The sequence below is a fragment of the Zootoca vivipara genome, chromosome 4, assembly GCF_965207765.1.
Source record: "Zootoca vivipara chromosome 4, rZooViv2.hap1.1, whole genome shotgun sequence".
Classification (NCBI taxonomy): Eukaryota; Metazoa; Chordata; class Lepidosauria; order Squamata; family Lacertidae; genus Zootoca; species Zootoca vivipara.
Window position 1 is genome coordinate 78,395,798 of NC_142587.1, and position 51,492 is coordinate 78,447,289.

The window sequence follows — 51,492 nt, forward strand, 5'->3', positions numbered from 1 at the left end:
CTCTGTCTTATTGGTTTCCTCCAAAAGGCAGCACTGTGATATTGTTCCCTCCAAAATGTATCCCTTTCTAGCTAGTCCCCTGTCCCTATAAATGTAGCGTCCCTGTCCTCAGAATCAGTCTTGTCTTGTTGCCTTAAATAAAGAGCTGTTATCATGAAGATGTTGTCACTCAATTACTACAATTAAAAAACCCATGGCACAACAAAAACCACAATGACTCATGACTTAGGTCCCTTAGGTCCCAGGCCCCTAACTACCTAGGAGTAAGCCCCATTGAATTCAACAGGACTTACTTATGAATAGACATGGATAATTCTGGTAGAGACCAATTTTAGTGACAAGCTACATATTTTAATTAGACCCTCAGTGTTGGTACATTTGAATTGTTAGGTGGCTTCACCTGTCAATTTTTGATTTCGAATAATAAAAATAATTTATTAAATGTCTATGCCACCCTCCATCAGAGGATCACTGGGTGATTTACTATAGAAAAACACAACAATATATACCGTAATAACAAACATAAACAATGCTCCTCCTCTACATTTTAAAAGGCCATATGTTATTTAATTAGCCAAAGGCCTGGGAGAAGAGGAAGGTTTTTGCCTAGTGGCTAGTGAGCCTCCTTGGGGAGAGCATCCCATAAGCGAGGAGTCACTGCAGAAAAGGGTCCAGGTTGGCTCATATGGGGAGAGATGGTCCTTAGACTGCAGACTCTTCAAGTGTCCCTATTTCTCCAGGGACAGTCCTGGATTTACAAAAGCTGCCCCTGTTTCTGATTTGATCCCAGATCAGAATGTCCCGCTTTTTTAGGACGTCCCTATTTTCATCGAAGGAACGTTGGAGAGTATGAGACTGTAGATCGCTTCATCAGATGCATGAAGTGTTATCCTGAGATAAGCTGCTGGTGCGTACATATAAGTGCACGTGTTTGTCTGTTTTGATATATCTATGTGGTTGCGGTTGGGCCAAGAATTGTAAACGAGCAAGAAGAAAACGAAATACCAAAAATCACATTGTTAGCAGCGGCTATTCACAAAGCAAACAAAAACTGCATTAGACGGCACAGACCCGTCCAGGCTGAACACCCCAAATAAGCAAGCCTAGTGTGCCATGCCATTGCCCATTGCTCCCTCCTGCCTTGACGAGCGCAAAGCAGAGGCGGCTTGGGCCGGGGTCCGTTACCAGGATCGTCCCATCCTCTCTCTCCCACCGCCCTCTCGCGCTCTTTCTCTACAGCTGCCCCCCCCTCTCTCCCCTTATCTCTCAGAGCCTTTCCAGTGACGCGGGAGATGACACACACGCGGTGACGCTTTGAACTTGCCTCCTCCTCCTCCGAGCCCGGGGCGTGGGAGGAAAGGTAAGCTGCGTGCGTGTGGCGGGGGAGTGGAGGATACAGCAAGACCAAGAGGAAGGAAGCCGAGATACAGCTGGCGCGCTTCACAGCCCTGCCCTCGGAACACACCCTTTGGGCGGGGATGTTGAGTGTGGAGCGGGAGAGGCGCGCGCGCGCTCAGCCTCCTTGGACGCCTCTAGCGGCGCTCCGGGCGCCTTCCAAACGTGCCAACACTGGAACGGGTAGAGGCGGCGGCGGCAGCCTTGCGCTACTGCGCCTGGCTTGACCTCCTCAGCCCGCGGACGCTCCTGTCGTCGTCGTCCCCCCCCCCCAATGCCCTTCTCTTCAGACGGCAGCGGCGCGCCCGCTTCCCGCTCGGCAGCGTCCTCCCTCCCTCGCTATAATAAAGCCGCCGGAGAGGGTGGAGAAAGGGGGAAAGCGACGCCGGCTGTGCCTGTGAGCCGCTCGGAGTCCCTCCCCTCCACGCCTTATTCCCCGCCCTCGTCCCCTGCGGCTGCCTCCATTCACTACTGAGGAGGAGGAGCCCCCTCGACGCGTAGAAACGAGACCGCCTTGCTATGCAGCCAGCCCTGCCAGTTCCAGCCGCCGCCACCGGTAGCACCTTTTCGGCCAGCTCCTGAGATCACAGCAGCCGGCAAGGGCGCAACTCGGGTTCACTCCCCATTCCTTGGCCGCCACCGCCGCGCGCTCCTTTCCCTTCCTTCGCTGTCCCTTTTCCACCATCTGCTGCTGCTGCTGTCACCGTTTCATTAGGAACTTGACCGGGCACAGGCGGGGTGAGTAACCGGGGTGACCCCCAGGCAGCGGTTTCTCCCCCAGCCCCTCTGCCCTTTCTTTCTCCTCCAGCTTCTATGCATACAGAGTTGGGTAGATCGCTTTGCTAGGATGCTCCCTTGAGCGGGAGAGTTGGAAGGCTCATCCGGAGAGCGTGAGGTGGGGAATCGGGGGCGGGGGAGCCCCGGGAACACGCGGGTCCGGTTCGCCCACATCTCTTTCTCTGAGCGAGATCGCGCTGGCTGGCTGGCTGGCTTTTCCGCCCGGCCCGGCCGCCTTCTCACTGGGCGAACATGTGCTCCGGACCTCAGCCACATGCTACGCGAGGAATCCATTTTGCGAGCAGCGTGGTGCATGATGCAATATTTATAGTCTATGTAGAGGAAGTCGGAAGGGACGCCCTGCTTAGGTAGTTCGAATCGGGGATCATGCGGCTGGGCTGGGGGTGTTCAGATCGCCTTTTCGTTTTTTTCTCTCTCTCTCCCCCCCCCCAAATCCCACCATCCCCTTTCCACATTGCGATTTCCAGAGGGTGGGCAAACTCTCCTCTTCCCCAGCTGCCCACCGCAGGCGTATGATGGGCTGATCTAATTTGGCTTTGGGAATGAAAGGCGTGCTGCCTTAAATGGCGCTTTTTTTGGTTCACGTGTGTGTGTGTGTTGTTGTTGCGGGAGGGGCGAGTCATTACTACAGTGCATTCCCGTCATTGGTCTTAAGTGTTTATGGAGGGGACTGCCCCAGGACTACAGTATTAGCATCCCTCATACTTCGGCTCGAGATATCCTTCTGATGCAATTCACCTACGGATTACATTAGAAGTAGTGAGCCAGTTATTTACGGTAAAGAACCTTCTTGGCCTTCCTTGCCAATAATAGCAACGGAGCAGAGAGGCAGGGCTAAATAAATCCAAGGCATAAGAGGTGTAGGAACTATGGTAGCTGCTCAGACTCATGTGCTGAATTCTCTGCTTTTAGGTATCTGTTCTTCCCTTTTCCGGGGTGTGTAATCATATATTCCTCCTAGGTGCTACAATTCTTTGCCGCTTTTAAATAAACATGAAAACTAGAACACAAGCAGTTGTAATGGAGCCCAGATAACGCAAGGCAGAGTGCTTGTGTTTGCCCAGCATTTAAAGCCATAAAGTTGGTTTCAATGACTTTCTCTTTTCTCTAAACTGCAGTGGAAATTTTGAATGTGATTTGGAAAGCACAAATCTAGTTTGTTTGCTTAACTTTCTAAGGGAAATTGCTGCTGTTAGGGGCAGGAAATCACATTAGGATAGTATCAAGGGATTGTTAATCACCCTTGATGTCTGATGGCTTTTTAAGCTAGCTGTTGTTACCAGTTACTATAGTGGAAATATGCCGCATTATTTATTTTTAAGAGTGGCTGTACTGTACTTTCAAGAATCACATTTGCTCCAACATAAAAGGAGCAAGCCCTCATCAAACCCCCTTTAAACTCTTTGGCAGGGTGTCATTTGCAACAGGGTGTCGTTTGCAAGCCAATACTTACGCAACTTTCATTTTTGCAAAGTTTCTTACGGTGCTTGGATTCAAATTCTGAAGTCTTGCAAGTAACCCATAGCGCTCTTACTGCCAGACCAAAAGCTACCTAGATAATCTGATACCCAAGCTGCAACACCGCTAAACAAGTGGAAGCCTCACAGATACTTCTAAGCGACTGGATGACACTCTTGGCTTCTGGGAATTGGGTCATAAGGGTATAAGCAGCCACATCATCAGAATATTGCCCTTTGTAGGTCAGGATTGCATATCAGAAACCCAGCGTGACTCTTCAGGTCTTCAGCAAGGGTATGTTATATCATGCAATTTCCTTTAAACTGAAAATTCTGGGGAATGACGGTACTGTGTCCACTATGAAAAGTGCATGCTCCTTTTCTGTTTGTATCTTGATATCATTGTGTATCTTTTAAGTTGTCCAGTTGTAAAAACAGGTAAAGGTAAAGGGACCCCTGACCATTAGGTCCAGTCGTGACCGACTCTGGGGTTGCGCGCTCATCTCGCATTATTGGCCAAGGGAGCCGGCGTATAGCTTCCAGGTCATGTGGCCACCATGACAAAGCCGCTTCTGGCAAACCAGAGCAGCACATGGAAACGCCGTTTACCTTCCCGCTGTAGCGGTTCCTATTTATCTACTTGTATTTTGACGTGCTTTCGAACTGCTAGGTTGGCAGGAGCTGGGACAAAGCAACGGGAGCTCACCCCGTCACAGGGATTCGAACCGCCGACCTTCTGATCAGCAAGCCCTAGGCTCAGTGGTTTTGTTATAGGGTTTTTTTTTTAAAAAAAAATTATTGACACAACATTAACTTGCGTTGAGTTTGCTTTGCAATAAAAGCTCTCTGAAGCAATGTCTAAAGTTGTTCCTCTTCTTGGTTTGCTGCTAAACTTTGCATGCTTCGTTAAAGCCAGAGTCACTGGATACAAATAACAAAGCAGTGCTAGCGTTTGGAATGTTTTAGTAACAGGTATCCAAAGTTTCACATACATGCTTGGCCTGGTCAACATTCCTTCTCCTTTAGCCACAGTGAACTGGTTGGGTTGTAACATTGCCATAGCCTTGTTTTGTGACAACGAGCCTTATGTTTATGTTCCTCCTCCTTCCTCCAGTGTGGTCACGAGGAAGAGATCCGAAGCTTTTGATTTTGTTTAGATGCAATTTAGCATTGTGTCTGAACCTGACAAACTTCACAATGATTGGACACAATTACAGATTACAATTTCTAGTTAATCAGGAACAGAAATCTTAAATCTCCTTTCTTCATCTGTGTGTGATGGGAAGGAGGGGGGTTCATACAAGCCCAAGGCATGTAACAACAAACCATAGTTTGTTAAATCTGAACAATGCCCACAATATTAACTGGTACCAAAATTTTGCAACTCGTGGAATGACCTCACCTGATGCTGAGATAATAAATAAAAGCAGTGTTAAGTGTGTGAACTGCTTCAAATTAATGAAAGCTTCCCTCCATTTTATTTCTTCTGCAATTATGATTCTTTTTATAATGATTATAAAATAATTATGGTGTAATTATATGAGAACAGCTTTGTTTCCACTTGCCTTCTGAGACATTTTGCCCGCAGATGCTTTCTTAGGAACCATTTCATACAATGTTTTCTCACTCATTAGAATAATCTGTTCAGATGAACAACATAGCACATGAGCTACTAGGTTGTGGGGCTCACAGGAGTATCTGAAATCTCCAGTATTCATTTCAGAATGTAAGGTGATTCATGCATTACGATGGTCACACACAAATGGGGCTGTTCACCATACTGTCAGCTGTGCGTTTGCATGAGGAGCAACTGGCCGCAGGGGTGTTTCATTTCTTTGATGTTGGCATGGGTCTTCTAAAACTGCTCCAAGGAAGAAGGTGGGGGGGAACTAAAACAAGAAGATATGATAAAATAGGAAATCTTGATGAGGCATTCTGGGAGGAAATGCACATCAACCTGTACAGTGTTGGGACATTCAATAACCCTTTCAGTTTAGCCATGCCTTTGTTTCCTGAGAATTAACAGTGACCAGGTATACTCAGAATGTAGTTTTGGCTCTCTTCCTAATGAGCTGATTAGCCTTCTATGAAAGTGACTCTTTCCCTACTCTGCTTACTCGTCTCATTAACTCTTCCTGCGTCAGTGCAGCCTGTTGGAACTCGGGGTCCTGTCCTGCCTTTACAGTGACCTCCCAATTCAGCCTTTAATTTTCTTTTCTTTCATGCTTTTGTTTTGGTTTGTTTTCCTTCCCATTATAGCGTTTCAGCTATTGGAAACAAATCTTTTGACAACTTGGTGATAGGTAAAGGATTAAAACAGAATCTGCATCTCGCTGCCCCTTACTGTTTAATGCCAGCATGCATAAGGACGTAGGAAGCTGATGCACACTGAGGCAGATTGTGGGTCTAGCTAGCCTGGGAATGTCTACACTAGCCTTCCCCAAACTGGTGCCCTCCAGATGTTTCGGACTACAACTCCCAGCAGGCTATTCTATACTGACGGGCAGCTGAATTCCAGGCAGGTGTCCTTCCTAACCCTATGTAGATGAACCTAGGGCATTCTGCATGCAACTCATGTGCTCTAGAGTTGAACTATGGGCCTCCCTATAAATATCTACGTGTTGATGCAGGGCCAGCCCGGGATGCTTTGCCGCTTGAGGCAACCCCCTGCTGCTGGTGCCTGGTGCCTCCTCCACGGATGTGCCCCACTGCTCTTGTGCAGTGTTAGAAACTCAGATATATGAGCTAGGTGCCAATTGGCTCCTTAAACCAGGGTTACAGTTGCCAGAATGGAATGCCAGAGGGCTCGAAAGCCATATTTTTTTAATACGACTTTTGGGTTCTTGAAATTCATTCTGATTGTGCCGATAAAATATAATGGATAGCATTCTAAAGGATGTGTTAGTTACAGGTAGGTAGCCGTGTTGGTCTGAGTCGAAGCAAAATAAAAAAATTCCTTCAGTAGCACCTTAAAGACCAACTAAGTTTTTATTTTGGTATGAGCTTTCGTGTGCATGCACACTTCTTCAGATAAAGGATGTGTTGTTAGTGTGTGAAAACAGTCAAGATCCAAGGATCGCTAGGCATGCTCCTCCAGATGGAGGAGATGTCAGGCACCATCTTGACGGCCGGGCATTTTCACTTGGTCACAAGTGGCCAACCGCCAGGTGCAAAACGCACCTGATTGATGAATTTTGAACACTGCTGCTGTGGGCATGGCCTGCCGCTCCCGTTACCCCCTCCTTCTCCATGGGTGCACCCCCCCCTCATACCATGACGTGTGAGGGGGCGGTGGCAAAGTTGAGTGGTGCGTTTCTTGGGTCCAGATCTGCTGCCAGAGTCGACCACCTTGCCTTGCTTCGTGGTCCTGTGTTAATACCTGGTTTTAAACTAGAGACCTTTGGTGTGTTAGAAAACACACCAGCCTCAACAGATGCAAATACATTTTTCTGTAGAACCTTGTTTTCTCTGTAACCAGTAAACAGGGAACCTCATTAGTGGGAAGCTAAAGCTAGTGGGGCTGGGGGATTCTTGCAGGAAAACAGCCACATTTGGAATGACTTAAGGAGGGTTCCATACGGCGCTGCGATGCATAGATAAGAGTTTGTATTTTATGCAGGGAGTTTGCTTCAGTCTGGGCACTTGTCTTCACCGGGAAGCATTTTGCCGCAAGCCAAAGTTTGTTTGGTGGGATCACTGCATTTGTGATAAAAACAGTCTTCTCCTTCCTCAAACAGTTGAACTTGCAACTGGTGACCTTTTAGGTAAAGATCCTCTCATTTTCTGCTGGGAGAAGAGCAGCATTCTTGAGAATCCTCAGAAGTTGTGAAAGTCCTTGCTTGGGCAATACGTGCTCCCTACACCTTGAGAAAGTGCTGTAAAACTTGCTTTAAGAATACGGAAAAGGCAGATCTCACATAATTTTTACCATGGATCTAGGGAAGGGGTGGAGAACATTTTCTGGCTGGTGGGCCCAGATACTTTTCTCCACCCCTTGGTGGAGCCACCCACCTGTCAATCAACTGACATCACGCTTTGAAGTCCTGATTGTGGACAGTCTCCACACTCCTATTTTGAGCCTAGCCTTGCACCTTGAGATCTGCAGGGAATGCCCTGCTTTCCATCCCAATATCACTCCCAGTCTTTTTCTTTGTTCTTTGGGGAGCTGGAGATTATCTGTAGACAAACAGTCAATAACCTGACTCTTTTTTTTTTTGGCAAAATGTACTAATTGCATTATTTGTAATAGCAGCGACCAGTGAAATCAATACAACATAAATAATATTAATTCCATATTGGAGTAATAATAAGATAATACTGTATCCAAAGCTAATTCGTTAAAACAATTCAACAGCCCAGGTAAAACACATTTATCATTTTGTTTAGAGAAGGATTTTTGCAGCTTCTGTAGTCTTGCTCTTGCTTACCAGGACATAGTGTTGGGGAGGTTGGGGCTGTGTGAGAGTGCCCAGTTGGCTCCACTGGTGCACTTGCAGAACTCTGAACTCGCCACACTCCACCCATTCAGCTGTACTACCCCAACCTCCTCACTGCCTGGTCCTTTTAAGCAATAGTGATACTGCAGTTGGGAGGGTGGCAGTGCAGCATTTTGCTGGTTGCTCCAGATAATAGCAGGGCGGCAGTAGCCTTTCTAATGCTAGCAGATGGAGAGTGCTTTCCTAGCACTGCCAAAGTGACTCTGCATGTAGCACTATCTTCTGCAGTTAAAGGAGTGGCACTTTTTAAGCATTGGAAGTGAAAGGGAGACAAGCAGTTGTAGCCTATATACGACGTATGTCTCTGAGCAAAACACAGCTATGAGTTACAGATTGTGCACATGTCCCGCATCTTGGCAGGAAGGGTGTTTTCTCTCCGGATCAGTACAAAAGTTACATTTCTAGATTTCTAAACTTGTTTCAAAGGGCCTGTGGCTCTCCGAATTTCTTCCAGTGGCTTTCAAAGTCTTTCAGAACAGATGCTTGGCTAGCTGCTGCTGCTGCTGCCAACGTCCAGCATTGAAGCCACACTTGGTTGATTTTCAGTAGAGAGTAAGCTTGCTCAACCTGGTTTTCCTATATCGGCAAAAACACAATAAAGGAAATAATGGACCGGAAGATTTCTCAGAGAGAAATGCATCACTTTAAGCGGTAGTGCAGCTTTTACATATGTGGAAGGGTTGTAGCTCAGTTACTGAACATCTGCACTGCATGCAAAATCCCCTAGGCTTAATCCTGGACATCTGAAAACCCTGAAGAGCTGCTGTCTGTTAGTGCAGGCAATATTAAGCTAGTGCTCTGACTGTATAAGCCTCCTATGCTTGGATGACTTCATAGACGATTTCAGCCTGCCATGTGTCACCACCTGGTTCTTAGTACTACTCCTATTGTTTCGTTATCAAAAGTTATTGATACACATGAAAATAATGCTATTGTCTCCATTGCAGGAGGAGCTTTAACAAAAACTGGTTGTTCCTTAGGTAGTACGGTCAAACAAACACGGTATCCTGGGTAAAGTAATTTCATTTGGATAATGCACGAGGTCCAAGGAATTCGATGTTTCAAAGCAAACACGAAACAATCCGGTGCATGACTTAATAAACCGTCTTTGATGATAGACGGTTTATTCATGCAAGTTAGTTCATGCAAGTGACTTGTAACGCAGGCAGGCGTGAACGCATGTGGTTGTAGGGCTAAAAGACTTAAAATCATAGCAAGAACAGGCCAATTTATAAGCTTCCAGGACAGAATAACACTGGAGTTTATTGTTTTGAATTTGAAGATGTTAAAACGGGAAGTAGGACATTTAGTAGAACTAATTTAAGGCCGCAGCCCTAAGAATGTAAAAAGAGGCCTCCTGGACCAGAGCAAATGCATCTAATTGAGCATCTTAAGTGGCTGACCTGTGGGAAGTCCGTATGCAGGACATGAACACAGTAACATTCTCATCTTTCCCAGCATCTGGTGTTCATCCTGTGCTCCATGAATGTGTCTACCCCTCCTTAAACTAAAACTGCCATAAGTTGGTGCTGTCACTACATCTTGTGGTAGCAAATCCCACTGTTTCACTATGCCATTACTATTGCAGTACTATTTTACATGTTCTGAATCTTCTGACATTCAGCTTTATTGCATGAGACAGAGAGAGAAACCTTCTTTTTCTACTTTTGTGCATAATTTGTGTGTGACTGCCCCACCCATCTTGATTTTAAACCAGGGAAAAGAAGTGGATATGGTCAGCAGGTTAGATCCAAAACTGCCCCATCCCCACAGATCACTTTGAGCTGCCTTACCTGTCAGTCAGTTTATTGTAATTGGTGTACAAATAATATTAACTAAAAACAAAATGATATGCAAAGAACCTTCCAAAGGTTAAGTTGATCGCTGTGGAACTACCCTGTGGCACTAACTCTTAAACAGCTTAGCTGTTTGCCTGTTGACGTCTGAGTCCAGTTCTTTTTTTTTTTTATAAAATATTTTTATTAATTTTCCAATTAAAACCAATTATATCACATTCAATATTTCAAATTATACACATATATATATCAATCAAACCGAATGTTATGCCAAATCATCTAAAGAATTTTTTATTTGGGTTCCCATGCTTCAAGAAATTGGGAATTCCTCGCAACTGTCCACTGCCGTCTTTTTTCTAAAGTTCAAATCGTCCTCCAAGTTCATAATAATCCAGATCTTCCCCTTACAGTCACCTAGATGTTTTCCACTTTCATCCGATTGTTTCCCAGCTGCTGAGATAAATATCAAACAAAGTTTCACAGATGTTCTTTCTCCTGTGTGAGTTAATCAGTCCAGCCTCCCCATAAATCTTCTTAATGGAGCTCCCTGTTGCGTCGAAGCAGCTCGAAGCAGCGCCATCTTAAAAAGCTCAAATCACTTTCGTTTTCTCTCATAGCCATGAAGATTTACGATCATTATAGAATTTACAGCTTTTCCAGGCAGGAGACCCAAACATCAAACCATAGACTCTTGGTAAATTAATGGATCTCCTTGCCCTATAGCTGAACTTAGCTTCAGGTCGCTGCTCCAATTTAAAGTGCGTCACAGCTCATAAATCCTCCGAACGCGTCCAGAACTCCTTCCGTCCGACTAGGGGGGGCTTTTCTCATCGGCAACTCCACATCTTTAAAAAATATGCTCAGTAACAACAATTATAAAGTTCAACTCACACAGTCTTTTGCTTCTCTTTCACTCCAAACAAGCCAGGACATCGCGTCCGGGAAGGTACGAGGCAACAATATGAGGAAAAAAAATAAAAACTCACTTCCCTTATCGCTCCGTCCCCATCAATCCTTCTTCCAGATGCAGTACAGTCTTTGACTCCTCTCCCTCAGCAGCATAAATTTCTCAGCAGTAAACAGCGCTTCTTCCCCTCCTTCTGAAGTATGTCCATAGATTTAAGCCTAATTATCTTCTTTAACCATGGAAATCCCCGCCATGCAGATTAGCGTCCGGGAGTCCTGGCCCTCGTAAGTGCTCAGCCCAAGCTCCCCCCACTCCAAAAACAGTCGGAGTGGGTCTGGGGGCATCGCGGGCCAGCGGCCCCTCTCCGTAACCCCCGGAGAGGGTAGGGGGTTGCCATTTACTCCCCTAGCAACCGCCAAATTCCTTACGAAGGTCAGAGAGATGGAAAACAGGTCCGCCATTCCTGCAGGCGGAAACCGGAACCCGACGTCTGAGTCCAGTTCTAGGTTGGCATCTAAAGCCCTGAAGAACCCGGGGCCCAAATGAGAGAGCACCTTTTCTTGTATCAACCTGCCTCTACATTACAACCAGTCAGTGAGGCTTTCTTTATAGTCCCTGTCCTGAATAAGATGTCCAGTGTGAGATCCTGTGGAAGAGGCTTTTCAGTGGCGGCACCACGGCTGTAGAACCTTCTCCTCACTGAGCTGATTAATGTGGATTTTTAAAAATATTGTATATAAGGTATGTGATCCCCTGGATATGATGATAGCCCAATGGATGCCCATCTGTGCAAAAATTAGGAACATCTCCTCATTACTAGGAAACATTACAAAAATTAGCTAAGAGGGGGGTGCTGCTGGTCTGAGTATAAATGCATCCTGTTGGCTTGGTAGTGTTGGTTGTGTGGCCTATCCATTCCAATACCTTTTAAAGAGTTCTTGCAAGTTCCTTTAAAAACATCCCTGTGGAATTCAGCCTCTTTTCCAGATGATGATTAGGCAACCTAAGTTCTTCCAATAAAACCCCTAGTCTATTAAGTGCAGCACATTCTTTATAATTGTATTGTCCAGTAGAGAGCCCTGCCGGTTAAGTCAGTTTGCAAGAGATGCTTGTGGGACTTGCATTCTTGGTTTCCATGGCGATATTACAGCATGAGCTGATACTTTTATGCTGCCGTGTCTCTCCCCCCCCAACCCCCCCCCCAAAATTCGGGCCTAGTTCTCTCTGAGGTAGTAAACCTTCATCTGGGCAGTAACGTTTCAAATGGCAAGGAGCCTTCATGAATGAATGCTAACCTACACAATACTTTCCCCTTTCCCCTATTTCTCTAGACATGCTACGTTTCTGTGTGCCCATAAAAAAAAACCACCCAACAATTCTGGGAGAACCGTCAAATGTTTGGACCCCACCAGCCTGTCTGAAGTGATGCAGACCAGGTTTAACACCTCAGTGGGAAGTAGGCCTCATTCTCTGCACCTTTGGGGTTTTGCCACAGTAAATGTTGGTTGCGCCACCTTTTCTAAGTTTGCATTAAACTTCCCATCTGTTAAGTGACGAGGTTCCGCAGTTTCCATGGCAAGTGTGCCATTTTCTTGTGGCGAGCATAATGAACCCCAGTTTTCCTCCTAACCTGGTGGCAGTGGCAGGAATCTTTGCCACAGTTATGTAGCACAGTAGAGAGGGCCTGGGAACTCTGGAACTCTGGAGGTAAGCTGTGCCCCTATCTAGCGGGGAGGAAATCTGAAGCGCTTGGGGGTACAGAGACAAATCTGCTGGGTTGGGAGACTGCGAACTGTAAATCCTCCCTCCTCCTTCCAGAAGAAGTGTTAGGAAACTGCCAAGCTCTATGTACATTGATCATGCTCTAGAAATATTTAAAGAAGAGCGGAGAGAGTGAAATCTTGCATTTGCCAAGGTTTTAAGAAGGAGAGTGAAAATTGCCAGGGTGTGGGGTACTTGTGTTTTATGTCCCTCCCTTGCACACTCACAAATATATACACTCATTATATCTAGAAAGCAGGATGCATGGGGTTTTTGTTGTTGCTAGAAGATCTGAACATTCAGTTTTGACTGAGAATTCTTTCCACTTTTACCGAGCCTTCTGAATCAACCCCACAGATTGTGCCTGCCTTTTCTTTCTTTTCTCTTTTAGAAAATTGCAGCCCACAAGGAAAATGAAACCACCTCCTATGCATTAAAGACAACAGCCTTATTCAGATGCACAATCTTCGGCTTATTTTAGCTAAGAACGATGTGCACTATGTATCAAACGTGGCAGGGATTTTATTGAAAGTACACTACCTTGTGATGGTGTAGATGAAAGACCATTTCCTATAAAAGGGTAACCTGGGAGTTTTACAGCCAGTTTTAACTCTGTGCTCTTGCTTGGGGTCTCCACCTTTTAGCTTTTCTTTATAACCCACAGAAGTGATACAAATCAAGAGCTCAGATTAAATTTCGAAACCATCTGCTCCAGAATGATCCCCCAGATTTCACTATAATTTTAGAATGTGTAGCCTAAAGACACTAATCACTGAATATCAGAGATCTGAATCGGTATTCCCAGTACTTGTTTTTCTGAGGGCCTCTTTATATAGTGCATTTTTACACATGAAATGTGAATGCGACAAACAGGTGTTTGAAAAAAGTGTGTCCTCTGGGAATGTATCTTAGAGCTGGTATTGGCCGCAGCTCCCTGCTGAGTCTGCTAAACTCAAACTTGTTTTTCTTCATACAGAATAATTGGTAACTATCTGAAAGATGATAGTTAAGTTGGTTAGAGCAGTGTTTCTCAACCACTGTTCCGCGGCACACTAGTGTGCTGCGAGATGTTGCCTGGTGTGCCGTGGGAGAATTACTTTATATATAGTCAATATAGGCACAGAGTTAATTTTTTTAACATTTTCTAATGGTGGTGTGCCTCGTGATTTTTTTCATGAAACAAGTGTGCCTTTGCCCAAAAAAGGTTGAGAAACACTGGGTTAGAGTGTGGTGCTGATAACGCTCAATCCCTCTGTGGGCCAGCTGCATATTCCTGCATTGCAGGGGGGGTGGACTACATGATCCTCAGGGTCCCTTCCTACTCTTTGGTTCTGTGAATAAACATTCCTAATTTTCCGCTAGAACAATTAGCTGCCAGTGCACATTCAATTATGTATGAGTGAGGCAGCAGTTATGAGTCACTTTTTCAATAGATGATAATGTTCCTTTCTGAGCAGGGTGGATAAAAATCAATGATTTTTTTAAAAAAATCAAAAAAATCGGATTTTTTTGATTTAAATCGGATTTTTTTGATTTAAATCGATTTTTTTATTTAAATTGGATTTTTTTAAATAAAATGCTTTTTGAGGAAAGCATATTACCATCCAAAGGTTATTCCATCATGAAATAAAGATTAGTTTTTTTAATTATGTAGTATAAGGTTGTATATGTTTAATTTTGGGGGTAAATAAATTCCATTAATCCATTCACCTCTTCCAGAGGTTTTTGTAAGATTATTGGGCAGTTTCTCTGCCTAAAAGATATTATCACAGGTGCTTGGTTTACTTTTGCAGTTCTCAAAACTGAATTTGACTCAACAGAAATCACATGCCTCTTCTTCACAGCAAAAATGTTATAACATGAACAGAGTTGAGAAAAAGACCTTAATCCTATTGTTCTACAAACCTATGAATACAGAAGCAACCCCTTCAGTGCTAAGTTTCAAGAAGTTCAGTGAATAGAATAGAAACAATATTTTTCTGATTGTTTGGACAGTATTTAAGTTTTTCATGTGTAGGCTGGGCTGACAGTCTAAGTTTCTTAAAATATATATACTTTGTTTTTGTTTAGCCAAATTAGTTAACAAACATGGATGTTTGTTTAAGCAAATAACATTTGCTGAAATGTTATTGTTTCAGTTGAATAAATCTATTTAAATTGTTATTATTAAGGTAATGATTATTTTTCTCCTTCCTAAGTACAACAGTAAAGTTGTCCAAATATGAATGATTAACCTATTAAACTGAGGATAAAAAAACTAATATGAAAAGTTGTTATTCTAAAAATCTTCATCTACTTGCATAATAAAGTTATACCAGCAAGAATTAGTCTTTATGATTTAAATCAACTATGATTTAAATCAAGCCTTACTGACTAGTGATTTAAATCGTGATTTAAATCGTGATTTAAATCAGTTTGATTTAAATCAAATCCACCCTGTTTCTGAGTCCAGCATTTTTAAAGCTTCGGTTCTTTTTTGTATAGGATTTGGAAATGTGATTTTAATTAAGGAGTATACTACATATGATCATCTCCTTTCTGCAGGGCCTTTTGGATCTTGAGCATCTTCAGCAGATTAAAGCCACAAATCAGGTGTGGGGTACTTGTAGCCAGCCAGATCTTATGGGACTCCCAACACCCATCAGCCCCAGCCAGTATTACCAATAGTCAGGGAAGATGGGATTTGTAGTCTAGCAACACCAGTAGCTTCATAGCCACATCAACCCTAATGTATCTATTGTGAATGTTGCTGTTAGGTCCTGACCGTTGTGATCCTTTGCAGAACAGCATGGTGAATGGGCTTTCACTATTGTGAAAATTATGAAAGTTGGATTGTAAGCAGTACAGTGATACCTCGGGTTACAAACGCTTCAGGTTACAAATGCTTCAGGTTACAAACTCCGCTAACCCAGAAATAGTACCTCAGGTTAAGAACTTTGCTTCAGGATGAGAACAGAAATTGTGTGGCAGCAGGAGGCCCCATTAGCTAAAGTGGTGCTTCAGGTTAAGAACAGTTTCAGATTAAGAACGGACCTCCAGAACGAATTAAGTTCTTAACCAGAGGTACCACTGTATTTCTCACTTGGTTATTGAAGAGTTCCCTCCCCCTGTTCAATAATATTAGCTATTAGGCAAGCGACGAACTGTAAGTTGCATTTCCTTTTCGTTAGTAGGTGCACAGGTATCGCAAGAGTCAGTACTCTGAGCTCAATATGTACCCACTTTTTAAAAAAATTAAACAACTGACATTAGTGACTGAAGGCGAATAAGTGTGTGGGTGATGCTGCCATGGCAATGCTTTCTATTGACAAGCTGTTCAGTTCTGATATTGTCACTTACTGAAATACCGTTAAAATGTAAGGTGCGTGGGTACACACACACACACACACACACACACACACACACACACACACAAAAGCCTGTCACTCAAGCCTATTTGCCAGCACTGCAGGAAAGAGGCATTCGATGATGATGCAATTTGAGTGGTTTGTTGCAATCGCTGCAGAGCTGCTGGGGAGGTCCTGTTCAAAGAAGAATGTGGTCAGAATAGTTATACTGTAAATGGTTGGCTCAAATCTGAAGGGAGGGAGGGATGAATGCTGAGCATTCTAACTGGAGAGAGGGAGAGGCAAAATATACCCATAGGTATTGAAGAAAGCAGTAGTATCTATTGTACGTACGGTGTCGTTTGGCATAGTGCAAGTACCTCAGGAAATGTGAAATACATATTAACAGAATTTTATTAAATTTCCCACAGGAAATTTACATGCTAGTGCATTTAAGCCAGCAGACGTTGCAGAGATAATGTTCCTTGCTTCTGTTGGTTTCATGTAGATGTAAAAAAGGTTAAAGGTGAAGGACCCCTGTTCGGTTAAGTCCAGTCAAAGGCAACTATGGGGTTGCGACGCTCACCTCGCTTTCAGGCCGAAGGAACTGGTGTTTGTCCACAGACAGCTTTCCAGGTCATGTGACCAGTGTGGCTAAACCGCTTCTGGCGCAACAGAACCCTGTGACGAAGCCAGAGTGCATGGAAACGCTGTTTACCTTCCCATCGCAGCAGTACCTTTTTATCTATTCACGCTGGCATGCTTTTGAACTGAAAGGGTTGGCAGGAGCTGGGACAGGGCAATGGGAGCTCACCTTGTTGTGCGGATTTGAGCCGCCGACCTTCCGATCGGCAAGCCCAAGAGGCTCAGTGGTTTAGACTACAGTGCCACCCGCATTCCCTGATGTATATGTATATGTATATGTATCATACCTGCCAAGTCCGGGTCGTAAATATCGAAATGGCGGCGCCGGTGCCGGAAGTCGCTTCCGCGCATGACCTGAAACACGTAAAAGCGACTTCCGCCGCCGCCGCCATTTCCTGATGCCCATAGAAGGGCGAAGCGCCACCGGAAGTCGCGTCACGCAACTTCCGGTCATGCGCGGAAGCGACTTCCGGCACCGGCGCCGCCATTTTCTGGTGCCCATAGAAGGGCAAGCGGCACCAGAAAAATGGCCGGGTAATTAGGGTTGCATTCTCCTCCACTCATAGCTGCCAAGTATCCTGATTTAAGGGACAATACCGGGATTTTCCGCTAAACGGGAGGCCGCCGGGAAACGGTGAGAAAAAAGGGGTTTTCCCGGCGGATACGGGATACTTGGCAGCTATGATATGTATATGTATATGTATATGTATATGCATATGTATATGTATGGCCTGGCTGAAGCTATTCAACCCATACAGCTACATTCTGGTGATGAATATATTGGGCTAGGCAGAACAGGCTGAGCTTGTAGCCATGGGGGCAGGTAAATGAGCCAATCGAATGTGGTTTCTGGATTCAATAAATGGATACGCTATATCTAATCTATATCTATCTATCTATCTGCTCCACATGGTTGGAAGATCTGACCCCTGCATATGCAGGAACATTTTTTCTTTTTGAAATAAGCAGCATTTCAAAGTAACCCACTTCTTGGAAAAACAATCTGCTTCCCGCATTCTTGATTGTAAGAGGGAAGCATGCAGGGGGGAAGTTGCTAACTAGGAAAAAAGTTAGTCACCTCTTCACTGAGGAACCTACATTAAACAAAAAAAAAGCATTTATCTTTGTTGAAGGTCAGATTCCCTCCCCCTGCAAAAAAATAATAATCTGCTGTTGCTAGAAAAGAAGATGAAAAGTTAGGATTTGTGTTTGTTTTGAATGAAGGAATAATCAACAGGCCTCAAAGTCCTATGATGTGACTGGGACTCAGAACTGGCAGTCTAGCCTCACCCTTCCTGATCTCACTATTTGATGTCTGCATTTCTTAAAGGCACTAACATAACCCAAATTTTGCAAGAAGAAAAGCTTAATTAAATCCACATAGTTCCATATTCTCCTGCCAACCTAGCAGTTCAAAAGCATGTCAAAGTGCAAGTAGATAAATAGGTACTGCTCCGGCGGGAAGGTAAACGGCGTTTCCTTGCGCTGCTCTGGTTCGCCAGAAGTGGCTTTGTCATGCTGGCCACATGACCCGGAAGCTATACACTGGCTCCCTTGGCCAGTAAAGCGAGATGAGCGCCGCAATCCCAGAGTCGTCTGCAACTGGACCTAATGGTCAAGGGTCCCTTTACCTTTACCTCGTTCCATATTAGCGTTCTTCTACTAGAAATGGGGAAGGCCAAAAGGCTATGCAAAGCACAGAAAAACCACTCTATAATCCTCTCTCGATCTTGCTCCTACTCTTCCTCTGCTTCTGAAAATCTCTAGGCATTCAAACTTTTAGGTTGGAAGAGCAATTTAGACACCAGTGGGAAACCAGCAAATAGGACCTGAGCTCCAGAACACTCTTCCCCTCCTGCAGTTTCTAGTGACTGGTATTCAGAAGCATACTATCTCCCAATGTAATCCTTTGTCCAGGTAGCAGCTTTCTGCAGCTGGTTTGTGTGTGTATTTATGTGTGTGCACATAAGTTACAGAGCATTGGCTGACCCTAACTAAGCAAGAACATTTGTTTGAAGACAAGGACCGCAGTTCAGCACAGAGCTATGTGTGTTGGGTTGTGGGCTAAGTGCCCAGAACTTCCCAGAAGTGAGACTGGTTACTATTTGGCAAAAAAAATGGTTCTCAATGTGATGGAAAGCAAAACATCAAATGCAGTTTTAGCCATAATTTTTTCTCTTTTCGTCACTGAGGCTGAATCCTGACAATGCAGGGATCCAGTGCCTTGGTAGTACTTGGGCCTGGGAATTGAATAGGCAACTTGTTCTGGATGGGGCTACATTCCCCCTGAAAGACCAGGTAGTTTAGTCAGGGGATACTCCTTGATCCAGCTTTGTCCCTGGAGGCCCAGGTGACCTCAAGTGGCATGGAGTAGCTACAGGTGTTGCTGGACAGAGATAGCCTAGTCATGATGACTTATGCTCTGGTAACTTCATGTTTGGGTGATTGTGATGCACTTTCTGCCTGTGAAAGTAATCTGGAAATTGGAGTTTGTGCAGAATGTGGCCTGGTTCAGTCCCTGGCGTCTCCAGGTGGGACTGGGAGCCCCGGAGAGCTACTGCAAGTCAGTGTAGGCAGTACTGAGCTAAATGGACCAGTGGACTGACTTCTGTGTTTGTGCATATCCTGTTTTATGCATGATGGCGTATGGACTGCTACTGTTTGGGAGGCCTTATTTTAAATGAATTGTGGAGCTTGAGAAAGAAAACCACAGCCAAAACAAAGCTATTTCTGCATAATACCACTTTGAAGGTTCAAATACTGATAACTGATTTATTTGCACGTTCTCTCTCCTTCCGTTTCCTGACCCTTCCAGGTTTCATCAACGAGATGGTCTGCAAGGGACTTGTTAGTTTTGGACAGCAGTTGGTTCGTCGGAAAGTGGTGGACTGCACAAGTGATGCCAGCCGGCTGTCGCGATGCCTCAACACCTTCGACTTGGTTGCCCTTGGCGTAGGCAGTACGCTTGGGGCAGGAGTCTACGTTCTTGCTGGGGCAGTGGCTCGAGAAAACGCAGGACCTGCCATTGTCATCTCTTTCCTGATTGCTGCTCTGGCTTCTGTGCTGGCTGGACTTTGCTATGGCGAATTTGGTGCCAGAGTCCCAAAGACTGGATCAGCTTATCTCTATAGCTATGTGACAGTCGGCGAGCTGCTGGCCTTCATCACGGGATGGAACCTAATTCTCTCCTATGTCATCGGTGGGTAATTTTTTGTGCCGTTGCTCCAATTATACTGTGCAAAATGCACAGTAGGATCTGTGAAAAACTGTATTTCATACCCTGTTTACAGCTGCAGTTTCCTTTTTGAGAGTTCAAAGTGCTTTGTGCAAGTCACAATGTTGTAATAGGAAATGTGCAATATATTTGAATAAGCAGGACTCTGTAACAGACTCAGGCTCGGATAGTGAGTGAAGGAGCACTCTCACTAGGAAAATAACAAGGCTGTAATCTAAACCCACTTAAGTAGGCTTACAGGTGTTTAGATTGGGCCACAGTTTCTTTCATGGTTGGGAGACAAACATGAAAAGGGGGAAGGCTTGTTGCTCCCATCTTTCTGTGGAAACCCCCCTGTTAGCATTAGTTACTGTTCCTCTTTTGAATTGATTTCACATAAGCAAGTTCTCGTTTTTTGTCTCCTGACCAGCAATTTGAAGAGTTGGGGAGACTTACCGGTAATCTGGAACGATTCCTCTTAGTTAGATAATTGGTTGGGAGACGAACTTGAAAAGGGGGAAGGCTTGTTGCTCCCATCTTTCTGTGGAAATCCCCCCGTTAGCTTTAGTTACTGTTCCTCTTTTGAATTGATTTCACATAAGCAAGCTCTCGTTTTTGCCTCCTGACCAGCAATTTGAAGAGTTGGGGAGACTTACCGGTAATCTGGAACGATTCCTCTTTTCCTCTTAGTTAGATAATTGGTGCTCTCAGAATCCACAAAGGGACCACCTGATAAGGGGACAGAGCACATGTGAACGAACATGCACCATCATGCAGGCATCTAATTGATTGATTGCTTAAAATGTTGCCATGCTGCTTTTCTGAAACTCAAAGCTGCTTACAAAAAAAGAAGAAAAGTAGGATAGTAGTGAAAATCAAGCCAGAAAACACAGAAATAAATTGCCAGTGTTTTGTTTTCTGCAGCATAATTAAATCCGGAGTTGCCTTTCAGCTCTATGTAAAAGCATGTAGAGATTTTGAACCCATTTATTTATTGCATTTGTATCCCATCTTCCTTCCATCATTAGGCTGGAGATCAAGTGGTGTGAAGGTCTTGCTTCTGGCAGCTGCATGTTCTTGCCTCATCCACTTTCAGAATGCAGAGGCAGGGCCCTGGTAGGAAGACTGCAGGGAGGGCATTGTGTCTGTGTGCTTTATTACGGAGGAAATAACTTGCGAAAGATAAAATATAACCTTGATGGAAGAGTGGGTGGAATAATAAAAGCAGGGAAGTGTTGGGTGGAGTTAGCTGTGTGTGTCAGATTGAGGGTGTTGGTGGCAGAATGGGGAGTGGGGGGCTGTGAGGCAGGCAGAGAGGAAGCGAGATGAAAGGGATAATGAAAGCCTATGTAAAAAGAGATCAGACAATACGTTAGGCCAGGAAGTGAGAACTATAAGAATGTTGTCTCTAACAACTTCCTGCTCAGGAGCAATTAAATATACTTTTATGTTTTAAGTGCCCACGTTCTGGTCTGGGTGGGTTCTAAGGTAAATACATCTCACCCCACCTGACTTGTCTGGATGCGGTTGAGACTTCTCTGGAAGTCAGCAGGTGCTGTTTTTAAGGGAAGCCAGGACTCAGCAGAGTAGTGCAGAAACAGACTTGAGTGACCACCTATCAACCGGCTCTTGTGAGGAACCTAGGGAACATCTCAGCAACGTGATGCACACCAGCCTTCCCCAATTTGTTGCCTTCCAGGTGATGTTGGACTAACACAGGGGACCCCAAACTAAGGCCCGGGGGCCAGATGCGGCCCAATCACCTTCTAAATCCGGCCCGTGGATGGTCCGGGAATCAGCATGTTTTTACATGAGTAGAATGTTTCCTTTTAGTTAAAATGCATCTCTGGGTTATTTGTGGGGCAAAGGAATTCGTTCATATTTTTTTTCAAAATATAGTCCGGCCCCCCACAAGGTCTAAGGGACAGTGGACTGGCCCCCTGCTGGAAAAGTTTGCTGACCCCTGGACTAACATGTCCCATCGTCCCCAGCTAGTCTAGCCAGTGGTTGGGAATGATGGGAGTTGGGAGTCCCAGCATCACATCTGGAAGGCACTATGGTTGAGGAAAGTTGATGTACATAAAGAATGTAGGTTGAGTCCTAGAAGCCTTATTCGGGCATTATGCTCTTATGTAGGACATGCAAGGGGGGGAGAGATGGTGGATGAGCATCCTCGCCATCAGGTGGAGGACGGCTGTCTGCAGCAGGGAGCCTCTTGTAGTCATGGAGACTGCCTGGATAATACTGCGCTACTTGGAGCCTACATCTCCCTGCTGGAGATGGTTTCCCTGTGTAGGACGACAGGGGTGCTGGTGCTAGCAGATGCGTCTCATATGTTCTGTTCACTTGTGAGTATAATGTCTGTATACAGCTCAAGTTTAAGGGGGTTGGACGCAAAGTGCTCTAGGAAGTTAATTAGACGTAAGCCCTATTCACGTGCTCTTTGGAATGCATGAGGCCTTAAACTAGGTACCGTAGAAGGGAGCAGGTGTATGTCTGCTCCACCCCTGATGCTGGAGGGAGGTTGTGTGTGCATGCTTACGGGAAGGGTTTGGGGAGCAGAGGGTGTGCCTGGTGTGTACTGGAGCATTGGGGAGTGGCTGCTAGCACATGCATGCCCTGCACATCCTTTTGAATGTTTAGCCTGGAGAAGAGAAGGTTAAGGGGTGATATGATAGCCATGTTCAATTATATAAAAGGATGTCATATAGAGGAGGGAGAAAGGTTGTTTTCTGCTGCTCCAGAGAAGCGGACACGGAGCAATGGATTCAAACTTCAAGAAAGAAGATTCCACCTAAACATTAGGAAGAACTTCCTGACAGTAAGAGCTGTTCGACAGTGGAATTTGCTACCAAGGAGTGTGGTGGAGTCTCCTTCTTTGGAGGTCTTTAAGTGGAGGCTTGACAGGCATATGTCAAGAATGCTTTGATGGTGTTTCCTGCTTGGCAGGGGGTTGGACTGGATGGCCCTTGTGGTCTCTTCCAACTCTACGATTCTATGAATTAATAGGGCTTTAGAATGAACAGGGTGAGTGAAAATTAAGGCCCGGTTAGTAGGAGGACATTGCATGCTTAAATGCATTTTTATATAAAAATTCTGGTGCATAGGAAACTGGTGCATTCAGGAGGGAGCCAGGCCTTTTCCATTGATGTACTAAGGCAGGGGTAGGCAACCTAAGGCCCGTGGACAGGATGTGGCTCAATTGTCTTCTCAATCCAGCCCATGAACGTTCCAGGAACCAGCGTGTTTTTACATGAGTAGAATGTGTGCTTTTATTTAAAATGCATCTCTGGGTTATTTGTGGGGCATAGGAATTCGTTCATTTTTTTCCTTCAAAATATAGTCCGGCCCACCCCATGGTCTGAGGGACGGTGGACTGGCCCACGGCTGAAAAAGGTTGCTGACCCCTGTACTACGGGTTTTGTGTATGTGTGTTTTAGAAGATACCATTTTTTAAATAGAGGCAGCAAATAAGAATGTGATTCCCCCGCCCCCACCCCAATCTACAGGCCAAAATGGCACAGTCCCAATAAGGCAGTATTCCATAATTATTCTGGAAGTGTAGATTGTCTCCAATACATCAGTGAAGCTCTGTTGATTTTTATTAGACCAAATATTTGTACAGTTCATGCGATTTAATCAATTTATTTTGTTGAACATTGAGGAATTGGGTTTCCTTGTGGTAGTGTCCCTAGGGAAATGGGTGTTTATTGCCTCATATTCATTTAGAACAACTTCTTTTTTTATGCCCAGACAGCAAGATTAATTTAACATGTTGACATTGCATCACTTACCCAGCAGCACCTTCAGGGACTTCTGCATCATTATAGCGACTGTGGTTTGAAATCCGCTCAAAGCAGGTTTTTGCTTGGCAGTTCCTGGAATGTAGCTGAACAATGTTCGTCTTTGATGATATCCAAGCTATTTAGTACAGTCTTCCAGTGGGCAGTTTTTGTTGCAAGGAGAAGGCATTTAGCTCAGAGTGTGTGTGTGTGTGTGTGTGTGTGTGAAGGTGGGAGGATAGATATTAATGTTTTGCTTGTATTTCTTTAAATACTTGCTGAAGCACAGCATGCATTCATTCTAAGGATAGACTTTGTTTAAGGAGAGAAATAGGAGTGGTGTTGTAGGGAAGGGTGTGGGGGGAATGTATCTTGAACTTCAAAAGCTCCCTATTTATTTACATCTCCTTGGTTTTCATGCACATCATTTAAAGGAATTTCCTTGCTTTTGTAGGTGTTTATAAATGTTGCAAAACACAACTCTTGTTGATCAGAGAATGGGCCCTCTCCATAACTTCCTCCTTTTAGTATCTGAAGAAGTGTGCATGCACACGAAAGCTCAAACCAATGACAAACTTAGTTGGTCTCTAAGGTGCTACTGGAAGGAATTTTTTTATTTTGTTTCGACTACGCCAGACCAACACGGCTACCGACCTTTTAGGCAGTCCCTCAAAGCTTTGTTTAGTAGCTTAAGAACTGGATATGTGCATTCCACGAGTGGACAGGGAATATTCACAAACAGTATACTGAAGGGTGAAATGTGTTATTTTTAGCACTATGCATAATCTATCTTAGTCCCAGCCCATAGCGTTCATGTAGTCATCTGGGTTATAGAACCGAGAAACCTGACAGCTTCTTAGATCACTTCCTCCAAAATGGAGCCACCTAGATATTGTAAACTGCTTTGAGGTTTCCCCCTTCTATAGTCAAGCAGTATAATTTTTTTAAATGAAATCATAGAATTGTAGAGTTGGAAGGTGTACCAAGGGTCATCTAGTCCAACCCCCTGCAATGCAGGAATTAAATAAAATAAAGAATTGTTGTACAATCCCATTTCCATCAGCCCTAGCAAGCATTGCCAATGGTCAGGGATGGTGGGAATAGAAGCCCACAGATGGACCTGAGCGCATTAGCCCAGTGGAAATAACTGATGCTTGCATGGCTATAGCAGTTGCCTGAAGTCAGTAATTTGGGCCACAGTAAAGGTGGGACAGCACTGGTTTGAGAAGAAGTGGTCAGTCTTGCCTTGTTTCCTCGTGCAACCAGCTTTTCTTGCTTTCCTCCCTCAGGCACTAAAATCCTGGATCCTAAGACTGCTTTCTAATGCTCCAGCCTATGCATAATAATAATAATAATAATAATAATAATAATAATAATAATAATAATCCCTGACAGTAAGAGGTGTTCGGCAGTGGAATTTGCTACCAAGGAGTGTGGTGGAGTCTCCTTCTTTGGAGGTCTTTAAGCAGAGGCTTGACAGCCATATGTCAAAAATGCTTTGATGGTGTTTCCTGCTTGGCAGGGGGTTGGACTGGATGGCCCTTGTGGTCTCTTCCAACTCTATGATTCTATGATTATTTATACCCCGCCCATCTGGCTGGGTTTCCCCAGCCACTCTGGGCGGCTTCCAACCGAATATTAAAAACAGTACAGCAAAACTATCTGTGCAGTTGTGTTGCGATGAAAGGCAAACTTTTCCCCATGGGCTCTGCAGCATGGCTGTTGTTCCTATGTGGTCTGCTCACACTCCGTCCCTGTTAACTTTTGAAATGGGGAGACCATATTGGAGAGATGAATTTGTGGTGTAGAATCTGTTGCCCCTACTACCCTTTTTCACCACAGTTCTGTGGACCACACTCTCTTGAGTTTTCTGAATAGCCCCTGGCCCCTGTATACTATGCTGCTCTTGAGAAGAATATTTCTTGGGCAAGGTTAGATGGGCTTGTGGTAAGGTGCCTTAGCTATTTCGCTTCCCCCCGGAGCTGCAAACATGTTGATGGGAGTAGTATAATGTTTGCTACGGAATTGGAGGCAAGTAGCAGAATGGAGTACAACATTCTGTTCAATAGATTCCGGAGCAGAGGATACAGAATTGAATTAAGTCAATGGGGCTAAGCATATGGAACTCGTCTGCTAGAAGTCTTTGAAAGGATTTGCCGATAAATCAATGACTATATATATGAGTATTTGCATAGCAAGCAAAGGCAATTTTGATGGAAAGAGCTTCCCCCATTGCTTATTGTATATTCATGGAAGCAAGTGTACATGGCAGCCTTGAGGAATGGGCATAGCAATGGTTGCCAACGATCCCCAATCCCTGAACCTAATGCTTTGGATTATCATCTTGAAGAATCCATGTGAGGATTGATGACAGTCCCTGTGTAGTTTCAGAATACAAACCACAGCGCTAGAAGTCCCTGCCCCCAACCTTCCACTGTTAATTTCTTTGATTTACGAATGCACCACATAGCCAATTGTGGTTTTTTATGTTTACAAATTACAATAGTGTGGTATTGAATAAGCAACTAAGCAATTCCCATTTTGTATTTTCTGACAGGGACATCAAGTGTGGCCCGAGCATGGAGCGCAACGTTTGACGAACTCATAGGCAAGCATATCGGAATGTTCTTCCAACAGTACATGTCCATGAACGCTCCTGGTTATCTAGCAAAATACCCAGACGTCTTTTCTGTTTTCATTATCCTGATCTTAACAGGTAAGACAGAGAGAGAAAGCTGGTTTGGGAAGTTTTTCTGGACTAAGAATTTGTTACCCTTCTGCATTCTCTTTGTTGGCAATCCCAGGAAGAGCAAACACCCTAACTATAATTTGGCCTTGTTTTCAAAGGCTGCTTTGTTTGCCTCGAGTGTCGGGTTGACCTGTTGGAAAGCTGGCAGAGTTAGGACTGCAGCGGCCACCTTCCCTTTGAAATTGCTTTGAGAAAAGAAGGGCGCTGTAGGTGCTTAAGTGGAAATGGAAGTCAGGCAGCAACAATGCTCATTACCGTAGAGGAGGAGGAGGCATGCTGGAAGTCTTCAAACGCTGCAGAAGAACTTGGACTTGTTAACTTCAACAGTCTGCCAATTCCTATAGAGCTCCAGCCAGGAAGATGTGGGGAAAGAAGACAGGCTGCCATCATCCTGGTGGATGGCTGTTTATCTTACAAGAGTCAAAACAGTAAAACGCTGTATGGACTTTATTTATTTAGGGAGCGCAGAATTTATTCTTTTTAAAAAGGAGAAGCCACCCAGCCTTGAAGACACATGTAAAATGTGCTGGATATGAAACTGCACAAACTAATTTTCTCCCTGGTATATTTTGGCATTTGTGGAACAGTGGCCCAGTCGAACTTATGAGTGGATTGCTATTGTGGAAAATAAAAGCCTCCAAAGTCTGGTTTTTTTATGCCTGGAGCTTCTTGTGTAGGCCCTCTAGTTTGTGGCCATACGCAGCGTCCCCCAACCTAGTGCCCTCCGGGTGTTGCTTGACTGCAGTTATAACCATCCCTGACCACTAGTTATGCTTGCTGGGGCTGATGGGATTTGATCTAAAAAATCTGGAGGGCTGCAGAAACTTCTGTGGAGGAGTTACAGCAGTAGCTTCTGGGCCAGTAGCATTGCTGCCATTTTCCAGGAGGGACGTGGCCAAGACTGAAGAGATGCCCTGGAGGAGACAATTTGATGCTCCCACTGGTGGACCCAAGCAGCCCCTGTTTGGCCACTGCCTTGCCCCATCCTCCCTTGTTAAGTGGCAAAGCACCACCGGCTGGGAGACACTTGCTATGGCTCCATCCACTGGTTGATTGTTTCTCTTTCTCGAACCTCTCATGAGATTTTATTGATTTGTTTGTAACCATTTATAAACGGCTTAATATTTTCACAGTATTTAAGTGGTGTACAGTTCTTTTAAAGAAACAATGGCATTAATAACGCAGCCTAAAACCAATGAAACGGGGATTAGGGGATTCAGACATACAGATCAGGTTCTGATTGTACAGGTCACGGAAAGCCCGGGCAAAAAAAATACCAAGGGTGGGATTCGTATGCCCCTCTCCTCTGTAATTTCTGTGGGGAAGGATGGTTATTGCAAATGAGGAGGAAGAGATGAGAAGAACCGAAGCAAACAGGAGTAAGAGGGAGCATGTGAGCTCAGCATGTTTATGACCGCAAGACTGTATATTTGCTTGTAATGTCTGAATCGAGCCTTGGGACAACTCACTGTGCTAAAAATAATGTAACGTGTTAGCAGCATGGCAAATTGTGCACCAATGGAAGCGCTGATCTTTCTAGAGACAAAACACCTTTGCTGTTGATAGAGCTTGTCTAATTACCCACTGTACATTTTCTAGGACTTCTAACTTTTGGTGTGAAAGAATCTGCAATGGTTAACAAAGTGTTCACCTGCATCAACGTCCTTGTCTTGGGCTTCGTGATAGTGTCAGGGTTTGTGAAGGGATCGATTAAACACTGGCAGATCCCAGAAAACATCACGGATCCTTCACACAAGTAGGTTCAATTTTATTTTAACCTGCAGTAACACGTGTTTGTAGGCTTATTTGTGTAGTCGTGCAGAAAGTATATATTGAGTGTGGGCCCGTCTCATGCATCCATTCGGTTCTCTTAAGCGAAGTAGAATATGTGCTGGTTCACATATGAGGTGCCCCTCCTGAAACGATTTCTGATCTGGTGTCAGGCTTGAGAGATGACACTACCTCTGTTTGCTGGTATGTGTGCAGGGCACCTTAGTTTATCAACCGTTACTGAGCCTCCACCAACTTGGCCATTGGGAGGTGATGCATACATATCATACCTGCTCAGCTGGGAACCCTGAAGCATTTATCCAGGGAGTTTTGTGGCGGCAGCCTCGTAAGTGGATTAGCCAGAAGTATGACCCAGTTTTGTAGGCCCCTTTCAGTGCACGTTCAGTTTGCTCTCAAAATTAAGCAAGATGCCGGAACTAGGGTTGCAGGACTGCAAATTTAGACTGCAAAACGATCCCATTAACAGCAGATGTGAAGTTAGACTTGGGAACGTTTTCAAAAGCTACCACCTCCCTTCTAGAATGTTGCTTCTGTGCTGTGGGGAGGGAGCTAGAATCCTTCAGAAATTCAATCTATGAGTCTGCCTCGATATTTCCAGTAGCAGAGGACTCCTCCTTTTACCATCTCCTATGAAACACTGTGAGGGTTCTTCTCAACCGTGCTAGGGCACACAGAGTGCCTTTTGTCTGTCCTGGCTCAGGACAGCGGCCACTGCCCTGTCTCCTAGGATCAGAGCTTCTCTGCAGAGTTTGACCGCCAGGAGTAAGGCCTGATCTACGATGCTGCTTTTATATAGCACTGCTCTTCATGTGTGTTAACTGGCCCATGTTTTAAATGTTTGGATATATTGCTGCGATGGTTGTTTTTAGTTCTACTGTTTTATATCTTCTGACCATCTTCTGAGGCCCTTCTTCATGTGCATCCTCCTTGAGAGGTCCGGAGGGTGGCAACATGAGAACGGGCCTTTTCTGCAGTGGGTCCCCATCTGTGGAATGCTCTCCCTAGGGAAGTTCAACGGACGCCTCCATTATACACCTTTAGGGGCCAGGCAAAAAGGTTCCTTTTTAAGCAGGCCTTTGGTTGATTTGATTGACATCCTATGCTCTTTAAAAAAGGGGGGAGTTATTGGGTGGTTGTTTTTATTTTGGTTATGGATTTTGTGGGTTTGTATTTTGATTTTATTCTGTAAACCACCCTGAGACCTACAGGTATAGGGTGGTATATAAATTCTATTATTATTATTATTTCCAGAGGCAGTGCACAAATCCTTCTATAAATAAATATCTTGAGGGGTTGGTGATGTAATGCCGCCTTCCTTTCACGCCTGCTGCTTGCACTTTCCTCCACTTTTGTCTTTTAGGGAAACATTTCGTTTGCTTAGGAATAGTGGTGACAGCCATATAGAGATGCTTTGCAATTTCATTCTGGGCTGTGCAGTAGAATCCTTCCAAGTACATCTGTTGGGCATTTGTCACCCAGCCTTGCATAATTGGATTTAGGAGTTGTTGCTATATTTACGTAGCAATGCCTCTTGGCTATGCTTGAGTTAATTAAGCATGTCTGTGACGTTTGGAAACAGAATATAGCCTTTTAAATTGGATGAGGCATGGAGTTTTTGAAAAGAAATGGGTCCATCCAGGAGATAGAACGTTTCTCCGTGTGGGTTTCACGCAATGGTTGGCCTCTGTAAGTGATTGGTTCAGAACCATGGTTGAACCGGAATGGGATGGCAGAGAGAGAGAAGGCGTTGCTCCACTGGCCACTGACTTTGTTCCCTGCCCACGGCCAGCATGTGGCTATGACAAGTCATTGCTGGGGGAATTATGGGGGGAAGTTTCTCTGTCCCTGTCAAGTGACTGAGGGTGGAATACAGTCAAGTGGCCATTGCTTAATTGGAATTGACACTTTCAACCAACTTGCTAGTCTTTAAGGAGCCGCAATTCCTTTTTTGCAGGGCAGAATTGTTCAACACGAACAGTTTGTGTATAGATTGTTCTATGCAGCGCAGAGCCAAAGCTCTCTGCTATTGAATGCACAAAGGAACATAGTAAAACATTGAGCCTACTTGGAACAAAATGAACTAGGAACAAACGCTCTGGCAACTGCATATGATTATTTTGGGCCTCCTAGTGAAGGCCTTGGCAGGCTAAAATTATTGAGTACAGAATTAGGGTCCAAGCCAGCTTTCCCCAACCTGCTGCACTACAACTCCCATCAGCCCCAGCTGTGCTGGCTGGGGCTGTTCTAGTCCAAAACATCTGGAGGGTACCAGGTTGGGGGGAGGCTGGTCCAAGTGAAGGACTTCTGAGCTGTCCTTTTGATTTTCTTGCACTGCTCTTTGTGAATTTAAGCTCTGCATCCTTTGGCCAAAACATCTGAAGAAGCAGTCAGATGTTTCAAATTTTCTCTGTGACTTACAAAGTTTTGCCAGATTTAACAATAGGAAATCAAAAATTCTTTTTGAAAAAAACTTCTGAATGGTTTCAAAAGCATTTTGCAACTAAGCCTAACTGTTTTGTAGTTAATAATAATAATAATAATAATAACCAAATAATAACAAAATGTGTTATTCAACTCTTTCTGTGCCTGCTTGGAAGTAAGTCCCACTGATTTTAATATAATTTCCTGTGTCCACTGGGAGTATTATAGCCTTCATATGCTGTGGTTTGTGGTGATCTCAAATCTCCAGGTTTTGTGCATTTAGCAGGGTACAGAACCCCCAAAGTTCTGTAAATGGCTTAAACGTTAATAGTCAGTGCCTTGCCCCAGGGAATTCTGGGAACTGTGCTTTGGACAGGGGTCGGAGTGGGCAGAATACAGATCTAAGTGTCTCTACCAATCTACAGTTCTCAAGATTCATTGAGGGACGCCATGGCAGTTAAGCTGTGCTGGATTGGACCCAAAAGTATGTCCAATCTACTATCCTGTTTCCTATAGTGGCCAGTCAGACACCTGTGGGAAGCCCAGATCAGGACATGAGGGCAGTAGTCCTCACCTGGACCATTGATGTGTCAACTGCATGTCTTGTGGGGGCAATTCTTCCTCTTGAAATCAACAATGTGTTGCAAACTGTCCTTTGAATCTGCTAGTCTTGAGAGGAATAACCTACATCTCTTGTTGCCTGTTTTTAGTGAAACCATTCCAGAACATGGCGTTGGTGGGTTTATGCCCTATGGATTCTCTGGAGTTCTTTCGGGGGCAGCAACATGCTTTTATGCATTTGTGGGATTTGACTGCATTGCTACCACAGGTAAGGACCCAGGACTCACAGTGAATAAACACTGTTCTTCATTATGAATTCTGCCCACAGTTTGGCCGCCTTTGTATGTTGCTGATCATGAGAGCACAAAGATTGGGGAACGGGGGCAAAGGAAGACATTCCCTCATTAGCAATGTCATGTGTCATAAGCCGCAGCAGTCCTGCAAAGAGGAATGAAAGTAATAGCTGAAGAACTTCTGGTTGATAGATTGTCTTTTATCTAATTGCTTTTGTTTACTAAATGTACTTTATACAAGGGATCAGAAGGTGATAACTTAACAAAGAACAGTCACTTCTTGTTCACCCACTCAGTGTTTGGGGAAAGGGATTTTTTTAAAAAAAGAAATTGTTTACATTAAATATGTGAAACAAAGCAAACAGTTTTTTGATTATGTTCTCCAAATCGGCTGCCTTTCTGTGGTCGTGGTTTTAAACACTCCAGCCATGCTTGCGCACAACAGTAAGCAAGGGTTTCTTGCTTACCATGGTTTACTGTGGAACAAGCACGGTGCTAGTTCTCTCTGCCTGATCCCGCCTTCCCTGGTGCAAGCGGGATAAATATATCAGGAAGTTCTGACTTCCTGCTGCATCCAAAACGGGGATTATTGTTTGGGAGCAGATGGCAGCATAGTGCTCTTCCATGGCAAACCACAATGCGCCAGAAATCATTACCTGTGAACATCACCATTGCCTTGCCAGTCAGAAGATGTGTCCCCTTTCTTCAGAGCACCTACAGTGCTGAAGCCTCTTCTGCAAGGCATAGATGTGGCCAGGATACACCAAAGTTTGCCTGGGGTATATATTCTTTTGTTCAAGAAAATATACTTTTTGGTACACACGTGTTATCTCTTTCCATAAAGCTAGCAACCTGCCTGGTTTTCATGGCTATCTGAGTACAATTTCAGTTAATTTAATTGTACTGAGCTGTAGCCAGTTTCAGAGTAGACTATTTAAACGGGTGGATATGTCTAATATTGGTCCATTGATTTCAGTGGGTCTTCTGCGTCAAACTACTGGGTAAAGTTCACTGATTTATATCATGCAGCTGCCACGGAGAGTTGATAAGTTAAGGGCTAAATGACAAAAAAAAGCCTAAAATATTTTCAGTTTGACCTTTTCTTACACCCCAAGGCTCTAGTCTGTCTTCCTGTCACCCTTCCTCTTCCTTCCTTCCTTCCTTCCTTCCTTCCTTCCTTCCTTCCTTCCTTCCTTCCTTCCTTCCTTCCTTCCTTCCTTCCTTCCTTCTAGTCAAGGTTGACTTTTGTTTCAGTTCTGCCAACTTCCTTGTGCAGTTTAGGCCACTGTGACTTGGTTCACACATCACATCACACTACAGTTGAAATAAATTGTGGCTTAATGTGAATGAGTAGAGCTCTTGGATACCATTTGTGGTTTTATGGGAGAGGAGCAAGCCACAAGTTCAGGTATGGACAACATGACAAGCCAGGCTATGGCTTGTTTCTCAGCAGCAAGGCAGGAACAGAAGAAGAGTGAAATGTCAGGTGATTTCGACAGCATACACCAGTTCAGTGTTTCCACTGTGTTCTTTCTTTATCATAAGAATGCAGTAAAAGTGAACTACTCACTCACTGCAAGATTCAATAGGCGCTCAATGCAGTCTCCTTTTCTGGGAGGAGATTTAGCCTTACAAGTCTATAATGTTAGGTGGACTTAAAACTAGCAAAGTCCTGTAGATCCACATCAGATGTTAAGGGTTAGTCTGTGGGTTCAGCAGAATCAAATGGTAAAGTGTGACCTTCATGCTGTATGTGATCTCATGTTTGCATGAACGCCTCCTTGTGACACGAACTTCCTGCATGTCCTGTGTCTGGTCCTTTGTAATGGAGATGATCAGGACTTACTAAGTTGTGCATGATAACTTGACCTCTGATGAGTTTATCTCCAGTTGCAGAATTATAGCCAATTATGCTTTTTTGAGCCGTATTCTAGATGCCTATGAAGCATTAATCTCTTAATCTGATCATAACCCCTCTTCTGCAATATGTAAAAACCCACTTGCTTTTATTTTTAGATATCATGCAATATGGTTGTCATTTTTTAAAAAGGCAATTCCATCAACTGAATTAAACGCACATATTGCAAAATGTCAGTATGATTACACCATTTTAGGTACTGAAGGAAATAAGGTTTCTATTTAATTGCTTAATAGGTTACATGCATATCCGAAGAAGAGTTCATTAACTTTCTTTCTCATCAAATTAGTTTGGAGAAAGGATTCAGTACATCTGTGTGACATGCCCAATAGCTGGCACCTCAAGGAGTTCCAAATTGCAGTCATTATCATTTGTTTCAGCCTCCCTTGATTATCGCTGTGCAGTGCCATCCTGCACTACATGTCTACTCAGGAGTAATCCCCATAGAATTCAGTAGGACACTTCCCAGGGGAAGAATGCATAGCACTGCATTCATAGTAGACCATGCCAACTAATCAGTTGAATTTTGCACAGTCTGAGACAAGGGTTAAGAGCTTCCTTTGAGAGAGGACTCTGCATTTTATTCTCACTTTCTTTCTCTGGTTTTATTTTTGTTTAGATTAGTTTCCTTTATCTTATTATATTATGAAAACAGCTTTATTAAACCTTATTTTTTTTAAATAAAATGCACAGTAGATTGTTGCTGTTGACCACCATATGACCTGCAGGTGAATGAGTTCACTGAAATGCTTTTTTAAATGATTGTGTTCCCTTAGAACAGGGGTGGGTGGGCAGAAGGTAAATTTGGATTTACCAATAATATCTCTTGGCAATTTACTGAAGATTGCCAAGGGTTTCCAGCTCTCTGTTGTTTCACAATAGCAAGTGAAAAGTGATGGGGGTGGTGTGGAAAGCTGGTCTTCAGAATCTGGCCCTGTATTAATAATTTCTCTCTCAGCCTCCATGAACCCTACTTGCAAAATAGGAGCATAAATTGGTTGCCATTGGCCTGTCTTCATGCTGATCTACTGCACCTCAGTAGATTTGTATTGCCTTAGTTAATTGCCTTAATCCATAGAGACACCATTCTGCAACTGTCCCTCTTCTCCCTCTGCCCCCCAACACCACCAGCCTTGTTTTGCACCCGGTACCAGCTGCTTATGGTAAAAAACAGCAGCACCCAAAGTAGATCCCACAAGGCTAAATTTGCCAATCTGGGCCTTAGAAGACCTTAGGTTCCATTTAAAACGAAACAAAACAAATACGTTTAGCTCACATAGTTGATAAATATCAACAAAAGTTGTAGGGTGGAGAAAATATCTTGGAAAATATTTTTTTCATATTGAATTTCTCATAGATTGTGTATTTTGTTGTAAAACAGTTTGGGACACCTTGATAGGTAAGGCAATACAATGGTGTATATATAAAGGTAAAGGGACCCCTGACCATTAGGTCCAGTCGTTACCGACTCTGGGGTTGCGCGCTCATCTCGCATTATTGGCCGAGGGAGCCGGCGTATAGCTTCCAGGTCATGTGGCCAGCATGACAAAGCCGCTTCTGGCGAACCAGAGCAGCGCAAGGAAACGCCGTTTACCTTCCCGCCGGAGCAGTACCTATTTATCTACTTGCACTTTGACATGCTTTTGAACTGCTAGGTTGGCAGGAGAATATGGAACTATGTGGATTTAATTAAGCTTTTCTTCTTGCAAAATTTGGGTTATGTTAGTGCCTTTAAGCTTCCAGGTTATGTGGCCAGCATGACAAAGCCGCTTCTGGCGAACCAGAGCAGCACACGGAAACGCCGTTTACCTTCCCGCTGTAGCGGTTCCTATTTATCTACTTGCATTTTGACGTGCTTTCGAACTGCTAGGTTGGCAGGAGCTGGGACCGAGCAACGGGAGCTCACCCCGTCACAGGGATTCGAACTGCTGACCTTCTGATCAGCAAGCCCTAGGCTCAGTGGTTTAACCCACAGTGCCACCTGGGTGTATATATACACAACTATAATAAAGCTAAAAATTCGACTCTACAAAATAATCTTTTAAAGCACAAGAGAGAAAATGGCATCTTAGCAAGTAAACAGCCACTTCAAAAACTCCCTGCAATTGAAGCTTCTTGGCAACCCTTGAATTGAGGGAGAATATAGGTTCAGCTCCTCCCACCCCATTATTTCATCGGGTTGCAAGGGGGAGATAACAGCTAAAAGAAAGGATTGATCCCATTCATTGTTTCTGTAATAACATTTTCAGTCTTTGTGGCTGTTTGTTTTTTTCCGTAGGTGAGGAAGTGAAAAATCCCCAGAAAGCAATTCCAATAGGAATCGTTGCATCGCTTCTGATTTGCTTTGTTGCATACTTCGGTGTGTCGGCTGCTCTTACCCTCATGATGCCTTACTACATGTTAGATAAAAACAGCCCCCTGCCTGTTGCTTTTAAGTATGTGGGATGGGATGGTGCAAACTATGCAGTGGCTGTTGGTTCACTCTGTGCCTTATCCACAAGGTAAGATGCTGGGGGCTTCCTTTGCTACTTGCTCAGTGGGGTTTGTGCTCACCTGCCCTGTTCTAAGACGTAAATGCCCAGAATACAAATAGCCTTTGAGATTGCTTGTGTTCTCCTTGGCTTCATTTCACAATATCATAGATGCAGATTGTGGGGAGCGGGAGAGACAGAGAGAGAGGGGGGCTTTTAAAAAATCCCTTCCATGATAGGTGGAGGGTTGTAGCTCAGTGATACAGGAGTGCTTCCTTTGCCTGTAAGATACTCTCTCCCTGTTATCTCCCAGCAGTGCTGGGGAAGAACCCCGCCTGAAAACTTTTGAGATCTTCTGGTCGCCAGCATGGATGAATGTTCTTCCACCTTGACTCCCTAGATGTTGCTGAACTACAGTTCTCATCATTCCTGGCCATTGGCTAAGATTAAATATATGGTGACCCAAGGCTGAGGAACACTGGCATAGACAATTCTGAGCTAGAGGGTCACTGGTGTGACTCGATCGAAGGGCAGTGACCTAACACCAGCCTTGCTATGGAGTCAAAAATGAACCATTTCTGTGTAGGAGCTTAAAGGCTCAGCTTATATGGCTGGCTAAGTGGGTTTAGAATAAGTTGGGATACGTGGTGTTTCTAAAGCTGTTTTGTGCATCCTGTGGCCCTTGGGAATGGGAAGGAAGGAGAAACATCTAGACCTCGCAACTGCAAGATGGCAGAACTTTTCCTTTGTCTTCCATTGCCTGATAAATTACAAATCCCTTATTTAGGTGCTGGTGTTGGTTTCCTAAAGAAAGTAATTTCCCTTCAAGTAGAGATGAGGACTCTATTGCTGGATTGTTTTTACAGTGACAGTTTGCCTCGTGAATGCAAGATGAGCTTAGGTTACGCCCTTGTCTCTTTCTAGTCTCCTTGGGTCCATGTTTCCAATGCCAAGAGTTATTTACGCTATGGCAGAAGATGGACTACTGTTCAAGTTCTTGGCTCGTGTCAATGAGAGGACAAAGACTCCAATGATGGCTACAATAACGTCAGGAGCTATTGCAGGTGAGACCCCAAGATCCCCGAAGAAAGGACTGAGTAGCTAATCCTGTTTTAAAATGAGCAAATCGAGCTAACACCCCAGTCCTCAGCACATTCCCATTAGTTCCTCAAATAAAGCACAAAACATACCCACATGTACTCACAGCTTCTCTTACTGTTTTTTTTTTTTGGCTGTTTCCTCTGCCAAGCAGAGCCTCTGTTTAAGAAGCAGCCTTCAACAGACTGCTGCTGTTTGTGAAAACAGGACGAGCAAATCTCTTCCAGGGTTTAAATGCTCTTTTTTTTTAATGCTGGCCTTGGTATTCATATTTATTTGTTTGGAAAATCAGGCTTCTAAAAGTCACAGGGTGCTTCCACAGATACAAAATGCCCCCTGCTTTAGGAGCAGGGTTTTAGGGCAGGGAGAAGAACTGTTGTGGTCATCTCCACTGCCTTCTCTTGGGCCTCTATGTAACGCTTCTTTAAATGCAGTGCAAGACACGGGACTCCTGTATTTCTCTTGGGTTGCTTGGAGTGAAAGTATGAATAAGGAGTGAACTGTCATGGCTAACTAGTCTTATATATGAAATGGATTTACCCCACTGCATTATCTGTGTCTTCTTTGTCTCCCACCAGCTGTCATGGCCTTTCTCTTGGACCTAAAGGATCTTGTAGACCTTATGTCTATTGGGACGCTTCTTGCTTACTCCTTGGTGGCTGCCTGCGTGTTGGTACTAAGGTACGGCACAACGTTTCTGTGTTACGGTGTGCAGAAGATGGTTCTCGAGTGTTCCAGGTGTTATTTATTTAAAAATTCCAAAATTGGGACAATGGTGTGTGTGTTTTTTTAGGCCAACCAAAAGCTTCAGAGCTCTCCTGAACTCTTCATTAGACTAGGCCAGGGATGTATCACCTTTTTTAGTCCGCCCCCCACCCCGAGTGTCGCATTCACCCTTGGCCCAATCCTGCAGCTTGTAGGTGCGAACAGTGGGCTGTGTGTTCTTCCCTGCTGGGGATACTGATCAATATTCTAGAGTCTAGACAGCCACTGGCTTAGAAGATTTAAGTGGTATTTAGCAACCCTCTCCTTCAGAGTCATTGTTTCCAGTGCCCGGGAATCAGTTTGGGAAGAAAACATATTGGGTGAGACTCCCTTATAGTTACAGGTGATAGGATGGTGCTTAATGTGGCCCAATTCCTTTTTTCTCTTAGGTACCAACCGGAGCAGCCGAACTTGGCATACCAGATGGCTAGTACAAATGATGAGGCAGACAACAACGAGTCTGTGAGCACCAGCGAATCTCAGACCGCCTTTCTGCCTGAAAAGGGGGAGAAGTTTTCCTTAAAAGCTGTTTTCCGCCCCCAAAATACTGATCCTTCCAAACTCTCTGGGTCCGTAGTCAATGTCTCCTCCTGCATCATAGGTAAGAGTTGGCTGCATGTGTGCAATTATTAATTTCTGCTCTGGCCTTTCTCCGGACATGTGACATTGATAGCGTGGTTAGTTCTGTATAAAGCATGCAGCTGCAGCTTCGTTTCATAAGGTTGACTTGCAAAACTCCCATAAAACCTAGCGTATGTATGGATTTGTTTAAATATCGGGAGCCACCACTTTTTAGATCCTTTGCCAGGACCTAATTCTCCGTTAGAATTTTCTGGTACCCTCCAAATCTAATTGTATAACAACTGACCACTGAACTTGCTGGCTGATGGGAGTTGAGGCTGGTGAAGTATTCTGGTCCAACAGTGACACCAGCTTTGGGGATGGTTAAGAGAGTTTGTGCACACTTATGGCCTGTGAACTCTAGTCACAGCCATCTAATTTTGTGCACCCCAGTCTGTATCAGAAGATTAATCCCCAGGGCTTGGAAGAGCATCAGAATATGGTTCTGAATGAGCAGCCAGACGTGAACTGGCATCCGTGTTGGCTGCGCGTATAGAAGCCTGTAGGCTATATAGTTCCGTAATAGAGCATCTGATTTACGTGCAGAAGGTCCCGGGTTCAATCCCCTGAATTTCCACATAGAGCTGCCTGGAGAGCTGCTGCCAGTCTGGGCAGAGAACCCTGAGCTAGGTGGACTATTGATCTGACTTGGAACGAATCAGCTCCGTGTTCCTTTGGTTGGATTGGGACATAAGATTGTACTGGTGGAGAGTTGAGTCGGAAATGCATTTGACCCGTCTACTAACTTGCAGCATCTATTGATGAAACATAAAGGAACAGGGGCAGACTTGCCCCATAATTTTTGTGCATGCACAGATTTAGGATCAAAACTACAGAACCTTGCAGCGCACCGCTGCATTTGCTACGAATTTTACAGTTCTTGGCTTGATTTTAAAGTTACCTTTGCTTTTGTATTCAGTCTTTCCCTCCCGCCACCAAATCAGCGCGGAAAACATTTGTTCCATGTGTCTTGTTGCCAGGTGTTCTAATCGTCACCTTCTGTAGCTGGACTGTCCTTGGCAAAGATGCTCTGAAGAACGGGACCCCGTGGGCTATTGCTCTGCTTGTGGCCGTTTTCCTCCTCTGCTTCTTCTTCACCGTGGTTATCTGGAGACAACCTGAAAGTAAAACCAAGCTCTCGTTTAAGGCAAGTGGTCTGCAAGGAATGCAAGGGGGGAAGCAGTCGGAGCCTTTGTTGGCTCCATGCATGGAAAGAGAGATTAATGGAGGTTAACCTGCTTTTTCTAGAAGGGCAGGAATTAGCAAGGCATGGGCAGGGGGAGAGGAGGCGCAGAGCAAACTTTCCCACGCAGATTGGCTGTGTGCACCTCCAGCTTGACCTTCACCACTCCTGATATTCCTTTCTTTTGCTTCTCATCTAGCAATCTGTCTAGTTATGTTTAATAGCCGCCAGGCAGAGGGTATGCAAGGCTGCATCTCTCTCTCTTTTTTTGGCAATCTCAGCATAATCTCCAAAAGCACCAGCTCCACACTTTGAGATGCAACCCCTGGAAAGGAGTTCTTGTTCTCGCTTCTCACTGAGCCGCAAAAAAGGGGGGAAAAGCCACACCAAACTTGTATTTCGGCCTTCTTACCTTCTACAGACTTTTAACCCTGAAAAGGGGGTGGTGGGGATTTTTAGTACCCTTTGCTTCTTCTTTTATAATCTAAAAAAGAGAGAGTATCCCAAATACCCCATCCCCCGACTAAGTACTAGTTTTAAAATTTATACATGGCTTTTCCATTTTTATTTTTTAAAGCAAAGGTGACGTGAAATAAAATGGTAAAGCCAAATGCTCCAACAGCATCTGGAAGGCCACCGACAGTGAGAAAATTAAGCTAGCAGCGGAGATGAATTCCATTTCCAGAGGAACTTCCTGGATGACGTTATTGCTCTTGCAAATTGCTAAGGAATTTTTTCCAGGGCCGATTTTAGGTACCAGCTGAAAGCAAATTATATTTTCCTATGCCCCTCCATTGGCAGTGTGATTAAGGAGGCTCAGTCGTCACAAATGGATTGTGTGACCACACATCGATAGCACGGTGTTGGGGAACTGGCTTGTCCCGAAATTCCACCCAGAGGCACAACAACCTGGTTTCTGTTCTTTTTCCAGGTCCCCTTTCTTCCCATCCTTCCAGTCTTGAGCATCTTTGTGAATGTTTATCTCATGATGCAGCTGGATGGTGGCACGTGGATACGATTTGCTATCTGGATGGTGTTAGGTGAGTTTGCAACTGGGTTTCTGACCATGCAGAATGATGGAATCCCCCCCCCTCTTATTCTAAACATAGGGATGTTGTGAACAGTGCTGCAACAAGATTTTATTGGTTCCTGAAACAGAGTCCAAATGCCTCCTCCCCACTACTATAGGGCCAGTCCTTCCAGAAGTCTTGTAGCCCCATTCAGACACCAGTTTCTGCCTTCATCCATCTCCCTCCCTCCGTGGTTCTGCCTGCCGCAGGTTGCTGCATCCTGCCGGGTGACAGGGCTGGGCTTGGTTCTGACCCTTATATGTGGCCTAACCAGATGGTGGTATTGCTGATGGGAAGACACCAGGCATTTTCAGCGGGGGAGAGATTAAACAGGCGTCATGCTTTGGCTTGTGTGCTGTCGGATGACTTCAGGCTCTCTCCAACGCTGTGCCCCTTTACCTCCCTCCCTCCAGGTCTGGTTATTTATTTTGCCTACGGCATGTGGCACAGCGTGGAGGCGTCTTACTCGGCGCCGACGGATGCAGAACGAAGTACGGACAACAACGTGGACAGTTGCAAATGATTGGCAGCCTGGTTCCGCCAAAGGACACCTGAGGGCATCCTCTGCAGGGAAGGGTGCTTTCCTCTCTGGGACCCTGAAGTATTTTGTTCTGTGGAGTATCAGGTGGGCTTCTGTGTCCAACTGTTGCCCCTTGCAGCTTACTTTTACCTTGGTTAGTACATCTATAAGGGATCACAAGGAGAAGGCCAGGCCTCTGGCACACTTCCAACAACACTGTTATCTGATGCCGGCAGCTCCCCCTCCCTTGTCGTATTGAAAGATAACAGCTTATCAGCGTTCCAGTTCACTTCCAATGCTGCTATGAGACCAAGCCTTACAGAGGCCCTGCAAAGTAATTTCCCCGGTACTCTCCTTGGATTCAAGTGAAGCAGACTCCGTACTGTCTCCAACGTCACCTGTGTTGGACCACCAAAACCAAGGGGCCTTGCCTAAATGAAAACAACCCACCCCCAACCGCCTGTGTGTTAGCAAAACACCCTACCCCCTTGCAGGACTGATCTGATTGAGAAAAAGGACTTGGTGCTGTTATTTAATCATCGTACTTGACTTATTTTGTGCAGGCAACTCCTGCGCTTTGAAATGCAACGTTGCAACAGTCTTCTGTAGGGTAGTGGCTTGCAGGCTGAATTCTATCTGCCGCGACACAAAATAACTTCGTTTAGGCAACTAACAGATCCTGCTGCTTTTACGAGAAAAGCTTCTAGCTCATGGTATAATTCTGGGTGCTTGTTTGTCCCCCAGGGTTATATAAATCTGCAAAATTAGGAGTAACTCAGTTTCCTGCATGGTTTAGGATGTTGGTCCCATCCTGAATGGAGTAATACTGGCCAGAGTGTAGTGCTTTCCCTTTCTCATCTTGCTCCTCTTCATCGCAAGTTTGTGAGGTGGGCCCTCCAGTGTTCCTTGAAGGTGAAAGAAAGCAATGTATGCAACCTTGAATTAATCCATTTTGGAGATGGGATCTGAACCCTGGCGTGTTGGGTCCAGCTCCCAACACTGTTACATTTTTAAATAACTTATTTATGTGGGGAGGGAGCGTGTGCCAAACTTGATTCTTCTGGTGCAGGGTAAGAAACAGCATTAGTTCATGGAAGATTTGGGACAAATGTGTGGTCTTTGAAGTCAAAACTATTGTGGCTTTTCACCTGTCCTGTGAGGGCTGGCTTTTCTCTAGAGAAGAGGGAGAAGCATGCAACACTCAGAAGCAAAAGGGAGTATGCAGTGATAATTTACTGTGCTTAATAGACAAGTTCTTGCTCATGCAGCTGTATGCCAGTTTACCTGCTGAGTGCTGCTTTTGTGCAATGAACTCTGAGATGCCACCTTAGCCATGCTGAACCCCAAATAGGATTTTGTGCTCTTTCCAAAGAGTGTTGGCACAGGTATGCAGTTCGAGCAATGCGTCCTAATTAGCAGAAGCTTGAAAAGGGAGCTTCTTGTGCTTCTAAAGCCATCTGTCAGCCTTCCTGTCGAGTGCGGGTGTGGAACTGAAGAAGGTTGGCTTTTTTTGTACCTATGCATAGACTACCCCTTGGCAACCTGGGGCCAGATGGCTGCGACGGAAGGGAGTGGTCCAAAACCTCTGGAAGGCCAGAGGGTTGCCAAAGGATGGCATAGACAGGGAGCCACCTCTTTGTAAAAAGAAAAGGAAGGAAAAGTGGGTTTCCAAAAGAAACAAGTTCATGCAGATCCTTGCTGTAGAAAAAATCCATTGTAAATATTGTAGCTTATTATTATTATTATTTTATTATATTAATATTATTTTTTCATTACTGTTCTCTTGGAAACCTGATTTTATTTTTTATTTGATATTTATGTCTAGCCGCTTCATATCTTGCCTTTGGGGCAAATTGTGTGAACTTAGAAGAAGGGGAAATCTTTATTTTTCGGGAGGGTTGATCCTATTTTTATGTGAGGGATTTCCGAGGGGAGAAATGTTCCTTTGGGGGTGCCCCCCAGGTTTGGCACTTCTTCACTGCTATTGCTTAGCCCTGCAACAGCCCTTGGGGTCATAGGTACAGAAGGCCTGTACTGTTGGGAGTTGCAGTGTCTGGAGGGCACCAGCTTGGGGAAGGCTGTTGGGGGGGCAGTACGAGGGTGACCTCGTGGAGGGTGCACATGGAAGACTTGATTAGCTGGTAAACAAAAGGCCACAAGTGGCCCTTGAGGTGAGCATGACTCATTCCTGGGCAGTGTACAAAAGATTCCTCTCCTGTGAAAGGTTTTCTCCTCTCATTATACTAGAATTCACGGACATGCGATTAATAATAATAATAATAATAATAATAATAATAATAATAATAATAATAATAATAATATATTATTTGTACCCCGCCCATCTGGCTGGGTTTCCCCAGCCACTTTGGGAGGCTTCCAACAAAAATTTAAAATACATTAAAATGTCACGCATTAAAAACTTCCCTGAACAGGGCTGCCTTCAGATGTCTTCTAAATGTCAGGTTGTCAAGTGGGATGTTGTAAGATCCAGGGCAGACCAAAGACGGTACTTCTTCACACAGCACGTCTTTGAAACCATGAATTTCACTCCCATAAGATTAGATATAAGAAGGCCTGGAAAAATTGGGAAAAACCAGGTTTTTTTTTCCAAAGCCATTTTTCTGGGGGGGGGGGAAACAGCTTTGGGGAAAAATGGGGAAAAACCTGGGTCCTGTCCCCCCCATTTTTCTGCTTTCCCCCCAAACCTTCCCATCTCTAATCTTATGGGAGTGATACAGTGACAGCCGCTGACTTGGATGTCTGTAGAAGAAAATTGGGCAAATTCACGGAGGATGTGGTTTGCAGTGGCTGCTAGCCATTGTGGCCGTGCCCTGCCTCTGCTCTCAGAGAAACAGTCCCTGGGAATCACGGGTGGGGGAAGTTCTGTTGTACTTGAGTCCTATTTGTAGGCTTCCGTAGGCATCTGGTTATTTTTTTCAAATTAAATTTCTATGCTGCCCTTCATCCGAAGATCACAGGGCAGCTTGCAATATGGCAGTCAAAGATTTCATGGCTCCAGTATTCTCAAAAGGCCGTTTGCCGATGGTAGCTTAACTCTCTCTGATGGGCTAAGGGGCCCTGTGCCTTTCTGGTTTTTATAGCAGTGATTGGCCATGGTGGGAACAGAACAGGCAGCCTGCTAGCCTGAACCAACAGGCTGCCCTTTTGTGGTTCCTCTTAGCCCATCTGCATGTCTGGCGGGCGGAAGCCTACATGTATTCTCATAGATCCTGGAACTCTGCACAAACAGCCGTCCACTCCTGTCCAGGGCCTGCGAAAGCCTATGTGTGTGCAGTTCCCCCACCTCAGCACCTGCACTAATTCTTTCAGATTTGTCCCAGTGGATCGGTCAGTTCTTCTCTGTGCCTTTTTACAAGGGTCATTCTTCTACACTACATGCTGTCTTGGAACTTCCAGCTTATCTAATTAGGAGGCGCACAGTCCCATGTTACAGAGATTGTGGCTTAGTTGCAGATCCCCAGTTATCAGTTGCTTCCTAGCTGCTCCCCAGTTGTCTGTCGCATACTCCCACATAGAAATTGCTTCTATGTAGGCTTTGCCCCTGTGGAATTCCATGTCCTCTGTTGTCACCTTTGCCAACCTAGCACCTTCCAGATGTTTTGGACCACAACTTCCATCAGCTGCAGTTGGAGGATGCCAGATTGGCGAAGACTGTTCTGTAGCCCCTTGGGATCAATTTGTAAAATGTGCCCTAATGTGAAGCTGCCCTTGAAGAAGGCTCTGAAACTGGAAGGCAGGGAACTTTGCTGAAAGTTAGGTTTCTAGTTCAAATCAAGGTTCTGGTCATCAACTCTAAAGACCTATATGTGACAGGGACCCCAACTTAACCTTAGGAGGTGTCTTCTCTCCAACAAACTTCCCGCTTAGCCTTGCTGCATATTCCACATGAGCTGGATATGAAGTTAGTACCTGTGGCAGGTACGGGGCCCTTAACTCTGGGAGGTGGCTTCCTGCATTCTGAGCGCCAAAGTCTAGACATTGACAACAGTTCTAATGCAGCAAGTTTTTAGCAGTAAACTTTTATGATCTAGCGTAGCTGTAGTTCGGTCATTCGGTAGCTTATTTTAGAACTGATTTTATGTATTTATTTCTCCGAACAGGAGGGAAAAAACAGGGTAAACATCTCACAAAAGGAGCATTAAGTTTTGTACTGTATATCAGCAAATCGTGTGCGTGTCTAACATGGGATTCATGCAAATCCCCCACCCCAGGGAAATGATTAGAGGTCGGAATCCTGACCATGCTTAAAGGAGCGCTGAGAGTATGTGTGATGTCATATGCTACTTCCTTTAAAAAAATTTAAATTAAATTTCCTAGGCTAGTGGCTCTCCTCCTCCATCTGCTTACTTCAATTCAGGTGGTGGGATGCTGTTGGACTCCAACTCCCATCAACCCCAGCCAAGGGTTAGGGATGATGGGAGTTGTGTACCTCCAGGTGTTGCAGGACTACAGATCACCCACCCTTGTTCTCAGTAGTGCTGAAACTGGAACCAGGTAGGCTGCACTTGCATAAATACTGGCACTAGGTGAGCTTATACTCCGTCCCTCTCCCTGTGGTGTGTAACAGCTCAGAGGAGAGATATAGAGCCTGGACAATTCCACCTATTCCTGTTGGACAATTTCGCTAGTACCAACAGGGGTCGCTAAATCTCTCTGCTGTGCTTACCCCTGTACCGTTGCCACTGCCAGGCCCTTGCATGGTTGAAGATGGGTGTGTGTGTGCTCAGGACGTGGAATGCAAACTTCTGCTTATTGGTGTAGGATTTTGCCACTTGGGGTGGGGATGGAAGACTAGATAGACTGTGTTGCCCTTACCCCTGAATCCTAAATGTAAATACATGCAAAGCTTGAGTTTGGTGAAAACCTGATTGCTGCTGCTGCTGCTGTAGGTTTGCTATTGTAAAGAACAGGCCAGCATTTACTGGAGCTCGTCTTTGTAAATAAGTGGGAAACTTTTTATTTTTATTATGTTTAAATAAGAAGGTGGTTTTGTATAGCTGCTGGGACACTTTGTTGTATATATAGCCGTATTCTGAAGCATTGCCTTCTGTGTTGCGCTCAAAAGAAAAAGACCGAACAGGTATCTTACTTCGTATGAGGTCTTTCACTTCATTGCAGGAGGTTGGGCGAAATGACCCTCAGGGTCCCTGCCAACTCTACAATTCTATATGGTTCTATAACAGAGGAGCCTGTCCAAAGTAGCCTCTTGAATCAATGGAAGCCGCCATCACTTCCTTCAGGAATTGTCTCATTTTCACTGACTCCTTTAGATTATTTTTCTCCCGGAAGGGCACAAGCCCAGTATGGAAGGGGAAGTGTGTGCAAACCCTTAAGTCAGCAAGGGGGAATATCCCTAATGTATACCCTGACCTGATGCGTGTTTCACTTGGAAGATGGTTTTAAGTGAGTTCAGCAGGACTTCCTTCTAGTTGGGTGTGCATAGAATTTGAAACCCTAGGCTAGGATCATACCCAGCCCACGGCACAGGAACACAGCTGGGGATTTGGTTAAATGCACCCATATAGAAGGAAGTTTGGAAGAGCATGGCACTACATTTAGTCCTGTGGCTTCATACCAGCTGTAAAAGGATGTTCACGTGGTGGTTATTCACAATGAGCAATTTCTCTCTCCCAACCATTATATTATACACTAGTGGCCAAAATTGTGGAAACCTTTAGGAAAAAGTGTATTTGAGGTTTGATGACTCTTGAGACTCTTGGGAGTCCCATGGACTGCAAGAAGATCAAACCTATCCATTCTGAAGGAAATCAGCCCTGAGTGCTCACTGGAAGGACAGATCCTGAAGCTGAGGCTCCAATACTTTGGCCACCTCATGAGAAGAGAAGACTCCCTGGAAAAGACCCTGATGTTGGGAAAGATGGAGGGCACAAGGAGAAGGGGACGACAGAGGACGAGATGTTTGGACAGTGTTCTCGAAGTTACAAACATGAGTTTGACCAAACTGCGGGAGGCAGTGGAAGACAGGAGTGCCTGGCGTGCTCTGGTCCATGGGGTCACGAAGAGTCGGACATGATTAAATGCTTAAACAACAACATCAACACTTTATTTTGGAGTAATACCATAAAATTATATATCAGTGGAAAGATAATTTAATGAAGAATGTAATGCAACAAGGTTTGTTCAATTATCTGTATTCTATCAAAAGTTATAGCCAAGTAACCAGAAAAAGGAAGCGCAACTTGCTTAGGTTGATATGCAGTAGCTTTCCTTCATTTGAATGTAGCCAGTGAGCATGAGTGTTTAGAGAGCCAATCAGATGTTGTTGTTGTTTAGTTGTGTCCGACTCTTCGTGACCCCATGGACCATAGCACAGGGAACTATGCATGCATTCTGCCAGGGTATCCATGCATATAACACCCCATTGCCTCTGTATAGATTGCACAAGAGAGCACGAGAAAGCTGACAATTTCTGTTTGAACATTTTATAGATTAACCTTAGTGTAACCTTGACCAGGTTCCACAAGGGGTTCTGGCGATAGCAAAGTGAATATTTTATGCTTTTTTAATGTAACCCAATTGCATGTTCATTAGTTTCCGTTGAAGCCAATGGCGTTCATGTGCATATCATTTGTACACACTTGAAGTTGCTGCATTTTGAACTGTCCTGTGAAAGTATTACTATTCAGTGCTACTTTGGTGTTCGTTCTAAAAGGTTACTTTTTTCTAATTTGCAAGTGTTGGGAAGAGTTACTTTTAAGTGCAGAGGGTGCCGGAATACCCACAGGTTAGCATTTATGTGCTGATGCATCAAGTGTGAGGACTGGGCTGTATGTGGTATAGGCACATACTGCCCCCCTCCATGAGATTTTGGCACCATCATTTAGCTGTTTGTCCATATAACTTTGTTTTGACAACTTCATGAATCCATCTCAGAAGATGCTTCCATTGCAAAGGTTGTCTGGCATTTGTTACATGTGTACATCTTTTAACAGGTGCTTTCATGTGCTAGTCCTTGGTATGTTGTACTTCCAAATCAAAGGCCAAATGTTGCAGGAACAATGCCTGTTAGTAACAATCCATATATTTCCTCAGGGTTTATTTCCTCCTGCTGTTGGCACAAGTCCCAATAAAAAATGTTATGCTGAGATGATGAAACTCTTAGACAGTGGCCTGGTTTTCACATAGTGTTAAGCCATGGTTTGTTTAGCTTAACTATGGTTTGTTTTTACATCCAAGCCCCACGCCTGCCAACTGATTAGGGTTTGGGCTCAACAAATAAGAATATGAAACCGTGGGTGGTATTCAACTAGGTTTTACTTAGAGTAGGTCTGTGGAAATTAAAGGACCTAAGTAAGTCATGTTCATTAATTTAAGTGGTTGTACTCCAAGTAAAATAGAGTTTACCACTATATGGTTTGAAGCTGGCTTATATATTTCCTTTACATCTGAATCCAGAGTCCTTGCCTAATCCTTGCTTCTTTCATAATAGAAAGAGGTAGAAAGCACGAACAGTTGAAAAACGAAACTTGCATAAGGTGAAACAAGCAATGGTTACTGCCTGCTGGTCTGTGAGACTGATCCTGGTATCTTCAACAAACCATGTTTAAAGCAAACCCTGAGTTACTACCATTATGAATGCAGCCACTGAGGAATCTTACACAAATCGCATGCGGTCATGTCTGTGTTTTCCAGATGATGGAAGGGTTGTAACATGTGTGCCTGGTGGCAAAGTGGAGGATTTCCTGTCTTTACGTTGTGCCTTTCAATGTACGTCTGGTCTCAGGAGCACAAAGAATGTACATCCGATTGTACATTACAAATCTAATGGAACGTGGGGTTTCTTCAGGAATACATCTCTTAATAACCAAGAAGCCATGAAAGAATCTGTGCATATTTTTATTGAGTAATATATAAATATATACTTTTTGGTTGGCTGTTCTATTTTTCTAATGATTTCCTCAGAATTTCTTACTGTTGTGATACAATTATTCGACCCCCTGATGCTGACTGTAATCCCTGTTGGGTTTTTTCCCTGTTCCAGTGGAGTTTCTGGTTTGGTTCTTGTTTAGATTTTGGCTCTGCTCTCCCCTCCCCTCCTGCTCTCCCTTTTTTAAATGTGAAACGTTTATCTAGAGCGCGACCTCTGCTTCTCGGAGACGTTTCTGCCAGGTGGCACTGTAAATAATGTCTCCCTCTTGATGTCGTTTTTGACTTTGGAGATCAGTTTGTTAATATTATGTGATACAGCATTAAACGTTTCCCAGAAATGCAAATAAATTATGTTAGTTTCACCCTTCCTCTTCCAATGTGTTTCTGTTCGTTCCAGCAGACCAGTTGCATGCAATTGCTCTTCAGTGAAAGAATCAAGCTTCTGGAAATGCACCTTTTGCTTTTCAGCACAGTGTTTCATGACAACCTGAACAGCACAACCTTATGCATAGCTGCTCAGCAATAATGCTGTGTGAGTTCAGCAGGACTTCTAAGGCAGCAGTAAATATTCTCTTTTAGCAATGTGATCTAACCAGTGTGTTCTCTCTCTCTCTCTCTCTCTCTCTCTCTCTCTCTCTCTCTCTCTCTCTCTCTCTCTCTCTCTCTCTCTCTCTCTCTCTCACACACACACACACACACACACACACACACACACACACCCTACCATTATTCTCTTGCACTTAATTGAAATGGATGCTTTTGAGCTTCCCATAGCCACTGCGAGAACAGGATTATGGATTAGATGGGCCAGTGGCCTGATCCAGCAGGCTTTTCTTATGATTCACTCATGAGCCCTCAGCATGGTACTAGATGTTACCATAATTGCGTCCAAAAAAAGATAGCCGTGTGTCTTAATTTCTCAGTGCCTAGCAGCCTTCTCTATTGCGACGTTCCTCAGATATTTTCAGCTCCATCTCCCATGAGACTAACTATGCATGCCAGTGGCCAGAGGGGAGAAAAGGCTAGCCTCGTGCAAATGGTCTCTTATTCTGCTCTCACTCTGTCTCTTGCTTTCAATGGCAGCAGGTCAACCATGATAGTAAGGGGTGCAGGAAAATGTGAAATGCAATAGTTTGCAGCACAGAAAAGTTGCATTACACAGGGAAAAGGAAGGAAATTGACAATTGTTAGGATTGCTCCATTACTTGTTGTGTAGGCACAGACAGGTCTGTAATAAAATGATCTGTTCATAGGGAGTTGGCATAATGACAGTTTATGGGGAAGGGTTTACATGCACAGTTTGATCAAGGCCTTTAAATTTGATCAATTGTGGTACCTTTAAATTTAAATAGCAAGTACTGAGCAAAATTTGTAAGGTTGAGAGAACAAAGCTCCTGAGTGATTCCTTTATACACAAGTTTCAGTTGTTTGCTTTACTTTTGTAAACAACTTTTGTAAACAACGCCCATCTCTTGCTAAACCCTGTTACCTATAGACCCGTAAAGAAGCATCGTAGCACACAAAAGACTAAGGAGCAAGTATTTATTATCATGAATATATTACATTCACCTGTACACTGTAACTCAAATAATACAAACTTTTTTTCCTGTAATTCAAATAGCCACGTAATTAAGTCAGACCACAAACTCCTGCTGTGTCAGGGAGGGGATGGTCTTTTATCATCCACCGTGTGTCCATGGGACACAAATGCAATCAGTACACAGACGTAAAATACCTGATTTTGGTTATTCATATTTATTCCGAAGAAGATCTTTACTGTTCATGTACCAGCTGATTTATTGGGGAGAAATGTGATGTTGTGCAAATGAGAGTTCTGAAAAACGTTTCAAAAGCCGCAAAAGGGGGAGTCTTAATCAATCTCTTCTCCTGTTGGCTTCTCTAGCGAGTGGTTTTGTTGGTCCTTTGAGATTCCTAAGGTAGCAGGGGCCTGTGAATGGATTCCCCAGGAAGACTTTTGAGGGCTTCTGGGAAAGACAAGTATTTGGACAGGGAGGCACAATTTACTCATTGTATCACACCTCTTTGGTATGTTGTCCAAAACCCAGAGTTGCGTGGCATCCCCAAACACATCATGGGGGCTAGGAGGAGGCTGAGAAGGCAGATGCAACACTGGTCTTTGGACAAGACATGAAAGTGAAGTGAGAAAGTGTGAGAGCCTCATGTATCCACAACCAAAGCCCATCTCCAGAAGGTTTTAAAGGCATTTCCTAGATCAACTCCTTTCAACAATACTACTATGGTCAGTTTTTTCTTGTCTGTCATATTCCTCTGATGCTTTAGAAAGCAAGGGTGCCTTTGAATGCACAGTCCTATTTGGGGCACCAGGCAGTATTGTTACTATCCATTTGATTAGCTCAGGCATAGCCCCATGGTGCCCCTCAGATGGTGGACTACAACCTTCATGAGCCACAGCTAGCATAGTCAATGCTAGTCTGAGACGATGGGAGTTGTAGTCCAAAACATCTAGAGGGCATCACGATGCTGTCTCTGACAGAATACAGGGCGGCGTTGGGTATGCCACA

The 51,492-nt window shown here is 44.4% G+C and overlaps 1 protein-coding gene across 2 annotated transcripts; it reads left to right on the top strand.

Moving 5' to 3' along the window:
- Positions 1–1,562: 1,562 nt before the first annotated feature.
- SLC7A1 (solute carrier family 7 member 1) lies at positions 1,563–42,818 on the top strand. Of its 2 annotated transcripts, none has more exons than XM_035114950.3 (12): positions 1,563–2,133; positions 19,397–19,780; positions 26,135–26,293; positions 27,926–28,082; positions 31,249–31,367; positions 35,589–35,811; positions 36,706–36,845; positions 37,458–37,560; positions 38,034–38,245; positions 39,246–39,412; positions 40,380–40,488; positions 40,932–42,818. In XM_035114950.3, exons 2-12 carry the CDS (start codon positions 19,411–19,413, stop codon positions 41,039–41,041), a joined length of 1,869 nt encoding a protein of 622 aa, XP_034970841.1. In that variant the 5' UTR covers positions 1,563–2,133; positions 19,397–19,410; the 3' UTR covers positions 41,042–42,818. The 2 variants fall into 2 exon arrangements, with proteins under 2 accessions (XP_034970841.1, XP_088524373.1); XM_088668247.1 differs by lacking the exon at positions 1,563–2,133 and adding an exon at positions 3,835–3,945 and having other exon boundaries at positions 40,932–42,688.
- The last annotated feature ends 8,674 nt before the right edge of the window (positions 42,819–51,492 follow it).

Bases quoted from the DNA above. Each gene is read 5' to 3' on its own strand.
- SLC7A1 (XM_035114950.3), top strand. From the start codon at position 19,411: ATGGTCTGCAAGGGACTTGTTAGTTTTGGACAGCAGTTGGTTCGTCGG. The intron at 19,781-26,134 runs GTGGGTAATTTT...ATTTTCTGACAG, and splicing joins AATTCTCTCCTATGTCATCG to GGACATCAAGTGTGGCCCGA. The intron at 35,812-36,705 runs GTAAGATGCTGG...GTCTCTTTCTAG, and splicing joins CTCTGTGCCTTATCCACAAG to TCTCCTTGGGTCCATGTTTC.